General features: G+C 40.7%; 1 protein-coding gene across 2 annotated transcripts; it reads right to left on the reverse strand.

The window, feature by feature from the left end:
- Window positions 1-5,935: 5,935 nt before the first annotated feature.
- On the reverse strand, window positions 5,936-23,082 carry tmem30ab (transmembrane protein 30Ab). Of its 2 annotated transcripts, none has more exons than XM_079831117.1 (7): window positions 22,622-23,082; window positions 22,367-22,486; window positions 20,143-20,250; window positions 13,228-13,312; window positions 13,001-13,141; window positions 12,697-12,903; window positions 5,936-7,096 (listed from the first exon to the last, which is right to left on the reverse strand). In XM_079831117.1, the coding sequence occupies exons 1-7, from the start codon at window positions 22,862-22,864 to the stop codon at window positions 6,903-6,905; spliced, it is 1,098 nt and encodes a 365-aa protein (XP_079687243.1). In that variant the 5' UTR covers window positions 22,865-23,082; the 3' UTR covers window positions 5,936-6,902. The 2 variants fall into 2 exon arrangements, 1 of the variants encoding a protein (XP_079687243.1); XR_013817623.1 differs by lacking the exon at window positions 5,936-7,096 and adding an exon at window positions 10,050-11,287 and having other exon boundaries at window positions 12,093-12,903.
- Between the last annotated feature and the right edge of the window lie 46,344 nt (window positions 23,083-69,426).

Raw genomic sequence — 69,426 nt, forward strand, 5'->3', positions numbered from 1 at the left:
AAAGTGGATGGAATTTGCTTTTCCGGATTTTCAGATCGCCTAATACTGAAGGATGGAGCGGTCCCAACGATAAAGGTCCCAACGTTGGAACCGCAGGCAGTGAGTGAGACTGCTTCAAATGTCTGTTTTTCCTATGCCCATCAAGTAGCCCAAACATGACCACGTATTCCAAAGCACTCCAAACAACAATACACAAAGAATGGGGAAATATGTTGAACTAAATAAGCGCGCTTCTTCATTCAAATGCGCTACTATTCCATGTCTTTCTATGTAAACACTAGCCTGACACGCAAAACCAGTCCGCTTACTACAAATCATGTCTACACAAACCACGCGTAAACACACACACACACACACACGTACACACGATATAATTAAAGTATAAATGTGTAAATAACACAAGCCGCTAAGCATATTATATAGTTAGTGTAACTTATACCACATAGAGATGTCCTGCTCTAGTCGTTTTTGCTGCTGCTCCTGTTCAACTTCAGCCTCTGGGTCTGATTCCGGATCATAGATGTATGGCTGTATCTGATTAAAAGCCATTTTTTATGTTGAATAAAGTTTTTCCCCGCTTTTAGGGATGACGCAGCTTTCAGACGCACTCAACACAGTAACAGCGGCGCGCACTCGTCATTCTTTAGCTCCGCCCACACGATACGCCCCCAGCCACACGGCTTTTTCCGGAAAGACTCGGAACAGCGCATCTTCCTTTTATAATTATAATAAAAATAAAGACTTTTCGGAGATATGCAGGATGCAATGCTACTCTATAGGTACTCAAGATTGACATGAGACTGACTGAAACTGAGTGTCCCCCCCCCCCTTTAATGAGTCATGGGTGCGTTTGGGACGTAACGTGCAATAAACCAATCAGAGTCTCATCTCCCATTCCCTTTAAAAGCCAGTTGCGCTTGCACCATAGCGGATTCGCAATTTACATGATGGAATTTGCAAGCGGAAAGACTGAACACTTCTCCAGAGAGGAATCCTTTTATTTTTAATATTTGTAAATGTTTGTGTGCTGTTGCGCGTCCCTGTGTGCAGAATGCTGACGCACCCTTTAAATAACACAAAAAATACTTTAGATCAGGTTTTTGTTGGTCAATGGTGCAGTCGTTTTCAATTGCCTCAAACAATGCGCCTGAACACACCTCGTTTTCCAACACATTTTCAGACCAGCACGCCCATGGGCGAACAGATGGCCGCGAGTGTGCATTTGCTATTTCAACAACGTGGTGCTAGACATGAAAATGATAACTGCGTTGGTCTGAAACTAGCATAAAACACTTGCATAGCGTCGCATTGCGCCGGGTGAATAATAGGGCCCATAGAGACACACACATTATGTACAAATGCACAGTTTTTGAACCAATTTTTTAAACAGACTACTTTTAAATCTTCTGGGAAGTCTCACTCTCTCTGTCACCCAAGATCATTAAATGAACTTTCTAAGAAAGTCTGTCACTTATTAACAGGAGAACAGAGAAACAGGAACACAGCTTCAAGACACATAAGCTGTGGTGGTGCTCATCATTATCTCACAGCTGAACATCTCAATTGGCCCTGATGTTGTGTGAGGTTAGCCGTGGTGTCAGAGGTGGTCTGATGGTGTGAGAGGGAGTGAAAGAGCGCACTTGGGTTGGGAAGCAGGTAATTAGTCCAGCACTTTTCCTCTGGGCCTATTCGAGCAGCTGTTCTTTCAGGCAGTCCAACATATCAACAGCAGGAGAGAACAGATGTTGCTTATGGTGTAATGAAGAAGCCAGAGGCAATCAGATTTACAGATGCCTCAACTGCTTGCCCTTTTTACTGATCCACTTTGGGTTTTATCTTTTTGAAGACTAACAAAGCAAACGAATGAAAATACAGTGCCCTCCACTAATATTAGCTCCCTTGGTAAATATGAGCAAAGGCGGCTGTGAAAATAACTCTGCATTGTTTATCCTTTTGATTTTCATTAAAAAAACACTTTCATTGAAGTCAAACAATTGAAAGTGGGGAGAAAATCTCATGAAATAAAGTTGTTTCTCTAGTTTACGTTGTTATTGGCATTATTGCAACATCCTTTTCTGAGTCTTGTTCTATAATGTCTGATGAGTTTGGAGACCACCTGGCAAGAGATCAGAGACCATTCCTTCATACAGAAGGTAGGGTTCAGGTCAGGGAATTGGGAAGCTTCATTTTGACCCATTTTTGTGTTGATTTTGATGTTTGTTTTGGATCATTGTCCTGATGGGAGATCCAGCCATGGCCCATTATAAGATTTCTAGCAAAAGCTTTAATGTTGGTATTTGCTAGAATGATACCATGTCTGAACAAGATGTCAAGGACCTCCAGCAAAACAATAGGCCCACAACATTAAATATCCAGCAGTATATTTAACCATGGGTTTTTATCTGGTGGGTTTGCTGCCAAAAAGCTCTTTTTGTTTAGTTTCATCACAGAGCAGGTCCCTTTTGAAGTTCCAGTCGTGTCCAGCCATGACTTCCTGTTCCACGGGAGTATAGGAAACACAAAGGCCTAATTCCCTTAATCATTCATCACAATGAATATGCTGGAGTTTGTTTTTGGATGAGCGAGGATTTTTCTGGAAACCTTCCTTAAACAACTTGTGGTGATGTAAGAGCTGTTTGATAATTTTTTTAGGCTTTCTGATCCTAAGACTCCTGTGATCCTTGGAGAGTCTTTGTCCACTCAAACTCTCCTCATCTCCCTACAGGACGATATAGACACGTCCTCTTCCAGGCAGTTTTGTAACATTTTTAGTTGATTGGAACTACATAATTATTGCCCTGATGGGGGATTTACAATGCTTTAGCCACAATGCTTTTCTTACAGCCACTTTCTATTTTGTAAAGCTCAACAATTTTTTGCTGCACGTCAGAACTATATTCTTTGGTTTTACTCATTGTGATGACTGATTAAGGGAATTTGGCCTTTGAGAATATGCCTATATTTTGATCATACGAATTTCTAAGGGTGCCAATAATGCCCAACATGCATAGGAGAAAAACATTTATTTTATTATGAGATTTTCTCCCCACTTTCAATTGTTTTACTTATTTTTTTAATGAAAGAACAAAAGGATAAACAATGCAGATTTATTTGCACAGCCACCTTTGCTCATATTAACCAAGGGTGCTAATATTAGTGGAGGGCACTGAAGCTCTTTAGTGCTGCTTAACTTGTATATCTTTTGCAATGCATGCATTCACCTTCCTCAAAGTCTCATATCACAGGAAATAGTTATCCTTTTTGATAGAAAGACATATAAAGCATCAAATGCTTCCTTAACAGTGACTTTTTAACAATTAGCTAGCCGCACAAATGTCCAAAAAAACATAATATTATCATGTACCGGAGTATACGTCTAAAAAAAACACATTTAATTCGAGAATAATTTTAAATAAAGACAGATCATTTTAAAATAACACACTCGAGATAACTTGTTTTTACTGTATTTCTTAATTCATCCTATTTTCATCATTTGCAAATTGATCCATATAGATTTAAGGCATTTCAAAAACTTTTTTTCTCATTAATGTACACACAGCACCCCATATTGACAGAAAAACACAGAATTGTTGACATTTTTGCAGATTTATTAAAAAAGAAAAACTTAAATATCACATGCTCCTAAGTATTCAGACCCTTTGCTGTGACACTCATTTAACTCAGGTGCTGTCCATTTCTTCTGATCATCCTTGAGATGGTTCTACACCTTCATTTCATTCAGATTGATTATACTGATTGGACTTGATTAGGAAAGCCACATGCCTGTCTATATAAGACCTTACAGCTCACAGTGCATGTCAGAGCAAATGAGAATCATGAGGTCAAAGGAACTGCCTGAAGAGCTCAGAGACAGAATTGTGGCAAGGCACAGATCTGGCCATGGTTACAAAAAAATTTCTGCTGCACTTAAGGTTCCTAAAAGCACAGTGGCGTCCATAATCCTTACATGGAAGACGTTTGGGACGACCAGAACCCTTCCTAGAGCTGGCCATCCGGCCAAACTGAGCTATCGGGGGAGAAGAGCCTTGGTAGGAGAGGTAAAGAAGAATCCAAAGATCACTTTGGCTGAGCTCCAGAGATGCAGTCGGGAGATGGGAGAAAGTTGTAAAAAGTCAACCATCACTGCAGCCCTCCACCAGTCGGGGCTTTATGGCAGAGTGGCCCGACGGAAGCCTCTCCTCAGTGCAAGACACATGAAAGCCCGCATGGAGTTTGCTAAAAAACACCTGAAGGACTCCAAGATGGTGAGAAAAAAGATTATCTGATCTGATGAGACCAAGATATAACTTTTTGGCCTTAATTCTAAGCGGTATGTGTGGAGAAAACCAGGCACTGCTCATCACCTGTCCAATACAGTCCCAACAGTGAAGCATGGTGGTGGCAGCATCATGCTGTGGGGGTGTTTTTCAGCTGCAGGGACAGGACGACTGGTTGCAATCGAGGGAAAGATGAATGCTGCCAAGTACAGGGATATCCTGGACGAACAGGGATACAGGGATATCCTTCTCCAGAGTGTGTTGGGGTAACAGCTTAGGACCCAGGACCAGTAGTGAAAAATGAAGACCAGGAGTCAGGAGTCAGATTAATTAAAGAAAATTTTACTGAAGAATAGTTTGCAGTTTCATCAGCAGAAGCCAGCTCATGAGGAGTTTGTAGGCCTCACTCCCTCTAACAGTCTCCCCGCCTCCGTCTAACGTACATACAATTTTCTGAACAGTTATACTGTTTTCAAGGTCTAGACACATCATTACTGCCATGTGGAATGATTCTGATTGGTTCTAACAACATGCAATGTAAGCAACTTTCCACACGTAGACAGATAGGAGCATATATCACTAAAAATGCGTAGACTTTGATGTCGCCCAGGCCCAGATTAGTCCCTAGTGACCTCGGAGGTCATAGAAAAGACGCCTCCAAGTCTAGAATAGTCTGCCGAAAGGACCATCTCCAATACTGGATCTGCACAGAATCACGAGACGCACACACAATGCTCCAGAGAATCGCAGTTTCCCTCAAGGTCGGGAACATCTTAACTAACTATCAACAAAGCACTTCTCCAAAACATGCTGATACTACATTGAGTACAGAAGTGAATTTATTCTATTCTATAAAGAAAGAAAAGTATCAAAGAGGTACATCTCTCTGAGTCCCCAAAGAGTCCCATAGCTGTGACATAGATGACCCCAGGGGTCACTTTAGTAAGACATACAATTAACACATGCTGAGCCCTCTTTACTCCCTGGAGTGTCAAACACCAAGGACATTTGCCTGTCAGCACCTAAAGAATGTGGATTCAAAAGCACACAGCAACTAAAACACTACAATATCCAAAATCACTCCTTGAATATAGCGAACTGATTTATCAAATGTAGGAAATGGTTATAAATTGATTATCATTAATTCTTATTTTAATATTGAACATAAAATCATTCTTGAAGGATATGTGTCTGATGAAGAGACAAGTGATGTTTGGCTTGACCCTTGACCCTTCAAGTGCTTAATACCTCAGACTGGGCCGAAGGTTCACCTTCCAACAAGACAATGACCCGAAGCACACAGCTAAAATAATAGAGTGGCTTCACAACAACTCTGTGACTGTTCTTGAATGGCCCAGCGAGAGCCCTGACTTAAACCCAATTGAACATCTCTAGAGAGACCTGAAAATGGCTGTCCACCAACGTTTACCATCAACCTGACAGAACTGGAGAGGATCTGCAAGGAGGAATGTTCTTAAGAAGAATAAAAAAATGATGACATCCAAACCTTCCTTTTACAAGAGGATTAAAAAGTGATATTTTCCTGTAATAATTTTAACATGTTAACTTGTTAATTCAGTCTTATCTTCTTTTGGCATTGCCTCCTGCTGATAAAGAATGCAAAGTTTAACACATAATAATGAGAAATTCTCAGGAAGTACAGTAATTAGACATTTTATTCGCCCAACAACGAAGCACACACTCCTAAAAACTGGCCAAAAATGTATGGCTTATCACATTCTAAAGTGCTTATTTGTTAGAGGCAGACATGCTTAAAAAATAACATTTAAAAAAAGACATGACAGCCAAAATGAGCCAAAGACTGTTTCAATTAAATAGGCACAGAACTAAACATTTGGTCCTTGCAAGCCATGACGTACACAAAGCAAAGAGTACAAGCATCTCCAGAAAACAACAAGAATGTAACAGTTCTCAAAAATTAGATGCAGTTGTTATTGATCCCTACCATAATCTGGCACTACAAAGTTTGGAAGTAAACAGCTTCAATATTTTCCTTTATGAACCTCAGATGAAAAGTGAAATTAATCTTTTTAACTTAAAAATAAAGTAGTCATATTACATTGCCCTGTTTAAACATTACGTTTGGCTAAAAGTAAAAGCCATTTCTATGAAATACAAATATACATTCATTTAGTTTATGCAACTTTGACTTTGAATTAAATATATTTTGGAATTGGTGTAGAAGCTCGTTTCCACAACAAAATAAAAAAGGTAATTGCGACTTTTTTCCCTTTGCGAGTTTATAACTAGAATTCTGAGGGAAAAGGTCAGAATTGTGAGATAAAAAGTCACAATAACCGTTTTCATTTTTTTATTCTGTGGCGGAAGCTTCCATAAATATCACGCTAACCTCGGCCTTAAACAGACATGTGCAAATCAATGGTCAAATCATGCTTGAAATTAACCATCAACCATCATCAGAAAGAATAAAAATTTAAAAATAAAACTTTTGAAGTGGACATCTTTAAGTTGAGAAATAAATAAGCTGAACATCAAGTGGTCAAATGCGTTCTTGCACCATTAAAATTCTCGAATCGAAGCATGCTATTCAAACGCACAGAGACAAACACTGTGTGCCTGACAGAACGCATGCACTCCACAGGCTTAATTGGGAATATCAGAGCTGCTGTTGCGGTTTCCGTATTTGTGATGAATGAAGAGGAGCACCACGCCGAGGAAGAAGCAGATGGAGCCCACGGTTATATAGGCGATGCCCAAGAAGGGGTTTTTCCCTCCCATCCAGGAGATGGTGCTGAGGATCATACGCTTCCGGCCCTCAAAGCTGCGGACGGGGTAGTCTGAGGGGCAAGTGGTTGAGGAAACAATCTCAATTTAGAAGTTATGAAAGATCACCTTTGGTCAAAATTACATTTTAATGTGGTTTATATGTGGTGTTTGGAATATGCTTTAAAGGTCCCGTTTTTCGTGTTTTTTTGAAGCTTTGATTGTGTTTACAGTGTGCAATATAACATGTGTTCATGTTTCGCGTGTAAAAAAACAGTATTTTTCACACAATTTACTTATCTGTATACTGCTGTTTTCACTGTCCTCAAAACGTCTTGAAAGATTTCCCTGTTCTATGAAGTCCCTCCTTCAGAAATACGTAACGAGTTCTGATTGTGCCAGCGGTTCCCGTGTTGTGATTCGACAGCAGCTTAGTGCACGCAGAGCTCACGTTACCGGAAAGGTCACGCCTCTCACCATAACGGGGATGCATGCGCTCAATGATCTCTAAGTACAGCGTCCCTGGGAAAGCCAAACAAAGGTGACTTGACTCCGGGATGAAAATAACAGCGTCTCGACGACATGGCAACAAACAAACTATACGAACGCAACCGAACGCAACACTTCCTATTCTCCACGCGGGAGCAACAAGACCACGCCCCCTTTTTCGCGCGTTCTTGTGGGCGGAGGTTAGTCGACATACTGCTCTACTGACGTAATTAAAGCAGGAAATACCAGGATGTAGTCCTAACCAGCCGTTCGCTGTAGGCTTTGAAAGGGAACTTCTGTTAAATAAAATATCTCGCTTGGCATTGAACTTTGAGCTTTATAATTTTACAGGTATTATAAATGCTCTAACAGCAACATTACACACTAACTAAAGTTTGAAAAATGGGATCACGAAGAACAGGACCTTTAAGACAGACTACATGCAAATTCAGTTAACCAACACCATTACTGAGTATTTTCTCCTTAGAAAATGCAGTGTACCAAAAACACAGTTTGAAACCGCCCACATTTCCTATACCATCACAAACCTGTAACCAATCCAGTCATAGAGCTGTCAAATAAAAATTCGAATTTCGAATATTCGTCGAATTTACACAAAAAAAAGCACATTCGAGTGCAAAAACCGTGCATTTGAATTGTTGTATGTGCATGAATTTTGTATATCCACATATTGCGCAGCTGGCAAAGACATACTTGATCATACCTCAGCAAAAAACGCTCAGCACTCGCTGCAGGTCAAGTTGACCGTTTGGTGTTTTTCACCAACAAAAATATGTAGATGTTTAGTGAGTGGGAATGGATTGTTTCTGAATGTCCGTTTGCTATTTTGTGTTCACATCACGTTGTCTGTTGAAGCGTGTTTTCTCAGGTCAATGATGCACTTTTGTTACCTAATTTTCCTTACATGCTCATTAATTAAATTATATTTCATTTAATAACAATTGTTTGAAAAGTTAATGCACTTTAAAAAGTGAATGTCATTTCAATAAAAGACGCAATGATTGATTTGGTTTGCATTTGCTTGTTGCGCTCACTTGCGCCCTCTTGTGGGCATAGGATACAATACAGTACTTTTCCCCTCTAATTGCCTTTAGAATTCGAAGATAATTCGAATTTTAATATTTAAAAAATAATTTCGTATTTAGCTTTTCAACCATTTTGACAGCCCTATCCAGTCAACGTGTTGACTTTCTATAATGTTCAAAGCGCTTCCAAGGATGCTGGTTTTATACTCTGAGATGGCAAACGGGAACATGGTTTGTGTAACATTAGCAACACATAAGCTGTTTGACATAGTCAAAGTCTAATCATATCAATAACCATTATGTGTCTGATGCTGTAGAGAGCGATACATAAAACGCATTCTGATACATCGACTTGTATATGAGCCTGTATAATTCACTCTTCCGAATTGTCTTCTGGTCCAAACCAAGCCTGCCGCATTCGTGTTGAAAACTGAAGGTCCCAGTATAGAACTGGCTGGTCCCAGTATAGCTCATAACCCCGCCCCTCCATGTATTCTAATGGACACGAGACAAACTAAACAATCAAATTTTTTTTCACTTCAAATAATTTTTTCCTAAAGATGGCTTCTGTCATTTGAGGCAGTTTTTATCACAATGGTTTCAGTTCAAGTGTTCGTTTTTTAAATAAGTTTGGTTTTAGTTAGTTATTTGATTCTATAAAAACGGGGGGAGTGACGTTACAATTGACAGCTGAGATTGACGGCTTCTCTGAGTGAAGTTTTCACTGAGGTTTTTTTTCGGCAGGAGATTGGAGCTTTAGGTTTAATTTCTACATTTCCATAACTGTTTATTTCACACCGACATTATGATTTGTTCTGCATCTGTGAGAGTGTAGGCAGGCTTTTGATATCGCGGCTCTACTTCCTGCTCTCTACTGCGCAGACTCTGGTCCCAAGGTCACTACTGCGCAAACAAATTTGTGCAAGATGTCAATGCCATATTTGAACGTTGGTGGCTTCACTTTTCTTCAGTGGAAGGTAGTGAAGACATGTCGTCCATATTTTTTTACGGTCTATGGTTCAAACATATATGGCTGAACTAAACCTATATTTCCTCTTGCCATTGTGTAATCGTAGCATTTACTACAGTTGACCGAGTGGAAAATCAAGCTATTTTAAGACATGAAAATATTTTCACAGGGAAAAAACGCTTAAATATGTAATTTTGGTTATCAAAGATGAGTTAAGGAATACAATTATAATACAACAAATATATAATAATTGACACGGTGTTGTTAACATTTGGATGTAAAATACTGGGTGTCACAATGCAATCATCCAGTGTGTGCAAATTTAACAACGAATATGCAATATATGCTTTGTAAATTGCATTTTAGAACTGGACAATACATATTTACAATGATTTTGATGCTGGAAAATGTAAGAAATGGTTCAGTTATTGTGGCATAATATTGATTACAGAAAATGTAGTCCCTCATTTAAAACACTTATTTCCATTAATCTGTTTTTTTTTTTTTTTTTTTTTTTTTTTTACTGTTTTAATAAACAAGTTCAAACACATAAAACATCAGTTTGTGTTATTGTTCATGAGGTTCCTGTGGCATTTTAAAATGGTTCTCGCATTAAATATTTTAATTACTAGTCAACAATAGCGGTTATGATTCCATGGATGGCAAAAAAATAAAACTATTTTAGCTATTTCAAAGCAAAAGAGCAGAGCAGAAGTCAGTTGATATGTATTGAATATTGTGAAATATTATTACATATACAATTTACAGTAACTGTTTTCTATTTGAATATATTTTCAAATGCAGTTTATTCCGGTGATATCAAAGCAGAATTTTCAGCATCATTACTCCAGTCTTCAGTGTCACATGATCCTTCAGAAATCATTCTAACATAATGATTTGGTGCTCAAGAAACATTTCATATTATTATCAATGTTGAAAACAGTTGTGCTGCTTAAAGGGGTACTTCACCGCTGGAAAGATGAATGTGCATTTAAATTGGGTCATTTATGTAGTAGAAATGTGAAATTATTTTAGAAGTTGGTGCCTTCTAGACTGAGGAAAGCCAGAAAATTTATTTTTGGCACATATGGATGAAAGACAACAACTCCCAGAATGCACTTGCTTCGCTGCCCTACGAGGCCACTCCCAAAGCCACGGCTACTGGTTATCACTTGCCCACTGTGGCACCACCCCACCGTCATTTAGATTTTTTTAGTAATCAAATCATTTAGTTCAGTTAGAGAACAGACACTACAATTAAAAACTGAACGTGTCTGCTCAATACAGCATGAGTTGAACGAGAGTCGCAGTACAGATCAGCAGCAGGAGTCAGATTCATCAGAGAGTGAGGAGCTAACAGACCTGATGATCGCGGAAGATTTGGTTTCAAAGCAAAATGTAAAAGTGCCTATTTAAGTGAGTTTGTCATTGTACCGTTTTGTTGTTGTGTTTTACATTAAGAATAATAGGCTAATGAACCTTCAAATCAAGCAACCCGCCCCCAAATTGGCGCTAATTCTAAACTGAAACTAAAATGAGCACGGCTGGCATTCATTCACAGCCACATTGTCATTCATTCACTGCCGCACAGTCATTCACGGTGCGTGTCCAGTCTGGCGCGTTTTCAGTTCATGCCTATGGAAGCTTAACTTTCATAGGAATTCATTGAAAACACTCGCTTTGCTCCGCACCGCTCCACCTATGGGCGGGTTGAAAACATGCGGAACTAACTCCTACTACTGCTGTAGTCTTTAGCTAGCCTGGATGCCAGCCGAATTTAGCCCCGCCCACAATTTTTTTTGCTCGGGCAATTCGGTCTGGACTCGCTCCACAGAGGAGTAATTATGCCCGAACAGAAACTGTTCGGACCAATGAAATTGTCAGGGCGGGCTTTAGACGATGATGGACAGATGATAAACAGTAACGTAATCATCCACGTCATCGAAGGCTCTTGGGTTGAATTTGCTCTTATCCTAAACGGAGAACTTGTTCGTATATGCATTCACATTCACTATTTCTCTCAGAAACGATGATCGTGTTGGTAAGTACTCTGTGTATCCTTAAATTATTTTATTACTGGCAAAGGTCGTTTACACTCATATTTTTCTTGTAATGTTACTTAATCCAGCGTGTGTGCAGACAGGGTTTCCAAGTGTTTTTGCAATGTCGCGCACAATTGCTACTCAAAACTATAGCCCAAAACAATAACTTTCCGGGGTGTTCTCCGGAAAAAAATGGCGTTTGGTTGGCAAAATATGTTATTTTGGCAAAGTTGCCTGCTAAAATTCGCATTCCTGGGTTTATATAATCACATAATTGGGGTCGCTTCAACCCGCGGACATGGAGAAAAACACGGACTTGGCAACACAGTGCAGTTGAGTTCTGTTGACATTTGACAACTAACGTTATGCGTCGCTCCGTTGCTCTGATTGGTTGTGGGTCTATCCAATTGAGGTCTTTCCTGGCTCGGTTGAAACACGCCCCATAATCAAAGCTCAATGGAGCGGTACCAGACTCATATTCTGACTAGAATTGAGTATGGCCACGCCAGGCTAGTCTTTAGACTCTGGCCAAAAAATATTTGGAATCTTCTTTCCAGACATTAAATACATAAATCTCTCGTCTCAGGGGGATATGATCTTCTCACAATCATTCGAATATACAACCAGGTTTCTACTGATACAAAGCTTAATGCTAATCGCTGAAGTAACCCTTTAATATAGAACATCATTCATTTGAAATAGAAATTATGTTCTAATGATGTGATCTTCTGTAAAATTATGAATGTCTTTTCTGTCATTTTTTTGTCAATGTCTTTTCATGATCAATTTAATGAATCCTTGTTGAATAAAAGTATTAATTTAATTTGAAATCTTACTAAGCCCAAACTTTTGAACGGTAGTGCATACTTACCAAAGTCAAAGACCATTAGTGAAAATGCTTCTATTTCTAATTTAATTAAATATAATAATTTAAATGACAAATAACCTGATTAGCCTAACAATTTGAATAAAAAGCTATTGGAGTATGATTAGAGAATATTTCAAAGAGCATCTCATGCAAAATTGGAAATATTTCTTGTTAATTTTACCCTACCTACTCCTCACACACCATTAGCTATTGCTCTCTGTAGAGCGTCACATTTTAAAGGTATGAAATGCAAGGATACTGTAGGTGACTTCCAGGGTGTAGTTGCCTCGGGGCAGTGTGGGTATATTGTTGTTCTTCTTCTGAATGATGCGGTAGAGCTTTCTGAAGGTGGGGAGGGCAGCCGTGCGCATCCATACAATGAAATCCTCATTTATGAAGCCGTTGTTTTCTTGGTCAGTGTCTAGCTCATAAACAGGCTTGCGCCAGTTGATCGGCTTCGCTGTGTCTGGAAGATGAGAAGAGTTTTAGTTTGAAATATGGACAAAACATAAGCCAATTCATCACAGTATATATAGTAAGGAAGTCTAAATATAGAATCATACCTATAAAAACAGCAGTAAGATTATTGCCAGTAGGGTTTCTGAACTTCACATTTTTGTCCGTCCACCATGCAATCCCTTTTTTGATCAAGGGAATTTGGTTTTTTGTTCCATTGGGATCCATGTAAAACAAGTCCAATGTGTCTAAAGCAAAGAGTGAAAGAGACAATCAATATTAAAACTCTTAAGGAATACTTGCATGATGGCAAGTATTCAGATCCAGGTCTTACCGTTAAACATGCTGTTAGCAATGGCTCCACACGGGGCTATTGGCTTTTCATTAATGCGGTACGGCTCGCATTCTTTGCTTGGATCCTGAAAAATAATGATACGCTTTGAGCTTCATTCAATAGCATGCAATTAAATAGAATCAAATCAAGCACGTTTGTTATTCATGAAGCAGTAGACTTGTTGTAACAGGTGACAGCTGTTGCAGTGTCACTCAGTTTAAAGTTCATTAAAAGCGACTATGTCTGTCAGTGATTGGCAGGGCTATAATAGGTGTGGAGATGTTTTTAAATCCATGATGCCAAACCTTGCTCTCATGTAGAGCATGTTGACATTGTGTTGACGTGTTAGCGCTGGCGGAGCATACTATGCTGTCAAACATGTCAGACAGCTGAGCTCAAAATCAGGTGAACTATTTAGTTTCTATTTGCTTCAACATTAAAACTGTCAATATTTTATATATATATATATATATATATATATATATATATATATATATATATATATATATATATATATATATATATATATATATATATATATATATATATATATATATATATATATATATATATATATATATATATATATATATATATATATATATATATATATATATAAAGAGTATGAGATAAGGTAAGGGTATATATATGAGAGTAAGGGTAAATGGGTGTCGGTCAGGGGTATTGTCTTCCTCCACAGGGTCCCCTTCAGGGGTGCGTCCTCTCCCCTCCTATATATTTTATATACTGATGACTGCTGAAGTAGGCATGATAATACATTTATTTTAAAATACGCAGATGATTCAGCTGTTGTTAGCCTTCTTCGTGCTGATGAAAATGGCCATGGCCCAGTGGTAGATGATTTTGTGCAGTGGTGTGACAGGGCAAGGGATATGCTTATCGATTTTAGACGCAATCAAACTGACCTAATGAGTACAATTATTAAAAAAGCAGAATGTTGAATTGGTGGAATCTTACAAGTATTAGGGGTGTGTGATTGATAATAAGTTACATTTTAATTCCAATGTGGAGATGATTTGTAAAAAGGGTCAGCAAAGCCTGTTTTGTTTACGGAAATTGTCTAAGTTTAACATTGATAGGTCGTTGATGACCTTGTTTTATAAGTCCAAGTACATTGATTATGCTGGTATGGTTGTCTTCGTGTTAAAGCTAAGAATGCGGTGGTGAAAATAGTCAATACCAGTAGTAAAATCATAGGAGTCACCCTACTGACCTTGTCAGGTTGAAAGGAAAGCCCAATCCATTTTAATGAATGCCTCCCATCCCCACAGTCTGAGTTTAATTATCTACCTTCTGGACTTAGATTTAGATTTCCCACTGTTAGAAACATTCATGTATTCCTACTGCAGTTTCTTTGTTAAATTCGGGCATGGGAGGAGTTGTGGGAAGTAGGTAGACATTTGGGCTGCGGTCTTGTGTAGTGTTGTTTTTTTAGGCGTTTTTAATGTTTGTACAGTCTTTATGCATGTATGCTGGTCTTGTGGCAAAACAAATTGCCCTTTTGGGACATAAACAAAATAAAGTGAAGTGAAATGAGATACTCTGTCTGTTTCTCTCTGTCTTTAGATAGTGTAAAATAATAGATAGATAGGCTGTGTCCTAAAGTTGAAAAATGCTGCATCCACATTCAGCCTTCAGAAGTAGAAAGGCAACAGGGCACGTCCGAATCCAATGATCATGTCACATCCCGTCTACTGAGATACCATCATGATTTTTGTAGGCAGCAGCATAGATCCTTCGCTGCCAATTAAATCCCACAATCCTGTGCATTCAGTTGGGTAACAGTTCTGTAACAGTTAAAAATGTCACCTGAAACTTGTGTTTGGTGTAAATGTGCATTTATTTGGATAACTTTTTCCACTTTTGGTATCACTTCTAGTGAGAAATTACTATTGTAGTAATGAAATAGCTCAACAGCTCTGTGCTGCCTCAGAAGTCTGTCCGAGAGGTACCTTCATGCGCAAACACTGCCTGCAAAGTCAGTGCGAGGGCAGTGAGGCAACAAGTCAGCTGCATAAGCTTTCGGACACCAGCCATAGTATAGATCGGTGTCTGTGTAGATATATAGTGTTACTGATACATTATTGATCTTTAGACAGACAGACAGAGTGCCCTCCACTAATATTGGCACCATTCGTAAATAGAAGCAAAGGCTATGAAAATAAATCTGCATTGTTTATCCTGTTGATCTTTCAGTCAAAAAATTCACACAATTCTAACCTTTCATTGAAGTAAAACAATTGAAAGTGGGGGGAACCCTCACATTATGAAAGAAATGTTTTTCTCCAATGCATGTTGGCCACAGTTATTGGCACCCCTAGAAATTGTTATGAGTAAGATATCTCTGAAGTATATTCCCATTCATAATTATGTATTTTTTTTTAGCACACCAGAGTGACTAGGAGCATTAAATTGTCCAGCCATGACCTGTTCCACGGGAGTGTAAATACAAGGAAACACAAAGGCCAAATCCTCTTAATCATTCATCACAATGAGTAAAACCAAAAAATTAAGTTCTGACCACCAGCAAAAGATTGTTGAGCTTCACAAAATAGAAAGTGGCTTTAAGAAAATAGCTAAAGCATTGAAAATCCCCATTTCCACCATCAGGGCAATAATTAAGAAGTTCTAATCAACTAAAGATGTTACAAATCTGCCTGGAAGAGGACGTGTGTATATATCAGTGGTTCTGAACCTTTTTTTCAGTGATGTACCCCCTGTGAAATATTGTTTTCAACCAAGTACCCCCTGACCAGCGCAAAGCATTTTTGGTTGAAAAAAAAAAAAAAGACTTTAAGCTACACTGTGTAACTTTTTTTGTTTATTCTTAGCTAAAAACACTTAGTTCTTTCAAAAATATATGTGCTTATTAATGTATATTTACTTATTTCAAGTAATAAAGTATTGCCATAATACAATGGTATATGCCATTGAAAATACATACGGGTGAGGGGTTCGAATGCGGGTCGCCATGTTGCCCCTCCATCTTGAAAGTACATTAGCCAAAGAGGGACATACCCGTAAATTCAAGCTTCGTCTTTCGCGTTTTAACACTCGATGGCACCGTGTCGAATGTGGACGAGGTCGAACTGGAAGCCGTGTTAATCTTGGACTAAATAGGCCACTGTAGGAGTTAAAACGAAATCGGAATTGAGAGAAACTAATATTCACTGGATGGTCATATACCTTTTCACCACTAGATGGGGGAAAATCTCACACAGTGTAGCTTTAAAACCAGAGATGTATTAAGTACTAGAGACACATACTTGAGTAAAAGTACAAGTTCCTTATCAAAAAAGTGACTTGAGTAGAAGTTGAAGTGCTCTTTAAGCACCACACTTAAGTAGAAGTACTAAAGTATTCAACATTTTTTGTACTTAAGTATTGCAAGTAGTTTATTTTAAAATGTACTACTCAAGTACTGAAAGTAAAAGTACAAGTATTGTGTTATGTAGTTATTAAAGAAAGTAGTCAAAAGTTTGAACATCATATTGTTTTTATTATTTCAAATGATTAAGCTAAAGGACAATCACAATGTTGGTAGGTAATTTTTCTACATATTGTCATATAAATAACCTGAAAATACTGTAGTTCATTAAGATTAAATCTTACTATAACCACTCTTACTAAAAAAAAAAATGGGGTAAGCACACTTATATTCTCATTTCAAGGTGTTCTGAGTAAATTATTTGTTTTTAACACTTTACAATATGGTCTGATTTGTTAACATTACATTAGTTAATGTATTAGACTAATAACTAACATGAACTAACCATGATCAATACATTTGTTACTGTATTTATTAATCTTTGTTAATCTTAGTTAATAAAAATACAGCTGTTCATTTTTTGTATATGTTACTTCACAGTGCACATTAACTATGTAAACAAATAGAGAGCAATTTGAGCGCAAGACGCTCGTGTTGTTTTAAAGACAGTGAATGCGCGCGAGAGAGCTGTCTCTCTCTCGCGCTCTGTCTCTCTCGCACTCTCCCGCGCGCTCTCTCTCTCTCTCTCATGCGCGGTAATGTGGGTTTGGAATGGAATGATTCGTAACATTTTTATAATTGTAACGAGTAACGATGCTGCACAAAAAAAAATTTCGGAGTGAAAGTATTAAACTCATCGAAGATATGTACTGAAGTAAAAGTGGAAGTAGGAGAAAAATAATACTCAAGTAAAGTACAGATACTGCCTTTTAGTACTTAAGTACAGTAGTGAAGTAGTTCTACTTCGTTACTATACATCTCTGTTTAAAACAGAGCACTGTGCCATCAGTGTCTGATTTATTAAACTTTGGAACAGAAACACATATCAAATTCAAACATTTGAAAAAATAAACAATTTCGAACATTTTAAATGATAATAATCCATGACTAAATTTAATATTGCAAATATTTCTCATCACTAAAATGTAGTGATTGAAACTAATGTAGTGAAAACAGTGACCAGATTTCTGAAATGGAAACCGGGAATATTTCCTATTTGAGTGGTCAAAATATCACTAAAATCTCATTTGCTATTATATTTTAATTAAAAAACAGGGACAACACATTTTTGAATGTTTTTGTTGTTGTTGTGGAGTCCCTATATTATTATTATTAACATTAATAATTATTATGATTTAGTTTGATTATTAGGATTTTTTATCTGGATTTAATACAATAAAAAAAAAAATAAAGTCATAAATAACATGACTTAACAAAAACGCATTACAAAAATAAAATAAATATGATAAATAAAACTAATCAATAAATATTGTAACATTTTATAATTATATTTAAGTTTATACTATATAAATTACTTTTTTTACCTCAAAAGTTGTGTTACGTTTATGCTTGAAAATAATTCTTACTATCCTTAATTGGTCTTGTTATTTTGCATTTTAGGATTATTTTAAGCAGAAAGTATATGTATTCTGCACATGTATTGGTTGCAAGTGTAATTGTTTGGGGTTTTTGTTTTGTTCAGATGTGTGGTAATCACTGCGTTGTGACTGCGGAACTTTTGGGGACAAAACAATCCAAGTTGAGGCTCTGTTATAAAGCACATACAAACAATATTACTTTAAATTAAAAACGAATAGTTAGTATGTTACTACATTGAAAGCAATAACGAGGTTTCTTTTGATAATTGACGATAATGGCGCTCTGTCTGCTCTCGACTAAAGTAGAGTCAGTGTATCTCACAGCGCCATCTGCTGGTGAAAATAATCACTGCATGATTGCTCCTTATGGCCCCGATCACACAGAATGCGTTTTTGCAGCGAGAGGCGCCATTTTTGAAAAGATTTCTGATAGCGTTATGCGCGCTGCTTATGCGCCCCGGGCGCCTCGCATTTTAACCGCCTGCTGCGCATCGCGTTTTAGAAGGAGCGCTCTGAGCGCATGAAGTTGAAAAAAGACAACTCTGAGCGGAAAAGCGCCCGACGTCAACGCGTTTTTTTTCTATTGTCCAATCGAATGAATGGAGAGGCGGGCCTTCCGTTGTGGTGACCGTTACCTTGATTAGACTGACAGCACAGCTGATTCGGGGGTTTCCTAGCAACGTAAAAAAAAACAGCAGGGCACTGCTCTTTTCTCAATGAAAAAACATCAACCAATAAAAGGCAGTGCAGTGCGCCTCGCGTTTTCGAACCTGAAAAACGCGTTCTGTGTGATCGGGGCCTTAACCAGCAGCTGCTGTATGTTGGTAGGGTGCTTTTTTTCCAATATATCTGCGGGTTGTTTGGAACGAGCTGTAAAACCAGGACTGTCCCTGGGAAACGGGGACATCTGGTCACCCTATCGTTGATCCAAGTGATTGACAGGTGATGCCAGGCGGCATATGACAGGTTGGGTCAAACCATACTGGTATGGGGGAGAATTTTAAATTCAATAGGCTATATGAACTTATACTTATATTTTCCTGAAATATTTATTAAATATAAAATGTTTGCATGGATGCTACAGTTTAAATATATGTAGGCTATATTTTAAAATCTCACGTACCCCCTGGAGTGCCTTCACGTAACCCCCATGGGTACGCATACCCCCATTTGAGGACTACTGGTCTATATCATCCTAAAGTACGGTGGGGAGGAGAGTTTGAGTGGACAAAGACTCCAAGGATCACAGATGGAGAAGTGCATATATTAGTTGAGTCTTGGAGTCAGAAAACCCAATTAAATTAGTTTGGTAGGGTTTCAAGAAAAATCCTCCTCACTCATCCTAAATACAAACTCCAAACAGGGATAACAAGTACCCCATGCCCATGGTTAAATATACTGCTGGATCTTTAATGTTAATGATCTTTAATGGCCTACTGTTTTGCTGGAGGTCCTGGACATCTTGTTTATATCGTAACCTGGATTCTAGCAAATACCACCATTAAAGCTTTTGCTAGAAATCTTATAATGGGCCATGGTTGGATCTCCCATCAGGACAATGATCCAAAACAAACATCAAAATCACAAACACAAAAATGTGTCACAGCACAAAATGAACCCTATAGAAAATGAGTGGGGTGAACATGGAACTGGGAATCTGAAGGATTTGGAGAGTCTGTATGAAGGAATGGTCTCTGATCTCTTGCCAGGTGTTCTCCAAACTCATCAGACATTATAGAACAAGACTCAGAGCTATCTTGGGAAAAGGATGTTGCAATAATTGGGTGCCAATAATTGTGGCCAACGTGAACTAGAGAAAAACATTTATTTCATAATGAGAGTTTCCCTCCACTTTCAATTGTTTTACTTCAATGAAAGGTTAGAATTGTGATTTTTTTTTTTTTTAATGAAAGATCAAAAGGATAAACAATGCAGATTTATTTTCACAGCTGCCTTTGCTCATATTTACCACAGGTGCTAATAAGAGACAGACAGATAGATAGACAGATAGACTCAAATGTGCAATACCTTAAGTGATCGTACATCTCCGTTAAGTTGGCTGTCATCTCTGGACTTCACATACCGCCGATGGTTTTGGTAGAAATTTGAGAGGCCGTAGTACATGAAGACATTACTCTGAGGACATAAAGTTAAGAGTCGTGAACTGGCAGTGTTATGAAAGCTCTTAACATATGCTATTAATAAATAAACAGGGAACATTTGGATTTAAAATGCATGTCATTAATCAGGAAAGTCAACGTATATCAAGTAGCACCACAGAAAAGCAAAGATCCATGATTATTGCGCAGGAATGAGAGTATAATTCCTAGCCATATCGGTCTAGAAAATCGCAACTTTTCATTTTCCGTCTGTCTTAGTACACGATGTAACGATACAACACAACATGTAAATAGGAAAATGTTTGCGTTATTTTGTCACTTATTGAGCAGTAGGCTAGATGGAGCCGTTTACCTCAAGTCTTTGTGCTAAGCTAGGCTAGTGGTGGGTGTGTCAGGCAGATTTATGGCACACACGGAGATGAGAATGGTATGTATGATCTTATCTAACTCTGGGGGATTCGGTGAATAAACCAGTCCCAAAAAGTCAGCGTGTTCCTTTAAAGCTGCAGTCCGTAAATTTTGCCTCATCTCTGTTTGTAACCTGCAATTGCAGTTATTTGCAGAGTTATCATCTGTATGCGAGTAGCACGGATTAATCTAATGTTTTGAGGAGTATGTGCAGCTTACTTATTATTGTTATACTTTGTTCTCACATTGTTAACGTTAACAGCATTAGCATTGCCTGACTATGTGTATTTAGTGTGTATTATAGTTACCGGTAGATTTCAATTTCTGCACAGTCTAATCTTTTGCTTTTGACTATGGGTGAATCTCCAGTTGTCACTGATGATGTCATTTGGGCCTTTCTGGATTACAATCCGCCATTAAAATGATAAGTTTAATTACTCCAGCTGCTGTGAGAAAAGGCTATAAATGATCCGCTGAAGAACATGCTCGTCACGTGCGTTGCTACTACTAGCCGGAGAGTATTTCTTTATGTAAACAGACGTGACATAATGACGCAAAGACATGCTTGAATCCACCATACAACTCTAATTATAACACATTATTACAAGCTTACTGTTGTGAATGGGTCCTTCACAACAGTATGGGCATGGGTCCTTCAACTTTAATGCACGTTTAGGTTAGCCTGAATGCCAGCCGAATTTAGCCCCGCCCACAAAATTTTTTGCTCGGGCAATTCGGTCTGGACTCGCTCCATAGAGGAGTAATTATGCCCGAACAGAAACTGTTCGGACCAATGAAATTGTCAGGGCGGGCTTTAGACGATGATGGACAGATGATCAACAGTAACGTAATCATCCACGTCATCGAAGGCTCTTGGGTTGAATTTGCTCTTATCCTAAACGGAGAACTTGTTCGTATATGCATTCACCTTCACTATTTCTCTCAGAAACGATGATCGTGTTGGTAAGTACTCTGTGTATCCTTAAATTATTTTATTACTGGCAAAGATCGTTTACACTCATCTTTTTCTTGTAACGTTACTTAATCCAGCGTGCGTGCAGACAGGGTTGCCAAGTGTTTTTGCAATGTCGCGCACAATTGCTACTCAAAACTATAGCCCAAAACAATAACTTTCCGGGGGGTTCTCCGGAAAAAAATGGCGTTTGGTTGGCAAAATATGTTATTTTGGCAAGGTTGCCTGCTAAAATTCGCATTCCTGGGTTTATATAATCACATAATTGAGGTCGCTTCAACCCGCGGACATGGAGAAAAACACGGACTTGGCAACAAAGTGCAGTTGAGTTCTGTTAACATTTGACAACTAACGTTACGCGTCGCTCCGTTGCTCTGATTGGTTGTGGGTCTATCCAATTGAGGTCTTTCCTGGCTCGGTTGAAACACGCCCCATAATCAAAACTCAATGGAGCGGTACCAGACTCATATTCTGACTAGAATTGAGTATGGCCACGCCAGGCTACGTTTAGGTCCCAGCCAGGGGTTGATTTTCAGACTTCTGGTATCAGTACTTTTACTCAAGTATATGGTTTTCAGATACTTTTTACACATCTGGAACTTCTGACTATTGTTTCATATGTCAGATTTTAAAGGGTTAAGTCACATGGAGTTGGAACTACATGAGAGTGAGTTAATGCCAAAACATTTAGTTTGGCTAAACTATCCCTTCAAAAGGAATGCAGCATAATGGGCAGGTCATAAACACTCACCTCGAAAGGCTGGTCTAGAGAGAAGGACAGGACACATTTGCATGGAGTCGTGCTGTTCCAGCTGAAGCTTTGAGAGCAGTTAAAACATGGACTGGACGCTTCAGTCCCAGTATAATCAATCTATAAACCAGAGAAACACGCGGTTAGATAATACATGTGCTCAGATTAATAAATACTTCAGATCTAACGTTACGTCTATTTGCTGTGTTTTTATTAACAATATGACACAAAACACACAGTGCAACAGGCTCAAACCTCAAACTCTTTGATGTTGTTGGACGTCACGTAGAGGCCGATTCCTATGGGAATGAAGATGAGGCCGATGACGAAGAATGCAGGTAACACAGTCCCCGCGGTCAAGATCGGCTGCCAGGCCGGTAACCGCTGCTGTTTGAAGGCGGTGTTGTCAGGCTTTCTAGTTCGGATGGCGGCTCCGCCGAGTCCCGCGGGTCCGGAGTGATTACCGTCTTCCTCTTTCGCGCTGTAGCCGGACGCCATCACAATAGTTACCAGCTCACAGCTTCAGTATTTGTATAAAACACACGATTCCTCGATTTTAGACACGTAATTAATATAAAAGTGTTTTATATGCCCGCTGCAGTAGATTATCTTCACAGCGGCCTTCTCTCCAGGTAGTATGGAAACTTAAGTTACTTGTTTGTTTGAGGCGGTGCTACAGGAAGTGTCAGCTAGTGTGATTCGCGAATCATGTATATGAGCCGGTTCATTTGATTCAGTCGAACTGATTTGCACATAGTTTTTGAATCACTGAGATGTGACACACATGGAAAGCTTACCACACGGAATATAACATTTTAAAAGATAATTGCGACTTTTTATCTCAGAATTGCTTTTCACATCTCGTTTATTCTGCGATTTTTGAGTTCAGAATTGCGAGTTAAAGTCAGAATTAGGCCTACGTGATAAAATCGAAATTGCGTGATATAAACTCACAATTCTGACTTTTTAACTTTATGACTCGCAAATCGCAATCGCAGTTTTTATCACGCAATTCTGTTTATTCTGTGAGTTTATGCTATCACGCAAGGGCTGAAAATTTATTTAATGTAAACGCATTTGTAAAATGGAATCTATGACATAAATCAAGAGCGAGGATGACAACTGGCACACATTAGTTTACAATAAATACTAGGCTACTAACTTATTTGATCATAGTGATAGGCCTAAATCATAATTTTTAAACACTTATTTTTTCTACAAATATGAAAATGGAGTTCTAGGTTGAAAAACTATAAAGAGCATGTTAGACCTTGAAAAATATATGTAACGTTACATTTTTAGGGGAGCAAGTCTGGAGGTATACACCTGCATTATAAAGAACTTGGAAATGAATGGGAAAAGTTTTGGCATAAACACAGCTTTGATGAAATACTGTTAAGAGAATAGTTACTGAGGAACATGATGGCTGAATAAGTTGGTGAATCAGTTCTGGTTCACTGAAACGAACCGATTCGTTCAAATGAATTAGACATCTGGCAGGCGTCATACCACATGACACCAGATGTTAGAAGATAATTAAAATAATTAGTTAATTTTATAAATAATTAATACATACTTTTATTAAAAAAAATCAAATTGTTACATATCTGTACACACTGTTTTGTTAGAATATCAAAATGTATTTCAAACTACTTTAAGAAATGTAACTTTGCAGGCTCTACAAATCTAAAGCAAATGCTGCTTTAAAGTGTTGATTAATGGTGTTATGGCCTTATTCTGTGGTAGACTAGTAAATCTCTTTTTTACCTTCATGCAGTGTTCACAACCATCAGTGTTTTTCTCTCTTTCTTGAAATACACGTTTTATGACATTTATAATATGTCTTATAATTTTATATAATTTCACATAGTTTTTACACTAGTAGCAACATTTAGATATTCCTCTCTAAATGTCCCTACTTGTGTAACAATTATGTGTGGAATTTCTTATATACATAACTTTATGACCACCTACCTAATATTGTGTTGGTCCCCCCTTTGCTGCCAAAACAGCCCTGACCCGTCGAGGCATGGTCTCCACTAGAAGGTGTGCTGTGGTATCTGGCACCAAGATGTTAGCAACAGATCCTTTAAGTCCTATAAGTTGCAAGGTGGAGCCTCCATGTTTGTTCAGCACATCCCACAGATGCTCGATTGAATTGAGATCTGGGGAATTTGGAGGCCAAGTAGCTCCTCAATACCATTCCTGAACCATTTTTGCTTTGTGGCAGGGCGCATTATCATGCTGAGAGGCCACAGCCACCAATGATAAGTTTATCATTGGCAGTTGGTGGCAAGTGTTCTATGATCAACTTAGGCTTACGATGCTTTTGGGACACGCAGCCCAGAACGACTTTGAAAAGGCCCAATTGTTATGGAAAGGCGACTGGGTCAGAGTATCTCTGAAACGGCAGGGCTTGTGGGTTGCTCCCGGTCAGCAGTGGTGATCATTTACCAACAGTGGTCCGAGAAGGGACAAACCACAAACATTCAAAACGATTTGGGTGCCCAAGACTCATTGATGCACAAGGGCTATGGATGCTATCCCGCTGGTCTGAGCCAACAGAAGGTCTACTGTGGAACAAGTCACACACAATTTTAATGATGGGTATGGGAGAAATGTGTAACTACACACAGTGATTCTTCACAGATGAAGAAGGTCGCCTGGTCCGTCTTGTTGAGTTATACATTACGTGGACAGCCAAGTACGTGTGCCGACAAGACGTGGAGGGAGTTTGATGCTCTGGGCAATGTTGTGGAAACCCTGGGTCCGGGCCCCCTACCTAAACATTGATGCAGAGCAGGTACACCCCTTCATACAATGATGTTCCCTGATGGCAGGGGCCTCTTTCAGCAGGATAATGCATCCTATCTTACTACGCACACATTATTCAGGAACGGTTTGTGGAACATGATGAAGAGTTCAAGGTGTTGCCCTGGCCTCCAAATTCCCCAGATCTCAGTCCAATCGAGCACTGGACAAGTTCAATCTATGGCAGCTCCACCTCGCAAACTACAGGGCTTGAAGGATCTGCTGCTAACATCTTGGTGCCAGATACAACACCTTTAGTGGTCTTGTAGAGCCCACGCCTCGGCAGGTCGGCACTGTTTTAGCAGCACTCTGAGGACCAACAGCATTTTAGGCAGGTTCTTGCTGTTTTGGCTTATATTCAAATATTATAAAATATATATATGGACTATATATGGAAATATATATATATATTTTAAATAAACTAAACTATTTGCATTTTCATAGTTAAACTAAACTATTTGCATTTTTTGTAGGCTATGTGGTTCACTTCACTGTCACCATTTAGAAGGTGCACCATTTGAACCACAAGATGGAGCAACAGACCAAAGCAACGACATAAGTTTCTCTCATAACAACAGGTTCTCTCATAACAGCTGTGGGGACTAAACTTGCAGTATTTTATCAAAGCTGTATTTATGCCAACCCTTTTTTCCATTAAAGATTCCAGGTTTGTTATCATGCAGGTGTAGACCTCCAGATTTGCTCACCTTAAAAAACCCTATATATTTTTCAAGATCTAACATGCTTTTTTATAGCTTGACAACCTACCATTTCTGCTCACAACTCTGATTCTTTTTATCCAATAACTTCCTCTTTAGATTTATGCACTGTCTCTCTGACTTTGTGATTTCTTTATCTTTGTCCTCCACTCTTTTTCAAAGGCTTCTTTGCTCGGCTTTAAGTTCTGTGTTTTCACAATTTTGCCTTTGCTTACTTCATACCCCTAAGGTCCTTCAACCCCCAAAGGTCCTTTTTTTTTTTACATCTACGCTTTACTTTTGTTCTTCTTGTTTGCTCAGTCCAAATAGCTGGCCAACTTTTATACACTGTCAGCTCTGCCCGTTCCTGAACTGCCGTCCTGGCAGTCAGCTCCTCACATTACTGAGCAAACTTGGCTGGGTTTTGTCCGAATGCTACCCTCCAACCTTTTAGCTGTCTTGTTCAGATTTGCTGTTGACAGCCTCAAGACACTGCTTTGCAGAAATCCTGTGACAGTGTAATTTTTGTGTGTGAAACTGACTCTTATTCACCAACATCAATGCAAATCATTCCAGCTATATCATCTCCTTTCTTAAGTTGTTTTATGCATGTTCTTCTGCAGCTTATCTTTAACAGTGTGTGTGTGTGTGTGTGTGTGGATCTAAGATCAAAGATCTGACCAGATGACCTTTCATTATTCCTTGAACATGAGGAAAATATAAAACTCACAGGGAGTCGAAATTGACAGTTCTTTTAAAATTATTTATCCACGCATAATATTATAAAAATAAAAATAAACTCTTTAATCAAAGCAACATCCTGTCACAATGGACTTCCATTTCATATCGCAACTTCCATTTCATGCCAACTTTAAATATTGACATGCAGTTAAGGGTTAAAAACGATTTTCAGAATGCTGAATAAGCTAGATGCTAAAATAATCTCTTATATGTCCCATGTGGAAAATCCTGTTCGATTCCCTGGTGGTGTATCTTTCAGTGAAGTATCTTATGGCTGCCGCAAGGGTGTTTAGCCTAAACTGAAAATTCAGTATGTAGTTTTGATATTTTGAAAAATTGGACACTGTGTTAATGGATATGAGTTGAATAAAAAGAAGGGGATTCCTTATGGGACATGTCCTTCAAATAAAGTACTTCAGTCTCTCTCTGTCTTATAAAGAACCAACTCTGAATACTTTTACATTTCGTTGATATTTCAAAATGATTGCAAGTAAAGTTATCTTGACCAGTTGGATATTTCAAGGCAGCATATTGATATCCCTCATCATTTTTTTCGTAATGTTACTCCATTCAAAGTGTTGAGTCTGTTATAATACAAATATTCACTTTGAGTGTTTTTGCTCCATTAACAAAAATCCAATCGAAGCTACAGCAGACTTGATAGCCTGTCACAAGCAATAGACAGTGGTGTTTCGCTCCTGAATGAATCAGTGTGCTTGAAAAAATCAGTTGAATGAATGATTCATTGACTCATTCATAAAGACAGTCACTTGACGTCACCACCTTCTGGCGTAACATGTAACCTGCTTGAAAGAAAGTTAAAGACTGCGTCCTAAATTGCAGTCTCTGAGTAGGTATTTCTTTACATCCTTACTTTGTGACCATTAAAAAAGTATGTTCTACATGTGTGTAGTCACTTTACTGCCATTCACAAATCCTCTCCTGTGGCCTCATGGGATAGTAAAGTGATACCATCAGATACACACTTAACTTTGGAATCTCACTGGAAGTAGGTTATCCGAGTACTTCAAGCCAACTGTTTTACTGTAAATCTGGAGGACATACATCTCGTTTCACCTATAAATAGTAGCCATATTAAAATGCAGCCACACTTATCCACAGATGGCCTACAGCTAACAGGAAACGTTCTTTAGAATTTTGGCTAACATTCTGGCAAGGTTCTCTCAAAGTTATGAGCAATGTTCTTTCAGTGACATTAAAAGAACCGTAGCTCAAAGTTCCCTTCCCCCAGGAAATGCATATATATTTGAAGCAATTATTTTATGTTATTTGTTTATTAGATTCCTTAAAGCTGCAGTCCGTATCTTTTTTGGGTTAAAAATTATCCAAAATAAATTTTTGAGCAAGTACATAACTGGCCAGCGTCCAAAACTATTTCCTTACCTTAAAGGGTTAGTTCACCCAAAAATGAAAATTCTGTCATTAATTACTTACCCTCATGTCGTTCGACACCCGTAAGACCTCCGTTCATCTTCGAACACAAATGAAGATATTTTAGTTGAAATCCGATGGCTCAGAAAGGCCTCCATTGGCACAATTTACATTCAAGTCAGTCTCTACCATCTCTACCACGTGATTTCAGCAGTTTGGCGGTTTCACACACGATCCGAATCATGATTCGACTCGCTGATTCATAATGCTTCGAAGCTTCATGATGCAGTGTTTTGAAATCGGTCATCACTATATAAGTCGTTATTTAGGGGTTTTTTTGCGCACAAAAACTATTCTCGTCGCTTCATAAAATTATTGTAGAACCACTGTAACGAGATGGACTTTGTAACAACGTCTTTACATTTTATGGGTCTTGAGAGTGTAAAGTACATTGTGCCAATGGAGGCCTTTCTGAGCCATCGGATTTCAACTAAAATATCTTCATTTGTGTTCCGAAGATGAACGGAGGTCTTACGGGTGTCGAACGACTTAACGTAATTAATGAAAGAATTTTCATTTTTGGGTGAACTAACCCTTTAATCTGATTCAAAACGGTAAACTTGTAATAATGTCAAGTCAAGTCAACTTTATTTATATAGCGCTTTTAACAATGTAGATTGTTTCAAAGCAGCTTTACAGTGTTAAACAGGAAAATAATGCAGCATAATTTTATTCAGCTGTATAGCCATTCTGGAAAAAACGCTGATGTCATCAGTTCATTTCAATTATCATACAGTGACAGTGTGGGCTTTAGATCAATAATTCGATCAGTAATTTAGTTTAAATGGTTAATTTAGTTTATTAATTAGATTTATTTCGATGTTTAGTTGAAAAATTTAGTTATTTTAATGTGTTATAATTTGATTTATACTGATGGATTTCTGCAGGAAATTCAAGCATGTCTTTGCGTCATTATGTCTGTATACATAAAGAAGGAGTCCGGCTAGTAGCACGTGAGGATGCTGCAGGTGGCGGATCATTTATAGCATTTTCTCACAGCAGCTGGAATAATTCAACGTATCATTTTGATGGCGGATTGTAATCCAGAAATGTCCAAAGGACAATCATCAGTGGGAACTGGAGATTCACCCGTAGTCAAAAGCAAAAGATTAGACTGTGCATAAATTGAAGTTTAATGTGATGTGAGCTAAGCGATCGTTAGATTTAATCACCGTTGGTAGCACGATTTATTGTAATGCTGTTGTTTTTTTATCAGTTGGTCAGAACAAAAGTGGCAGACATGATACTTGTTCAGATGACATTTTGAGGGGGAAATTTTTATCTTTTATATCATACTTCCAAAAATATCTGTGATTCTGAAGTACAGTATCCACACCAGTGCGGTGACTGACAGTCACACATACTCCTCAAAACATTAGATTCATCCGTGCTGGAGAGCCATGCCAATGCACAACCCACGTAAATATGATAATTTCACAAATAACTGCAATTGCAGGTTTCAAACCGAGATGGCAACAGAGACAAAACTTACGGGATGCAGCTTTAACTTTCAAAAAGAGCGAAATCAGCTTTCTCTTTAACTATAATGGCCCTTTTTACAAGATGTAAAATAAGTCTCTGATGTCCCCAATGTGTGTATGTGAAGTTTTAGCTCAAAACCCCACAGATAATTTTCATAGCATGTTAAATGTGTCACTTTTTTGTGTGTGTCACTTTAAATGCAAATGAGCTGCTGCTCCGTCCCCCTTTCAAGAAGAGGGCGGAACTTCAAGAGCTCATGTTAAAGGGGTGGTTCCGTGATTTTTTTCTAGGCTTGGTTGTGTTTATGGGGCGCAGTATAACATGTCTTAATACTTCTTTTTTTTTTTAAACGCCATATTTTTCTTATATTTTACCTTTATTCCACACCGCTGTCTCCACTGCCCTTTGAACGGCTCATTTGCTTCCTGCTTCTGTGAAGCCCATCCCTCCGAAAAACGCAATGGTCTTAGATTGGTTAGATGGCCAAATGTAGTTTGTAGTTCTGCAACAGCTCTCTCTCTTTCGTAATGACTGCGACGTGGCCTCGCCCACTTTGTTGCGTGTTCACGGGGGCAGTGTTTATGTTAATAGCAAGGTTTTATGATGTCATCAACCCGGGAAGAAGCTCGTTGTAGTCCAAACCGGACGTTTTTGTAGGCAATAAACTGCCATAACTTTAAAAGACAATATCTCCGTTTGCATTGAACTTTCAGCGCTGTAACTTTGCAGATACTGTTTATGCTCAAGCAGCAACATTACACACTAACTAAAGTAAAAAAAGTGAAATCGCATGCAACCACCCCTTTAACAGCTCCAATTACCTCACAAAGACGCGCCCTGAAAATGTCCAAAACTGTTCTGTATTTAAGGTTCAAATTGGAGTCGGACAATTATGGAGAGACTCAAGAAGAAGTGACAACATGTAGAATGCAACAGGACGTTTCTGAATGGTTAGTGATGAATTTATGTAGCTGATGTGGAGTTCTTCAAGTCATTGCATTGTCATGATAATCTATAAATGGCTTTTGTGGGAACTGTTGTAATATGCCTACAGAGCCAGAGAATATGGCTGCATGAAGATAGAACAGTTTAATTACAGTTATAGATTATGTTATCTTGCTTTTGTGACAGGCTATTGCACTTGTGTTATGCTCTGTATCGTAATAAATGTCAAATTCGGATGCGACAGCTTGAGCAGACTCCCAAATGTGCTCTATTACAACAACTCTTCCTCTTCTCTAAAGCAGCGCAACATGGCCTCATCCCCTTTGTTGCACAGGGGCAGGCAGGGTTTATGTAAAAAATAAAATTTGAGTATGGCCCTGTATGACTTCATAAAGGGTGGAATTGCTTGAATGGGCACTTGTCCCGGAAGAGTGCGTGCGCACACAAACCAGAGCGAGAGCAAGAGCACGTCCATCAATCTGTCCTTTTGTTTTTAGACCACAAAATCAATAATGTCACTAAAGAAATGTGTTTTTGGTTGTGAGGGAAAGTTCAACGCTGGATTTGCAAATAGTTTGAAATTGAAAGATAGAGGGGTCCCAGTGATAAAAGATCCCTGTCATGAGTCGAAACCGCAGGCGGTAAGTGAAACTGCATCAAATGTCTGTCTTGTTGGCAATCTGCAAGTGCATTATAATGTAAACAACTCAAACTTATAGTGAATCAAAAGTTATCCAGGGATAATGCAATGATGTACTGTGTGTGTGTGTGTGTGCTCGTGGCTCTTTAGCTCCGCCCACTGCACGCCTCCACGAGCTCCGCTGTTTTCGGAAAGAATCGGTACAGCGTATCTGTATTTTATAAATCTGATAAAACTAAATACATGTGAAGGATGCAATATTGCTCTATAGCTACTTGAGTTTAACATGATATTGGCAGAAACTGTGTTTGTTATGTACCCTTTAAAGTTCATCAAGATCCTGTCATTACAGTGTTTTGCGAACTCACAGAAACAAATAATTTGTGGAGACGGGCAAACGGCTGAAATCTAGTTGATGGAAGCATGCAATGGAAGGCCAAAGAAGCTAGTTAGGTCTTGACAGTAGTCTGAAGTTGTTCACCTGGTTCAGAGGACGGACCCGAATATGAACAGGGTCTGGAAATCGGACTTTTCCAAACCAGTATATAATGAAAACCAGTCTTTCACACCTCTGCAAAGCTGCAATGAAGCATGCAAAGCAATCCAGCATGGAAACACTGTCGTCTCCTCTTTTCCTCACAACTTTTCTGCTTTCTCAGCAGGAGATATTGAAATGCTAAACCACCATGATTAATCAACCGCTTGTAGCTGGAGACACCATAAGCTGCTTGGCCAAGAGAGACACAAACAGACAGCAAGGGGCCTGGATGCTGTCAGGGCCTGAAAGAAATATGCTAATAAAACAAGAACTGTTGGTGAGAAGCTATTCAATCAATGATTTTTTTCCACTGACTCCACAGACAAGCAAATATGTAAACCTTAATACTGGTGGTAGTACATGGCAACTCCAGTTCTCCCCTTATGAATGATTCAGATGCCAGTTATACCAGTATTATGTTTGCCACTACAATTGCCCTACATGATGCATAATGCACGACTCCAACATTTGTACTCTGCTTGGTTGAATTTCAGATAAAGTCTTTAAAAAAGAGGCCCAAGGTCATAGCTGGGGAATCTTTAAAGGATCATCTTAAGCAGAAGTGATAGTGAAAAACAAGATCGTTAGCCTCACGAGGATAATGGATCAATCTGTTGTGGAGTATTTGGGTGGACACCAGCAGATCCATCTTAGCCTTTTTCAGGGGGCATTGCACAAATTCCAAACGTCGTTATTGCGTCCTTGAAGGGCACTGCAGAAAGGGGAACGCTACTTAAAGGGTCATTAAAAGTGAGCAATTAAAGCAATACATGAAGATCCCATTAGTCCTTTAGCAAAGTGTAAAAAGATAGGGACTGGGATTTTGTCAGGTTTGGGGGTGATGAACGGAGCAAGGACTCAATCACATGAGAAATAGGCTTTTATTAATAATAAAATAAAACAAACAAACCCTAGGGGGAAAACAAGACTTTACTTGGACTTAAGGTCGGAGCAGGGGACCACGAAGCACAAACGACAGGTAACAAACGACAACGATCCAGCACAGATGTACACGCAACAGCTGTCTGAATTCACTCCTTCAACTGAACTGTATTAGACTAATGTAGGCCTAGGCAATATTGAATGTTTAGGGGGTGATTTCGGATTCAGCAAATAACTTTATTTATCTTGAACTTTCAACTTTATAACTTGCAGACCGTTTAAATTCACAGACAGCTAAATTACACACTGCGTGAAAGGAAATCTTTGAAAAAACACTTTTAATTGGTGTGAATCATATAGAGATTCATGAATCATTCAGGCAAAGATGAATTCTCATGATAGGCTAATTAACAACACAAGAACAAGCACTGGGTGAAAGAATACCTAAACAATTGCAGAAATATTTTATCCAGTCAAGATTTTCATTGTCATCACGTGCACATTTAAAGACAATTTTCTGACCTAGGCTATCACAATATCCGGATAAATCATCCTTTTCCAGGAATTGGTCAAGTGGGTTAAAAAAAAACGGTCTGAATCAGTTCTCAATTCATGAATCATTCGGTCAGAGCATGAAATGAGCAATTGTTTAACACACAATGGCCGGTGGATGAAGTACAATCAAAACAACTTGCAAAATGTTCTATCGTTTTACAACGATGGAGAAGATTTTCGTTGCAAAAGACCGACAGACTCTAACAACATCGGATGAATCACTCTTTTTTGAGTCGGTTATTTTTCATGAGTGAAGTGGGTTCAAACTTTCTGAACCGGTTCACGATTGAGAATCGCTCGGACAGCTCTCTCACGCACTGAATCGTTTTGAGTAGCTTTCTCGTTCCATAAACGCGGCAGATAACACTAAAAGCGCAGGATGTAGTGGATATTTACTTCGACAGAAACTACATGCAAAATGCTGTCGTTTGTCAGCGATAAAGATTTTCGTAAGCGTGCATCATCCGAACGACTCGCAGGTAACGACCAAAAGTTCATCAAAACAAAAATAGTTTCACATGCTACCATGTTCTTCCATCTGATTGATCACTTTACTCGAGTAATGAAAAGGCTAGTAATACCTGTGTAAATATAATATTTTTTATGAGACGCACTATTTTTTTTGTTTTTTGAATATCATTAGGACTATTTTTGGTGTGTGTGTGTGTGCGTGTGTGACTTCACTTTATGTATGCTAATGTATGCTACTTAGTTCAAGTTTTTTTCCTGTTTATGGCTTATTTATGAATCCCAACATGCACTTTGCATATCTTCCCAGAATTGTTGTTAGGATTTCATTCTTTAGTAATAAATAAGGTCAGTTTTCTTGTTTTTACATGAGTATTATTTATTTATTTTATTCATTTACAATATTTGTAGTTTTTCTTCTTCTTTTTTCTAAAAAGCACTGTTGAAACCTGGGCATTTATAATTGTACCTGCACATTTTAAAACCCTCAATTGCTTTTAAATATGTCCAAAGATATGAGTGGAAAAATATGTCCAAAGATATGAGTGGAAACATATTTTGAAATATTTTTTTAACCATAAAAGGTCACCTATATCTGCTAGTTAGAAAAGCGGCTTAAAAAAGATAGATAGAGAGATTTTCTGATCCCTGAGGAGATCAAGAGGTCAAAAACAAGTTGTTTAAAGTCACCATCAAAATGGACAATTCTTTTTTTTTTATATAGAATATTGCAATATTTATTATAAATGATTTATTCGTGCATATCATTATTTGCACTAATAAATCATTTAATTCAACCTGTCATTCACATGAGATCGCAGCAATAGCAAACCACAACCATCCAATCAATCCCCATTTTTTTTTCTTGTTCGAGAACCCGATACCTTATACACTTGGATATACCTTAGAGAAGAAAATACTATCGCAACTTCCGTTTTATGCCGACCATAAAAGGGACAAGAGCTGGTGGCATTACAGCTGAAACTGAAGATTTGTTTTGACACAAAGGTCAAATCTGACAGCAGGCAATGACAAGCCGCTGCAAATGAATTTACCACACAAACTGTCATATGAACGACCACGGCAATCTGATGGTACACCGGTCTCAGTATGCATCCCCTGAGATCCATCTGGCCGCGTTGCTCCGTAAGGTCACTCCGGTGGGCGTCTGCACCCACTCTTTTCGGCTACACGGCCAAGCAGATGGCCTCACAGCGTAAAAGGTTCCTATGTCTTAGGATTCGCTGGGAAAATGATGAGTCAGCCAGGATGTGGCCTGCCTTCAAAAATATCCCATCCTGCCAGTGTCCTTGCCACCCTGATCAGCCATCCACATGATGACGGACTTCTATGATGTGCCATCTTTCATTAACCTCCCTGTGAGTGATGGATTAACCCTGAGGGCAAAGACAGAGTCATAGATTATTGAGAACGAGTTTGCCTTCGCTCAGCCTCACCTGGTTTATAACAGATGACAGATAACTGAACTGCTTTAACTGCTATATCACTCTTGTCTTAGGACAGTTTTTGGACTTCAGATGTAATATTTTTTGCACAAGTATAGCAGAGGTGAGATTACGTTCAGGGGAGCCGATATTAAGTGGGCATGAAACAGAATTTGCGATAGTCTTTCTCGAACAAGAAAATTGGGCAGGACTTCGGAAGTGTCCCGCCCTCGCGTCAATAAACACGTCTTCAGAGAAGAGGGCTGCATTCGAAACGATATGTGACAAAAGAAGTATGTCAGAATTGACAGTACTCAAAAGAGTAGGCAATAAGTACCCGGATGACATGCTTTTTAGCAGTCGTGAAGTAATTACTTATTCAAAATAAGTACCTACTCGAGAGTATGTCAGGGAGGGGAAGTTATTTCAATAAAAAGATTATGAGGGCACATTAATAATTTTTTTTTTTAATATTTCCATAAAAAAAAAAAGAATTGTCAATTTTGATTTCATGGTAACTTTAAAATCTATCTGATACCAATAAGCTGAAAATTACGTTTTCAAAAAGGTCTTCAGAATACACTGCCTGACAGCATAGTCTGTTGTCAGCAGAATATTAATAATATTTCCATAAGATATAACATTTGATATTTATGGACAAAATGTTGATGCAGCAAGGTTTTTTTTGTGTGTTATTTTTAGCAATTATTGACAAATCATAATATAATTACAATCATAATTGATCATAGTTGGAGATTATAATATGTGACAGATTTTGGCGGGTAAAGAATTGGAGAACCGCTGCTGGAGAATTAGTTTTCTACTATCCCATCAATCACACTTGTGTATTGATTTCTTTCTATCTGTAAACTGTTACGTCAAATATTTCATGTATTACATTTCACCCAGTTCTCATCTCTGATCATGAACCGGTTACCTTCACTCTTAAAAACATAAGAATCAATAAAACTATAGACAGGTGGCAATCCAGCATATCTCAGTTGAAAGATAAGAAGTTTAATGAATACTTCAACAAAGACAGTGGACATCCTTCATGAAGAAGACAAATGATAGCCCAGATATTAATACGGCAACAAAACCGAAATCTGTGACCTTGGGGCATATTACTTTGCCCTTCAGGGAATATTCCAGATTATTTAGTTATAACATGATGTACAATAAGTCAAAAAATATTTTTTTATGTTTTAGAATTTTTAAATATTGTAACAGTTTGAAGTAGCTGTTTTCTATTTGAATATATTTTAAAATATAATTTATTCCAGTGATGGCAAAGCTGAATTTTCAGCATCATTACTCCAGTCTTCAGTGTCACGTGATACTTCAGAAATCATTCTAATATGATGATTTGATACTCATGAAACATTTCTTATAACTTTTTTTGTGGAAACTGGGATACATTATCATTTAAAGTTTGGTGCAAGTAGGATTTTTTTTTTATAGAAACGACTACTTTTATTTATGAAGAATGCATTACATTGATCAAAAGTGAGAATAAGACATTTATAATGTTACAAAAGATTTCTATTTTAACTAAATTATGTTCTTTTGAACTTTCTATTCATCAAATAATCCTGAAAGAAGCAGCACAATCATTTTCAACATTGACAATAATGAGAATTTTAAAATGTATTCATTTTATAAGAGAACATAAGCGAAAATCAAAAATTAAAATTCAAACATTCTTTTGACTGGTAATTTATATGGCACGTAGTCATTTGCCACTGACCATTATTTAAACTTTCAGTTCTTCAGTTTGTAAAAATTATACAAAATAAATCAATTAATGAGGTTGAGTGACAGTATTTTCATTTTTGGCTGAACTATCCCTTTAACCCCCTGTAGTTGATGCCTGGCTGTAAACCCCAAAGAAGAACCCAGTACCAGCAGGAGACATAGAGGGTCAGATGAAGACGATGGCAGGGGCATGATCGCAAAATCAACAAACACATCAAAAACAACACAAGCAAAAGCAAATCTACAAAAAGCAAAGCCACTGCGCAAAGAATTCCAATTCCAAAGGATGAGGACTATGGCTTGAATTGATACGGTAAAACCGACACCATTGTTACTGTTTATATCACTGTGTATCAAGTGCTGAGGAAGCTTCCGGAGCTGAAATTGAGATTTAGGTGTTTCTTTCTGACACACGCTGTAAGCAGTAGACCAGTCACAACAGACTGTGCCATTTGACCAGAGCAGAGTAGAACAATCACAACAGACTGTGCCATTTGACCAATCAGAGGAGAGTAAACCAATCACAACAGACTGTGCCATCTGACCAATCAGAGCAAAGTAGACCAATCACAACAGACTGTGCCATCTGACCAATCAGAGCAAAGTAGACCAATCACAACAGACTGTGCCATCTGACCAATCAGAGCAGAGTAGACCAATCACAACAGACTGTGCCATTTGACCAATCAGAGCAGAGTAAACCAATCACCGCAGACTGAGCCATCTGACCAATCAGAGCAGACCAATCACAACAGACTGTGCCATTTGACCAATCAGAGCAGTGTAGACCAATCACGACGGACTGTGCCATCTGTCCAATCAGAGCAGAGTAGACCAATCACAACAGACTGTGCCATCTGACCAATCAGAGGAGAGTAAACCAATCACAACAGACTGTGCCATCTGACCAATCAGAGCACAGTAGACCAATCACAACAGACTGTGCCATCTGACCAATCAGAGCACAGTAGACCAATCACAACAGACTGTGCCATCTGACCAATCAGAGCAGAGTTGACCAATCACAGCAGACTGTGCCATCTGACCAATCAGAGCAGACCAATCACAACAGACTGTGCCATTTGACCAATCAGAGCAGTGTAGACCAATCACGACGGACTGTGCCATCTGACCAATCAGAGCAGAGTAGACCAATCACAACAGACTGTGCCATCTGACCAATCAGAGCACAGTAGACCAATCACAACAGACTGTGCCATCTGACCAATCAGAGCACAGTAGACCAATTACAACAGACTGTGCCATCTGACCAATCAGAGCAGAGTAGACCAATCACAGCAGACTGTGCCATCTGACCAATCAGAACACAGTAGACCAATCACAACAGACTGTGCCATCTGACCAATCAGAGCACAGTAGACCAATCACAACAGACTGTGCCATCTGACCAATCGGAGCAGAGTAGACCAATCATAACAGACTTGGGCATTCAATCAGAGCAGAGTAGACCAATCACAACAGACTAGGCCATCCAATCAGAGCACAGTAGACCAATCACAACAGACTGTGCCATCTGACCAATCAGAGCACAGTAGACCAATCACAACAGACTGTGCCATCTGACCAATCGGAGCAGAGTAGACCAATCATAACAGACTTGGGCATTCAATCAGAACAGAGTAGACCAATCATAACAGACTTGGCCATTCAATCAGAGCAGAGTAGACCAATCACAACAGACTAGGCCATCCAATCAGAGCAGAGTAGACTCTCAGAAAGCAGGTTTAGAAGGACCGAATCTTTGAACTGTTTTCAGACTCCTTGAGAAATGAGGTGATGTGCATTGAATATTGTCCGAAAATTTAAGTGTTTTTTGACCTTGGATGCATGTAAACCTATTGTAGGAATTGTAGGAACCTTTAAAATGTGAACGCATTATTTTTGCTTAGACAGTTATTTTCACTTCCTACAATATCATGCAACTCAATCATCATAGATACAAATACCATTTGTTTTGTCTAAAAAAAAAATCCACTACAGATGTTTCCAAGGCCATTTCAATTTCAACCAATGGGTGCTGGCTTTGGTTCAGGAGATCTGGCTCCGTGCTGGTGCTATTATGGAACGCCTATGTTTCACAATCCAGTCAATTCCTGATGGACAAAATCAAATCACCCTAATCACCCCCATCCTACATTTAGGCCAAAAGTCTGTCAGCGCAGCGCTGAACACAGCAAACAGCGAGCAATTTAATTTTGTTGTTGTTGCTAATGGTGGATTTTCACACATGGCTCCTGCATGCTAAGTTATTTTTTGTAAAAAACAGTGAAATATTTTTATGCTGTAAACAATCTCTGTGTATATGCATTAGTTGCTTAACCCACGCACAAGCAAAATGAACATCATGCCAAGTTAGCCACTCGTTAGGTACTAATATTAATCTTTAATGTTATTAAACTTATCTTGCCTGAGGGGAGCCCAGTGAAACATCTGAAAACAAATTAGAAGCTGAACATGAAATTACTCAGTATGAATAAAACATAGATCTGAGAAGATGTTCGAAAAGCATTTCCCATCTGTAATTGAGCTAACAAAGACATTTAGACAATTTCACCCTGTTTTTTTGAGCAGACTGAGATATGAAGGGTTAAAGGGTTAGTTGACCCAAAAATGAAAATAATGTCATTTATTACTCACCCTCATGCCGTTCCACACACCTTCGTTAATCTTCGGAACACAAAGGATGCATACAGGTTTACATACAGGAATAAATTACATTTTAAAATATATTCGAATAGAAAACAGTTACTGTAAATTGTAATCATATTTCACAATATTACTGTTTTACTGTATTTTTGATCAAATAAATGCAGCCTTGGTGCAAGTGACTTCTTCCAAAAGCACAAAAAATCGTAACAAAACCAAACATTTGAACGGTATGCAAAATATAAAAACATCATAATTCTTCTTCTTAGACAGTTTAAAGGGTTAGTTGACCCAAAAATGAAAATAATCCCATTTATTACTCAACCTCATGCTGTTTCACATCTTCGGAACACAAGTTAATATATTTTTGTTGAAATCCGATGGCTCAGTGAGGCCTACATATCCAGCGATGACATTTCATATAATATTTATATTGAACCACTGTACTCACATGAACTGATTTAAATATGTTTTTAGTACATTAATGGATCTTGAGAGAGAGGAAATGTCATTGCTGGCTATGCAGGCATCACTGAGCCATCGGATTTAAAAAAAAAATATCTTAACTTGTTTTCCGAAGATGAACGGAGGTCTTATCGGTGTGAAACAGCATGAGGTTGAGTAATAAATGGCATTATTTAAATTTTTGGGTGAACTAACCCTTTTAAAGGTTTTTATATTTTACATACCGTTCAAAATGTTTGGGTTTGTTTATGATTATTTGCTGCATTTATTTGATCAAAAAATACAGTCAAACAGTAATATTGTGAAATAATATTGTGAAATATTATATATATATAATATTATTATATATATGAAATTATTATTATTAATATATAACAGTAATATTGTGAAATATATAATGAATTATTTATTCCTGGGATCAAAGCTGAATTTTCAGCATCATTACTCCAGTCTTCAGTTTCACATGATCCTTCAGAAATTATTCTAATATGCTGATTTGCTGCTCAAGTAACATTTATGATTATTATCAATGCTGAAAACAGTTTTGCTGCTTAATATTTAATACGATTTTTTTTTTGAGAATTCTTTGATGATTTTCACTTTTGATCAATTTAATGCATCCTTGCTGAATAAAAGTACTAATTTCTTTTTAAAACATCGCACTAACCCCAAACTTTTGTACGGTAGCTCTTTGTTTGGGCAGGACGAGTGAAGCAAGAAGGTTCTCACAGACTCTCATGCTTGTGCTTCAGGTTTATAATTACATGGGTTCGTTGGGAGGATAACATTAATACCGCTAATGCTTTCAAAGCAGGAGGAAAAATAAGATTGCTGTGTCATAAAATCAATCTCTCTTTATGAAGAATTCATTGGTCTGGTGTCGTTCTCCTGAAAGCTCTAGAAGTTCTTGATTAGTGTAGAATCAATACTATGTTGGAGACAGTGTGTGAATAACCAAAGAGAGACAGACGAGAGAGATCGCGGTGGGAGCCCCAAGTGAATGAACCCTCTCCATCCGTGTGGATCTGTGTCAGTTCTGTGGAGTCTGGGTTAATTGGTCTGAGAGAAATCAATAACATCGGCTAATTTGCCTCCAGATCTCACCAGCTCAGTGACATGGAAGGGAGGGCTGGATGCGTAAGATCACAAGCTTTTGATGAACGCCTACCGTCAGCAAACCTCAGCAATTATGTGCCTTCTAGTGTTAATGATGTGTATTTTCCATGTCTGCTGCTTCTGTCTTAGTTCAAAGCTTAATCACAGTCACTCAAATTCAGCGTGACACCTGTGGTCACTGAACAGGGTTGTTTTTCGTCAGTTTAATGCAATGATTGTGAATCAAAAACACAGTGTCTCGGAAACGCTTTTAGATTTTCAGACCACTGTGATTGTTATTGTGCTGCTTTGTTTCTTCTGGCTTTAGATTATTTGGGAAAGGAATACAGCTCAATACCGAAGGAATCTCAGGAGCAAAGTTTCCCATCTGTAAGCCCGGAGTGACAAACCATATTTATTTCTTAAAGGCATAGTTCATATACAAAGGGACATTCCAAACCCTAAGACTTTGGTTCATCTTAAAGGGTTAGTTCACCCAAAAATGACGCATGCGCTACGTCATATTCTCGCGCATGCGTCGTGGAGGCACACGCGGAAGGCAATAACAAGCTGGATAAAGGTGTTATTTTGATTTTTTTTGCGCACAAAAACTATTGTCGTCGCATCGTAAGATTATTGTAGAGTCACTGTGGTGAGATGGACTTTGTAACGATGTTTTGAGAGCCTTTTATCCGTCTTGGGAGTATAAGTGCAGGGTTTTTCCTGGGTCAAAAATGGTCTTCGGTGGTGCCTGACAGACATGATCATCCATACACACACACGCACGCACAGTAAAAAAGTCCCCTACCCACGTGATCTGCAAGCGCAATACTGACAATACATTTGAAATAAATTCAAAGAAAGTTTGTAACTTTTGCTTTTCTTATTTTGATCCCACATGAAAAAATACTATATTATATTATAGTATATTATAGTAAAATAACTAATAGTAAATACTATAGTGTTTTGAACCGTACTATAGTAAATATACTACAGTAAATTAACAAAGTAAATACTACAATATACTACTATTTACTGTAGTACTTATAGCATGGTTCAAAAACACTAAGTATTTACTAGAGTAATTTTACTATAATATACTATAGTATTTTTTTCATGTGGGATACCTTGATGTTTGTTTTTGTTCATTTTTACACTATTTACTGATAATTGTTTTGGTATATAATCATATCAATATTAAAAAGTAGTATTAAAAAAATGAACAAATAGCCTAATTTTCTGCCATATACAATTTCATAAAATTATCAGCTAACTAATAACAACTTTGTTCTGGGTTCACCTCACTCCAGTCTAAACTAAATGATTTTAGGCTATTTATTTTATTACACATTGTCCACATAAATAAGCTGAAAGACTGTGGATAATTCAAACTAATTCTTACTATCCACTCTTGCTAAATTGGGTAAGCACACTTGTGTTCTCATTTCAGATGTTCAGAGTAAATTATTAAACTGATTGGCGAGTTCAGTGTTGGACAGATCAGTTGTTCGTTAAAATGATTCGGTTCAAATGAGTCATTAGGTCGCGAATTGGACATTAGCAGACGCGTTGTGTGTGAATCCCGTCTGTTAGAACATCGCGAAAGATGTCAACACACAGAAAACACTTCATAACCGGACAGGATTTGTTTCCCGTTTATTGAAAGTATGGTTTGCCAGCTGGTCAGAGTTTTTTCAGAGTCAACGTTTTTTGAGCGCATTTCACAGCCAGCGGTAATTCAAGGAAAACATCGTATGATAGCGCCACGTGCAACATGGATTCAGTCTTCCGACCTTTTGATTTTGAAATATTAGAAAGCTAAGAATGCTCATTTTGAAGACAGAGAGCGTGTGAGCGGGGGAGGAGCTCTCTGATCGTTCTCTGACACTCAGTCACAAGCGCAGCATCTATTCTACATCATTCATAAATCACAATAACTCATCAAATAAAGCTTTGGCGGGACAAAAATTTGTTTTGGCGGCCGCCAAAAAATTTTCAATGTAGGAAAAACCCTGAGTATAAGTGTACTGAATGCCAATGGAGGCCTATATGAAGCCTTTCTCAGCCATCAGCTTTCAACAAAAATATCTTCATTTGTGTTCCGAATATGAACGGAGGTCTTACGGGTCTCGAACGACATAAGGGTGAGTAATTAATGACAGAATTTTCATTTTTGGGTGAACTAACCCTTTAAAAGCACAAAATAAGATATTATGGATTTTTTTTTTACAATGTCTTTATTAACTTTTTTGACGTTTCAGTGGAGGACAGAAATATCTACAGGTGCTGGTCATATAATTAGAATAATTCGAATATCATCAAAAAGTGGATTTATTTCCCTAATTCCATTCAAAAAGTGAAACTTGTATATTATATTCATTCATTACACACAGACTGATATATTTCAAATGTTTTTTCCTTTTAATTTTGATGATTATAACTGACAACTAAGGAAAATCCCAAATTCAGTGTCTAGAATATTGTGAACAGGTTCAATATTGAAGACACCTGGTGCCACACTCTAATCAGCTAATTAACTCAAAACACCTGCAAAGGCCTTTAGATGGTCTCTCAGTCTAGTTCTGTAGGCTACACAATCATGGGGAAGACTGCTGACTTGACAGATGTCCAAAAGACGACCATTGACACCTTGTACAAGGAGGGCAAGACACAAAAGATCATTGCAAAAGAGGCTGGCTGTTCACAGAGCTCTGTGTCCAAGCACATTAATAGAGAGGTGAAGGGAAGGAAAAGATGTGGTAGAAAAAAAGTGTACAAGCAATAGGGATAACCGCACCCTGGAGAGGATTGTGAAACAATAACCAATTAAAAAATGTGGGGGAGATTCACAAAGAGTGGACTGCAGCTGGAGTCAGTGCTTCAAGAACCACTACGCACAGACTTATGCAAGACATGGGTTTCAGCTGTCGCATTCCTTGTGTCAAGCCACTCTTGAACTACAGACAGCGTCAGAAGCGTCTCGCCTGGGCTAAAGACAAAAAGGACTGGACTAGTGTTGTCACGATACTGGAATTTCTAACTTCGATACGATAGCTAAAAAAGTATCGATATTCGATACCATTTTCAATACCGCGGGGAAAAAACGCTGCATATACTGTCAAATAGATATTTTTAAAACAATTTCTTTTTTTTGTCCGTCTTTTGAAAGTCTAGGCAATTCAAAATTTATTCTGAAGAGATCACTTTATATGATAAAGCTTCTAAGGTTTTTCTCATATATAAACGTTGATCAATTACCATTACAATTATTTCAACTAATTGCGTTGCAATAGCTTACATACAGCACAAGGAAGCTTGATTTAAAATTTAATTTAAAAAGGCGAGTAAACTGTAATAAAATAAGAACAAATATTAATAGCACAAATAAATACAATAAAATAAAGATACAAATGAAATAGACGGCTTTATTTTTTCAGGTAAGTCTAACAGTATTCAGGTAAGAAACTGAATAAAAAAACAAAGTAATCAAATTTAAAATAACATTGGATAATCTTCATTATAAAAAATTAAATGCAGATTAATCCATTAGAGTTACACAAGTTAATGAGTCAAGAGGTCAAGAGCAGTAAATTATCTTTTTTTTCTTTTTGTAGTTTGAATAATAAATAACTGCTGTCCCTTTAAGACCTGACACACACATGGATCCCAAACACGGTTCCTGTTACACATTCTTCCTGAACTGATTACGACTGTGTTTACGTTAATACTCACCAAGGTGGACATCGAGACATTTTTTGAGTGTATTTGACCATTAATACGCTGGAAAAAGGAGCTTGTTTTTTCCTTGTATGTCAGAGGCGGCTTTATTACAGAGTGTGTGTGTGTGTGTGCGCTTCAGATGTGAACGCGAAATCTGCGGGAATGAGTAGAATTAACGTTATGGGCAATCCCGTGCGAAATTCAGACAGGTCACACCAATAGTAACCTACTAACACGCTGTCATGAAGAAAAATCCAGCAGAACATGTGTTCGCTGTGTTCAGAGGGTTAACCGGACTGAATGAGAGGAGGCGGGTGCGTGTCAACTCGCTGTCGGTCGGAGAGGAGAGCGCAGCTGGTATCGATACTGTAGAAAAGTAATACCGTATCATTTCAGATATTTCAGTATCGATACATATCGAAATATCAATATTTTTGACAACACTAGACTGGACTGCTGCTGAGTGGTCCAAAGTTATGTTCTCTGATGAAAGTAAATGTTGCATTTCCTTTGGAAATCAGGGTCCCAGAGTCTGGAGGAAGAGAGGAGAGGCACACAATCCACATTGCTTGAGGTCCAGTGTAAAGTTTCCACAGTCAGTGATGGTTTGGGGTGCCATGTCATCTGCTGGTGTTGGTCCACTGTGTTTTCTGAGGTCCAAGATCAACACAGCCATATACCAGGAATTTTTAGAGCACTTCATGCTTCCTGCTGCTGACCAACTTTATGGAGATGCAGATTTCATTTTCCAACAGGACTTGGCACCTGCACACAGTGCCAAAGCAACCAGTAGCTGATTTAAAGGGATAGTTCACCCAAAAATGAAAATTCTGTCATCATTTACTCACCCTCATGATTTTCCAAACCTGTATGAGTTTCTTTGTTCTGCTGAACACAAAAGAAGATATTTGGAAGAATGTTTGTAACCAAGCAGATCCAAGCAACCATTGACTACCATAGTTGGGGAAAAAATACTATGGTAGTCAATGGTTGCGCTATCTGCTTTGTTACAAACATTCTTCTAAATATCTTATTTTGTGTTCAGCAGAACAAAGAAACTCATACAGGTTTGGAACATCCTGAATTTTCATTTTTGGGTGAACTATCCCTTTAAGGACCATGGTATCCCTGTTCTTAATTGGCCAGCAAACTCGCCTGACCTTAACCCCGTAGAAAATCGTCTCAGATTACGTATGTAACCATGGTTCCCTGAGAGGGAACGAGACGCTGCGTCATGAAGCACTCGTAAAATCAGTCCAATGGTGTGGCGGGACGTCATAGGCGGATGACGTCATCAACCAGGAAGCTATAAAGCAGCCCTGAATCAGACACTGTCAGCTTCTGAAAAAGTCGAACAAGTCGGTCACAGGCGTGCCGGGAGTATGGCTAAGCGACGCTCGTTCCTTCTCAGGGAACCATGGTTACATACGTAACCTGAGACGTTCCCTTTCAAGGGAACTCGCGCTGCGTCAAGCGCTGCGGGAACACAATACCAACGCCGCCATGACTCTCAAATGCCTGTATATGTGAAATTCATAGCGCTCATTAAGCTACAAGAACCCGAGAACCTGGAGTAGAGGCTACATCAAGGTTGTAAAACCTCACAAAGGTGTGTGGAGAGGACCACCCTGCCGCATCACATACCTCCTACAGGGAGACTCCTGACAGAAGAGCCAAAGAGGCCGCCATACTCCTAGTAGAGTGGGCTCGGACCTTTAGTGGTGAAGGTTGGCCGGCCGACTCATATGCGAGTGAGATAGCCTCGACTATCCACTTACTTAATGTCTGCTTAGATGCAGGTTTCCCTTTTTTTGGGGACCCGAAACAGATGAACAATTGCTCAGATTTTCTCCACAGGGCAGCTCTGTGGACATAAGCATCTAGTGCCCTCACTGGGAAGAGCAGATTTAATTTCTCCTGGTCTGGATTCTCAAAGGGAGGCGGAGAGAAGGCCTGCAGCATTATAGGACCTGCCACGTTCGTAGGAACTTTCGGGACATATCCTTCTTTTGGAAATAGAAAAGCTTTCACCATTCCTGGCGCAAACTCAAGACAGGAGGGGGCGACAGATAGTGCTTGCAAATCCCCCACTCTCTTTAGAGAAGAAATAGCCAAGAGAAACAGTTTTTAACGTGAGGAACTTCTCTGGCACCTCCTCAATAGGCTCAAATGGGGCCAAAGCTAGACCTTCCAGCACCACGGCCAGATCCAAGGTCGGCACCCTCGAGCGTGCCGCAGGCCTTAGCCTCAGAGTACCACGAAGGAAGCGAGTAACCCATGGGTGTTTCCCCACCGATGCACCATCCAGATGGACGTGATAGGCCGATATTGCCGTCACGTATACCTTCAAGCTGGACGGGGATAACCCTGAAGAGAACTTTTCTTGTAGAAAATCTAGCACTGAGTTGACTTGGCAGTTGACTGGATTTAGAGAATGGTTAGAACACCATGCGACAAAGACTCTCCATTTAAGGGCATACAGCCTCCTCGTTGAAGGGGCTCTGGAGTGCAACATGGTCTCAACTACCTCGGCAGAGAGACCTGAGTCTACGAGCTGGGCCCCCTCAGGGGCCAAGCCCACAGTTTCCACAACTCCGGCCTCGGGTGCAAGATTGACCCCGACGCCTGGGAGAGAAGGTCCCTCCTGATCGGAATCTCCCACGGGGGACCTTCGAGGAGAGATATGATATCTGACAGCCAAACTTGTGTCTGCCAAAATGGGGCTATTGGCAACAGACAGACCCCGTTCCGGCGTATTCTCTCCTGCACTCCTGGTATCAATGCCAGAGGGGGAAAGGCGCACAGACGCATCCTCGGCCACGTCTGCACCATAGCATCCAACCCCAGAGGGGCTGGATGTGTGAGGGAGTAAAATAGGGGACAGTGCGTTGTCTCTTGAGACGCGAACAGGTCCACCTGAGCCTGACCAAACCGGTTCCATAGGAGCTCCACCACCTCGGGGTGGAGTCTCCAACTCCCCGGCACCACTCCCTGCCTCGACAGGGAGTCTGCCGTCGTGTTCAGGTACCCCGGGATGTACACTGCTCGGACCGATAGCATCTTGCCCTGGGCCCAAACTAAGACTCGATGTGCCAGCTTCCATAGCCGGCACGAGCGTAAACCCCCCTGGCGAGTTATATATGAGACCACCGATGTTTTGTCCGTGCGAACCAACACATGATGGCAACACACTGCCATCAGCTCTAACTGGTTTATGTGCCAGGAGAACTGCTGGTCGCTCCACAGACCCTGAGCTGAGCGACCACTCATGGTTGCCCCCCAGCAGGTGAGGGATGTATCCATCGTTAGCGTTAAGTGACGACAAGGAGCTCCCAGCACCGGACCCTGGGACAGGAACCAGCTCCCAGCACCGGACCCTGGGAGAGGAACCAAGGATCCTTCCACATAAGGCATCGCCGCGTGACCTTGATCATGCGAAAAGGATTTCCCCCCGGGGAGAATCCCTTGGTCTTGAGCCACCACTGTAAGGGTCTCATGTACAGCAGGCCAAAAGGTATCACGTTGGATGCTGCTGCCATCAGACCCAGAAGTCTTTGAAACTGTTTCACAGTGAGTGACTGGCCTAGCTTTATCTTGGATACGGCTTGTAGGATCGATTTCACCCGAGCGGGCGTCAGCCGGGCCCTCATGGTTTTTGTATCCCATATCACACCCAGAAAAGTGATGTTCTGCTGTGGAGATAATGTGCTTTTCTTTGTGTTTAGCCTTAACCCCAGCCTTTTCATGTGAGCGATCACAGCATCTCGATGCTGAGCCGCTAGATGTTCCGACTCTGCTAGGATCAGTCAGTCGTCTATGTAGTTCAATACTCGGATGCCCTGGAGTCTCAGCGGAGCCAAAGCTGCATCCACGCATTTTGTGAAGGTGCGGGGTGATAATGCTAGGCCGAATGGAAGAACCCGATATTGGAATGCTTCGCTCCCGAAAGCAAACCTGAGGAACTTCCTGTGTTGAGGAAGGATGGAGACATGAAAGTATGCGTCCTTCAGGTCTATTGTGACACACCAGTCCTCGGACCTGATGTGACACATGATCTGTTTTAGCATGAGCATTTTGAACTTTAGTTTCTTTACTGCCCGATTTAGCTGGCGCAGATCTATTCTAGAATAGGACGCAGTCCTCCATCCTTCTTCGGAACTATGAAGTACCGGCTGTAAAACCCTGACTCTCTGCTGTGGGGAGGGACCCGCTCTATAGCGTCTTTTCGCAGAAGAGTCTGTACCTCTTGCTCCATTACCAGAGCCTGCTCGGGGTTTACCACTGTGGGTAGCACCCCGTTGAACATGGGCGGGTGTGACCCGAATTGTATTCTGTACCCATTTTCTATTGTACGCAGGACCCAATCTGAGATATTTGGCAGAAGTTTCCACGCTGCCAGAAAATCTACTAAGGGAACCAGCCTCTCGAGGCTGGCCTCTGGATTTTGAAGTGTGAGCAGCCTGGTGTCCTGAAACGGTGCGCCGACAGGAAGCAACCGAACTGACCCACTTTGGACCCTCCTTGGAGGGAGCAAGCATCCCCGCGCCGCTACGTTTCCGGGCGGACGTGGAGATTTGCGCTCGCCGAGGACCGCTGTGCCCTGAAGCACCCGAGGTGGCAGGGTTGGCAGAACGGCCCCCTGATGGCACAGAGAGGAGACGGGTGCCTCGACACACCGCTTCCCCTCGGAGGGGACTGCCATCAGAAGCCTGCCTCAGAACTTCTTCGCCGAGGCCTTCCTAGAGATAATAACAGTCCTCAGATCTGCTCTACCTTGGGAAGACCTCGGCTGAGCGCGCTGACCCCGCCCCCAGTCTCTCTGTGGAGGAGTGTGAGTCGCAACACTCTCTCGCTGTTGCGCTCTGTGAGAGGAGGACGTACTCGGCTGGGGCTGCTCCCGCCCAGCAGCCCCAGAGATATGAGATTTATGGGGGAGAAATTTCTGGAATGCAGCCGCCTGCTTTTATGACTTTTGAAACCTCTCGACGACTGTATTAACGGAATCGCCGAAGAGGCCAGCTGGGGAGATAGGAGAGTCGAGAAGAAACTTCTTATCTCAATCTTTTATCTCTGATAGATTTAGCCAGAGATGTCTCTCCGTGGCCACCAGGGCTGCCATAGAACGGCCGATGGATCTAGCCGTCTCCTTGTTGGCCCGAAGAGACAAATCAGCAGCTCTCCTAATCTCCGCTATTGTTTCCCTCCCCACTTCTTCACACTCATCATCAATATCTTTCAGCAGGTCAGCCTGATAAGCTTGAAGCACCGCCATCGTGTGGAGACATGCGGCTGCCTGACCTGCTGCCGAGTACGCCCTACCCACTAAAGCCGACGTTGTTCTGACCGGCTTAGTGGGCAGCTGCGGGGCTTTTAATGACGATGATGACTCAGGAGAGAGATAGCTCGCGAGCGTCTCTTCTACCCGAGGCATCACCGCGTAACCATGCTGTTTCAACCCCATTATGTTTGAATAAGCGGCTGTGTTGGGGTTGAATGGTCGGAATGATGCTGGTTTCTTCCATGATTTCGACACCTCGGTGTGGAGATCATGGAAAAAACGGCAAGCCCCGCTTTGGAGGTTGCGATCTAGATGGAAGGAAGCATTCATCTAATTTGCTAGGCTGATGAACTTCCTGCAACTCGACTGGCCAGTCTATTTGCAACCTGGCAACAGCGCGAGTCACAACCTCCAAAAGCTCCTCTTGAGCGTGTGAATGAGGTGGCGATGCCTCATCTAAATAATCCAGGCTTACAACTTCCAATTCCTCAGAACTGGAGTGTTGCTGCACCTGCGCTTCAGCGCAAGCAGAAGAAACCGCAGAGCGTGCTTCTAACTCGGCAACTGAAGCGTCGGGTCTAATGGGTAAAGGCAGAGATAGGGGATCACCCGTCTCTAACCCCGCCGTCAGATCCATTTGCGAACCCCAAGATGAAAGCCTTCGCTGTGCCTCAGCAGCAGCGGGACCTGCACCCTGGGGAACGCGAGCCGAATCGCCCTCCTCGAAGAGCGAACGGCGGGACCGGAGAGTTCTCATGCTTAACTTCTCTCAATGCTCGCAGCCAGCTCCCTCGAGAGCTGACTGTGCATGCTCCGGTCCCAAACACATTACACAGAGCAAGTGTGTATCCCCACCCGTGATGAAACGAGGGCAGGGAGTAACACACTGTCTGAACTGTTGATTCGCCATATTTGTAGTTTTTTGAGAGACACACACACTTTCTTTCATACAATAGGACAAACGATTTCACATGGAGCGCTTGGGAAGACACAGAAGCTGACAGTGTCTGATTCAGGGCTGCTTTATAGCTTCCTGGTCGATGACGTCACCCGCCTATGACGTCCCGCCACACCATTGGACTGATTTTATGAGTGCTTCATGACGCATCACGCAGGGGTGTTACCGCAGCGCTTGACGCAGCTCGAGTTCCCTTGAAAGGGAACGATACTCGGTTACTTAACGTAACCTCGGTTCTCTCTAGAAGAGGGAACGAGTATTGCGTAAGTTCCTTACGCTACGGGAAAGTATTCTTTCTTCGAGATTTCTGAAAAACCCAAAATTATCCTTAATTTTGTAACATTGTCAACGCAGTGCGGCAGCCTGGCAGACCATAGCAGGCTAATCCAGCGTGCTATTGGCTGCTCTGCTGGCAACTGCAGCAGCCTATCGGTGAGCCCGCGTGACGTGGCGACCAATGAGGGCGCTTCGCGCCCACCTGGCCTCATTTGCCTACAGGTGGGGCGTGGCCACGTGTATATAAGCAGGGCTCACGGGCTGCATATTCGGTTTTCGTAGTTCTGAAGCGCAAAAGCCCGCGGTGCGCACGGCAAGGAACGCAATACTCGTTCCCTCTTCTAGAGAGAACCGAGGTTACGTTAAGTAACCGAGTATCGTTCTCTTACGAGAGGTTCTCTCGTATTGCGTAAGTTCCTTACGCTACGGGAACATATTGTCAACGCCGTGCGCGCCTCGCGTACAGCATATGTATCCCAGGGAACCGGGGACCATAACACTGCTCGGGCAGGGTGGCCGGTAAGGAAAACGGGCCACCACATATACAGACACTTCATTCGAACTGACGGGTGGTTTACGACGGGTGGTTACAACACCCTGTCCCCTGAATGAGGGAACGGCACCTGCCGGTCTCCTTCAAATTCACCACACCTTGTCTCATGAATGAGGGAACGGCAACGCCGGTCGCCTTCAAATTCACAATATCTTGTTATATGAGTGAGGTAACGGCACCGCCGGTCACCTTCAAACTCACAACAGCTCGTCTCGTAAATGAGGGAACGGCACCGCCGGTCTCCTTCAAATTCACCTGAGCCTAGTACCGAACTTACTACCAGTATGTGAGCTATGTCTGCGCAGAATCACTGGGCAGAACCAACAGCCCTATTGAACTGATAACACTTTCGCCTGTAAGGCAGGAACTTCCAGATTGTAAAATCTCACGAACGTAGACGGGGAGGCCCAGCCTGCCGCCATACAGATATCGTGGATGGAAATCCCTCTGGCCCAAGCCCACGAAGAGGCCATGCCTCTAGTGGAGTGTGCTCTGACACCTAGCGGGCACTGCAGGTGTTTGGAAGCGTATGCAGTTGCAATCGCGTCCACTATCCACCTGGACAGGGTCTGTTTCGAGGAGGCGAGACCTCTAGTGCGCCCACCAAACGAAACAAACAGCTGCTCAGAACGCCTGAAGGCGGCGGAGCGTGTGACATAAACCCTCAATGCCCTGACAGGGCAGAGGATATTGCCACCGTCCCCCTCGTCGGATGCTGGCAGAGCCGAGAGGGAGATAATCTGTGCCCTGAAGGGAGTGCCGATCGCTTTGGGGACATAACCATGCCACGGTCTGAGAATGACCTTAGAGTCATTAGGACCGAAATCCATACACGTCGGGCTCACTGAGAGCGCGTGTAGATCCCCCACGCGTTTCACTGAAGCCAGAGCTATCAGGAACGCGGTTTTTAGCGAAAGGAACCTTGGTTCCACAGTCTCGAGCGGTTCAAAAGGATGAGCCTTCAGGGCCTCTAGGACCAAGGCCAGATCCCATATAGGAACCGATGGGGGCCGCGGGGATTCATCCGTCTGGCTCCTCTGAGGAAACGGATGATGAGCTCGTTCCTTCCTAGCGTGCTACCTAGCGTCGTCTGAGCGAACGCTGCTATAGCCGCCACATACACTTTGAGCGTGGAAGGGGACCTGCCCAGTTCCAAAAGCTCTTGGAAGAAGGAGAGCACCCGCTGGACCCCACATTGCTGTGGGTCCAATCCCTTGGAAACACGCCACTCAGTGAACACCGACCACTTAGAACTATATAACCGCCTCGTCGAGGGGGCTCTAGAGTGTGAAATCGTGTTCATAACCCCTTCGGGCAGGTCAACGGGTATCCGTTGGTCACCCATACATGCAGAGACCATCGCTCTGGATGGGGATGCCAAACTGACCCTCCTGCTTGAGAGAGGAGGTCTGCTCTCAGCGGAACTGGCCAGGGGGGTGAGTGCGACAGCTTCACCAGCTCTAGGTACCAAATCTGGTTCTCCCAGCGCGGCGCTATAAGGAGCACCTGGCGGCGCGTCTCCCTGATTTTCGCTATGACCTGGGGCAATAGGGAAATCGGCGGGAAAGCATACAGCGGGAGGCTGGGCCAAGGTTGGGACAGCGCATCCTCGCTTTTGGACAGAAACGTCGGGCAGCGGGCGTTCTCTTTTTTTGCAAAGAGGTCGAGCTCCGCTCTGCCGAATAGGCGCCATACCAGCTGGACTGTCTGAGGGTGCAGGGACCATTCGCCTGGGAGAATGCGGCCCCTGGACAGCTTGTCCGGGCCCACATTGAGGTGGCCCGGTACGTGCGCAGCTCTCAGCGAGCGCAGCGAGCTGTGTGCCCACACGAGCAGGCGTTCTGTCAGATTGCCCAGACACCTGGACCTGACACCGCCCTGCCGGTTCACGTAGGACACCACCGTGGTATTGTCCGACCGGACCAACACGTGGTGTCCTCGTATAAGCGGGAGAAACTGCTTGAGCACGTTCTCTACCGCTATCATCTCCAAACAGTTTACGTTTAGGAGTTTTTCTCCGCTCGACCAGAGGCCCGAGGCGATCTGCCCTCGAAAACGGCGCCCCAACCCGAGGTGGAGGCGTCGTTCGAGATGACCTTGCGGTGTGAGATGGCTCCCATTGTCACTCCCTGCTGGTACCAGTCGGCTACTAACCAGGGCTCTAGGGCTGAAACGCAGCCCTGAGTCACTCTGATCCTGAAGCCTCCGGACGCCCAGGCTCTGTGAGGCACTCGGGCGTTTAACCAGCATTGCAGCGGGCGCATGCGCATTAAGCCCAGCTGGAGCACAGCTGCAGCTGAGGCCATACGTCCCAGCATCCTCTGAAAAAAAACTTGAGAGGTGCGATTTTGCCCGGCCGGAAGTACGCAGCCATGCGCCGAACTTGGCGCGCGCGTTGGGGTGACAGGCGGGCTGACATTGCCACAGTGTCCAGATTCAAACCCAGAAATGAGGTTGATTGCGTGGGCACTAATGAGCTCTTGGTCCAATTGACCGTGAGCCCCAGGCTGTCCAGATGGCTGAGCAGCATTGCCCTGTGGGCGAGGAGCTTGGCCTCTGACTGCGCCAGGATGAGCCAATCGTCCAGATAGTTCAATACTCGCATCCCTCGATTTCTCAGGGGAGCGAGGGCCGCGTCCATGCACTTCGTAAATGTACGGGGTGCTAGCGACAGGCCGAACGGAAGGACGGTGTATTGATAAGCCTGGCCGTCGAAGGCGAATCGTAAGAATGGCCTGTGACGCGGCGTTATCTTGATTTGAAAGTATGCATCTTCAAATCTAGGGAGATTAGCCAGTCTCTCGGGAGAATATGCGCGAGGATCTGCTTGGTCGTGAGCATCTTGAACGATGTTCTCATAAGAGCTTTGTTCAGACGCCTCAGATCCAGAATCGGTCTGAGCGACCCATCCCTTTTTGGTACGAGAAAATACCGGCTGTAAAAGCCTGACTCGCTCATAGAATGGGGAACCGGTTCTATAGCCCCTTTGCACAGCAGCGTGGCTATCTCCGCCCGAAGTAGATGTGCTACTTCCTCGCTCACTCTCGTCTCTGTACGCGCACAGAAGCGCGGAGGGCGGCGAGCGAACTGCAGAGTGTAGCCGTGCTTCACTGTTTTCAGCATCCATTCTGATACACCTGGAATGGCTTCCCACGCTCTCGCGTGTGCCACACGGGATAGAACGGCCTCCGGGCTCGAAACGCCGCGCTTCGCGGGTTTGACGGCCTGTATAGGAGGGGCGGGCGCAGTGCGTAGCCGGGCTCTCTGTGCTGTGGGCCAGCCGATCGCTCGCGATGGCTGGCCGCCTTACACACTGTATCTCTGCCGCTTCGAGCGGGGAGTGGCTTGTGTGTGGCCCTACACTCATCGCTCCGGCCACCCTGGGCGGAGAACAAATGGTGTGTGGCGCGGCGCGTAGCGCCTGAGGCATAATGTTCGCAAAAATGTGTGAACGCATTTGAGCGGGCACAACTCTTACGCGTGGAACATGACCGGTTAAGAGTGGCTGTGTGACAGCGCGTGTGGTGGTTAGGCGTGGACGCAAACAAGCGGACACGTGACCTAACTCTAGCACTCGAGCGGCCGGTGGCCGCTTTATGTGAGTGAGGGACATGGGATTTGTGGTGCTTGGGTGCAGGGGTGAACACAAAAGTGGGCACGTTTACTGCATTTGAAAACACATACGGCGTGAGCCGTGCAACCAGAAATAAAGCAACTTCGTGATTTCTCTGGTTCGTCGTAAAAACGGCGGTTGTAGACAGGCGAGAGGGCAGTTTTGCCGGCTCGTTGGCTGCGTGAGAGCCATCTGCAGCAGCCACAGGAGTGGGGGCTGACAGGAAAACAGAGTTTTGACGGTGGTCCGGCCACGGCGGGACTTAACCGTCGCTTCCCCCCTCTGCTAGGAGGACTTTGGAGGGGCTTCAGTTGGAAACAGGCTAGAGGGCGAGTTCGCCAGCTCGTAGGCTGCGTGGAAAACATCTGCAGTAGCCACAGGAGTGGGGACTGACAGGAAAACAGAGTTTTAACGGTGGTCCGGCCGCAGCGGGACTTAACCGTCTTTTCTCTCCTTGTGTATAGACGCCCAAAAATACTCGAGCACCACGTGGTGCGAGTTAGCTTTCTGTATGTAAGAAAAACTGGCCGCGAGCCCGGGGAAGCGGACAGTAAAACATTTTTATCTGCCGCGAGAGCTGGGCTCGAACTCGGGTCTCCGGCGTTTCAGCCGCTGATTTTGCCACTGTGCTACCGGGAGGGACACATTAGTGTTCAGTTAGCGCGAGCATACGGCAGTACGTCCTCGTGCTTGTTGGCAGTCGTGCGTGCATAAAAGACAGGCTCGTTACTGCAATAGTAATATTTCCAGCCGCCTGAACTGGAGAGGGGGCTGAGAAATGCTAGAAAATGGCGGTTCATCCGGCCACAGCGGGACGAAAACACCCTCTGTTAATTTCCCGGTGAGTGCGGCGCGCGCGCGCGCTGAACGTGCTCGTGACCGTGCGCACTCTCAGTCCTTGTGAACGGCGCAATCTGCGCGGTCCAACAGGGGGAAGTGCAGGTTCGTTGGAGAGCATATGTCAGCGTCATGTCTCATGACGGCGTTTGTTTGCTGGCGTGCGTGTCTTAACAGGCTCGTGTACAGCAATATGAACAATTCCAGTCGCCTGAACTCATGAGGGGACTGAGAAATGTGCGCGAGGGTGGAACAGCTCTCTTGTAACGTAAAGAGAGCTGCAGGACCGTCCGTTTCTGCCATCCCTTGTATGTAAGCATGAACAGAGGGGGGAGGAGGCCCGCTTCGAGACTGTTCATTCCTACCATCCCTTGTAAGCGGAGCGGTGGCGCGGCTTGAACAGAGGGGGAGGAGGCTCGCTCCGAGACCGTTCATTCCTACCATCCCTTGTAAGCGGAGCGGTGGCGCGGCTTGAACAGAGGGGGAGGAGGCTCGCTCCGAGACCGTTCATTTCTACCATCCCTTGCAAGCGGCGCGGTGGCGCGGCTTGAACAGAGGGGGAGGAGGCTCGCTCCGAGACCGTTCATTCCTACCATCCCTTGTAAGCGGCGCGGTGGCGCGGCTTGAATAGAAGGGGAGGAGGCTCGCTCCGAGACCGTTCATTCCTACCATCCCTTGTAAGCGGCGCGGCTTGAACAGAGGGGGAGGAGGCTCGCTCCGAGACCGTTCATTTCAACCATCCCTCGTAAGCGGCGCGGTGGCGCGGCTTGAACAGAGGGGGGAACAGCGGAGTGACGTCGTCATAAAACTGCTCGAGTCGAGCCCGCAGGGTCGACATAGAGAGTTCCTCGCACTCGGGGCATTCGCCCGCGAGAAGTGCGGCGGCGGCGTGGTCACGGCCCAGACAGAGAGCGCAGACACATGGCGGTCTCTGGTGCTGAGCTGCACGTGGCACGAGCCGCAGGTGGAACGAGGCGTTTTGATAAAAACTCTCGTGCTTTTATGAAACGTGTGACGCAACGGCGAGAACACGTGCAATGAAAGGATATAATGCTGCCGGATAGCAGAGCAGGCACGGATGGCTGAAGGGGCGCGATGCTGCCGGCTTCTTCAGGCGCTGTCCTCTGCTTGCTCGTCTGCACGATCACGGCGGCGGGTTCCAGATCCAGCGATGCGAAGGGCTTCGCTGAAGAAAAGAAAATCGAATATGCAGCCCGTGAGCCCTGCTTATATACACGTGGCCACGCCCCACCTGTAGGCAAATGAGGCCAGGTGGGCGCGAAGCGCCCTCATTGGTCGCCACGTCACGCGGGCTCACCGATAGGCTGCTGCAGTTGCCAGCAGAGCAGCCAATAGCACGCTGGATTAGCCTGCTATGGTCTGCCAGGCTGCCGCACTGCGTTGACAATGTTACAAAATTAAGGATAATTTTGGGTTTTTCAGAAATCTCGAAGAAAGAATACTTTCCCGTAGCGTAAGGAACTTACGCAATACGAGAGAACCTCTCGTAAGAGAACTATGGGTATTGTGAAGAGGAAGATGCGATATGCCAGACCCAACAATGCAGAAGAGCTGAAGGCCACTATCAGAGCAACCTGGGCTCTCATAACACCTGAGCAGTGCCACAGACTGATCGACTCCATGCCATGCCGCATTGCAGCAGTAATTCAGACAAAAGGAGCCCCAACTAAGTATTGAGTGCTGTACATGCTCATACTTTTCATGTTAATACTTTTCAGTTGGCCAAGATTTCTAAAAATCCTTTCTTTGTATTGGTCTTAAGTAATATTCAAATTTTCTAAGATACTGAATTTGGGTTTTTCCTTAGTTGTCAGTTATAATCATCAAAATTAAAATAAATAAACATTTGCAAAATATCAGTCTGTGTGTAATGAATGAATATAATATGCAAGTTTTACTTTTTGAATGGAATTAGTGAAATAAATCAACTTTTTGATGATATTCTAATTATATGACCAGCACCTGTACATTTGTGTTTTGGAGATGAAGTCTTATGGGTTTGGAATGACATGAGGGTGAGGAATTGAGCTAATCCATGAAACGTCACATGCAAACCATTTTACCTCTGTAATCTGACATGTTTCTGAGTAAAACAGGATATTCAAAAATATATATTTTTTATTTTATCCATCTTGAATTGAATTGTGAAAAGTGGGTGTTATCAAAATGTAGCCAATAGGGTGTACTTTAGCATAATGTTTATGCTGCTCTTTTCAATTAACTTGTTTACATGCACACCAGTGCGCTGATAAAATCAGCTTACTGAAATAACCTGTTGTCCGGGTTTACATGCAAACCAACAACCCGACAACGCAAGTAAACCACGTTTACAAGACTTTGTTAATAAATCGGGTTATTTCCCGATAGTGGCATCAAAACTTAATCATTTGCGTATCTGACTCTGAATATTTCATTTGTTATGTAGGTTGTGATTTTAAATAAAGCATTTAAGGGGTCATGAACTGCATTGTTTTATAATGTTTTCTGTGGTGCACTTATAACGTTAGTATTATTTTACATCAAAAATTGTCATCATTTAGAAATAAAAGGCATTTTTCCTACCCTGATTTTAATCCTCTGATTTGAGAACTGATTTGGCTAACATTTGAACTCTCTCAAAAACATTTAGCACGTTTTCACTATTACAGCTCACAAGGTTAACTAATCGTGAAAAGTGTTGATTATAGCACTATATTTAGATCTATGGCATTATATTTAGATTGTGGCATGAAAGGTTGCAGTGATGAGGATTGTAGCTGATCACAGACATGTTCAGGGCATGAATGCAGTGAACTTGCTTTTATCATAACTAACAGTGCGAACGCAATGTAAAAAGGAGATTAGTTGATTATTATGAGAGTTTTGGTGCGAGTCCAGAACTCAGTCTCTGATAAAGTTGTTCTGTTTGATTGACAGCACCATCGATTGCAAAAGGAGCGTTCTTTGATTGCTTTCTATAAATAATTGAATCACAGTTGAATAACTGTTTAGTCACTGCTTTGATTTACCAACACATAGACAAAGAACATCTGACTGTACATGAATTTACACGTTACATTAGAATTAATATGGTTACTTACATTTGTGGCATTACTGTCGAGTCCATATCGCAAAAGTCTGTTTGCAAAGCCTGCACTGAAATTGTGACTGATTTACCAAAGAATCCACGGTGAAATGTACCGAATACAAATAATGTTCAACTGAGACATTCATATTTTTTTAAATAAATAAAATTATTAAATTGTATTACATATTATACTTTATATTTATTACATTCCTAGCATTAGGATCCTTTGGAAGGTAATGTTATTTGTGGTCCATTCTGTTTGCTCTTCTCTCCTCGTCATCTTACTAACACGCCAGTGGGCGGGGCCAATGTTGCAATGATGAAGTAGGCATTGATTTTCTTTTGCAGAGGTGGTCGTTCACCTCATAGATAGGCATATTCCACAATGAGTTGTTATCTGGGTTTGGTTACAATAAAAGCTTTTTTTGGACTAATAAGGAAATGTTCAGTTCTGAAACTTGTATCTCAAAAGAAAATTTGATTTCTCAGTTCATGACTCCTTTATAAACTGAAGAAGAGTATTGCAACATATCAGCGGGACACTTACGGCTCATATATTATCCTCTCATGCAGTTAAATACGCAACATTTTGACTGTACCACTTCTTCCACTGCACGAGATTAGAGCACTTTTATAATATTCTGGGTCAAGAATGAGTTTGCGATATATTTTCTCCTCCCTCGCTGCAACATGTTCGCTCTCTCTGGATGCACTTAAATTCACAGTAAGGACGCATTCCTGTCACATACCACCAGTGCTGGTTAGTAACTGATTACATGTAATCTGAATTATGTTATCAGATTCCAAAAATTAAGTACTTGTAAATATTTTATATTATGTTTTAAAATACAATAAAAGTAAATGATGGGAGTAAATCATTTATAATCTCCCTAACTCCCTGAATTATTTTTCATGTTTTAAAGTTTCCTTTCTATAAAAGCATATCACTTATACATTCAGAAAGTATTCATATTCATAATCATGGATATAATTACATTCAAAATTGAGACACAAAGCATTTGACCACTGGATTTACATAAATTATTTTACTCAACAACTCAGTGTTTTCTCAACATTGCAACATTGCATATCGAATCAAGTCCTGACGAACACATTAATTATTATTTGAATTATAACTCATATATCACACTTACTCTATAAGTCATTTAACCATGTATTGCTGTCTTTGTAAGGCTTTTGTCTTTCAAACATTTTAATTATAATTTTATTATTTTAAAATGATTTATTTTAATTTTAAAATATCATGATTTAATTACTGGATTTTTTTATAAAAATTTACAAACCCCCTGCAGTTCCCTCATGAACCCCGGTTTGGGAAACCCTGAAATAATGTAATGTTTAATGCACTTCATGTTGTTGTTAAAAATAATGGAATATATTTTCTTTTTCATTGTATTTTTATATCAATATGGGACAATATTATCCTATTTAATTCAATGTGATAAACGATTTAGGTCAAAAGTAATATAAAAGTAATCAAAAAGTAGTGTGATTTATATTACCTAAAATGTGTAATGTAATTGATTATGTTACTGACTACAATTTTTGTCATGTGTAATTTGGAATCAGTAACTGACAATTTGTAAGTAATCTACCCAGCTTTGCATATCACACATGCACACTTCAAATAGGCCACAGAAAGCAGGTTAATGGGTTTACATGCTGGGTGAAATCGTTATATGCTAAAGCCGTTTATGACCTTAGCCCGATAAAGGAAAACAAGTTTACATGTAGTGTCGGCTTATTAAACATATTCGGGTTAAGAACATACATGTAGGCTCAATGAATGATGACCAGGAACTGTTAAGCTCCAAAACTGACAAAAACACCTTAAACATAAATGTATAACTTTTCTTTGAGTTGCTTGGACTAATTTTATGATAATTTTAAAGGGATAGTTCACCCAAAAATGAAAATTCTGTCATCATTTACTCACCCTCAAGTTGTTCCAAACCTGTATGAGTTTCTTTGTTCTGCTGAACACAAAAGAAGATATTTTAAAGAATGTTAGTAACAAAGCAGATAGAGCAACCATTTTTTCCCTCCTATGGTAGACAATGGTTGAAAACTTGAGGGTGAGTAAATGATGACAGAATTTTCCTTTTTGGGTGAACTATCCCTTTAAAATTATCATAAAAGTAGTCCAAACAACTCAAGGAAAGTTATACATTTATGTCGTCATTCATGAAACAACAGCAGCTCTCATGTCTCATTCAAGTTGCAAACTTGACGTCAAAGATGGCGTCATAGGTTCTTTGTGTGTTTCGTTAAACCCAAAGTATGCTTTAGGGTTTGGCGATATACAGAAATTTGTCAACCAGTAAAGATTATGACTATTTTCTCTATACTGTTACACTCATGTCACATTGTTGTCCTGTGCGGTAGCGAAAAGCTTATCGTTTGCATGCATTTTAAAGCACCGCGGTTAAAAAACAGCTGATTTTTTTATACCGTGGAAGCGCAATTAGCAAATAAAGACAACTCATTTCAGTATAAAGAGGCTGCTCATAGAGTGCTTGAAAGGTTAAATACTAGGGCTGTCACCGTTAATGCGTTAACGAATACGATTAATTTAAAGTCCTTAACGCGTTAAAATAATTTAACGCAATTATCGCAAATAAATTACAGAAGTACGTGAAGCTGCGTCATTAACGTAATTTTCGTCACGCAGTTAGATGACCTTAGAAGTCGTGAGTTTATCACAATCACACTGAGCATCTACAAGCACCTGTAACCCTGGGAGGAGGACATTTCCATTCCAACTCTTTAACCCGATTCTGCTTCTGTGTTTGTGATCAGGCCATTTTAAGCCGTTAAACTCTGGGAAAGTTTTCAGTGATCCAGTTATTGAATTCATTCAAACAGTCCAAAACAGCACTGATGTAAAGAAGGCCAGGCTGATTACAGACACATCAGAGTGAATAGAGATTCACATTCCGTTTTTAGTGAATTATTCATTCCAGTGTGTGCTTTGCTTTAAAACATGAGCTCTGTCGTATTTTGCAATTGTTTCTGTAGAACGCAATTTTGGTGTCGTACAGTAAGCGCGTGAGAGTCTGGTATATTGATGCACACAGTACAAACCGTGCATGTGTGCGCTCCCGATCACTGATTGCACACTACATTCATGGACACAGAGTCAGACACATTTCAGTACATTCGCATTGTTTACATACACATTGTCGTGTGTGTTGTAGGGCTGCAACGACGCGTCGACGTCGTCGATGACGTCGACTACGAAAATACGTCGACGTGCGTGAAATGCGTCGACGCGTCGGCGGCACATTATTTACGTTCTAGAATGGAACAGAAGATCTAGAATAATGGCAGCTTCTGCTCCCGGGCATAGTGAAAATTATCATTTATCATATAAAGCCAGACCGCGACATTCAAAAGTGTGGGAGTACTTTAAACAGAAGCCGAGTAAAACTGTGCTTTGATCGCTCTGTAACGCCGGTTTCACACTGAGCAGAGCAGAAGCTGTGCGCGTGGAGAGCGGGAGCTTTCACACTGCCAGTCAGTGTTGCCAAGTCCGCTTTTTTCCCCACGGAATTGGGCTACTTCTACACTGTTTGCCGCGGGCTGTGTCTCATGTCCGCGGGTTGAAGCAAAAAAACACACATATTTAACCCCCCGAACGCGATGTTTACCAGAGAACCTCCCCGAAACGCGATTGGGCTTATTTTGGGCTAGTTTTGAGTAACGAAAGGGTGGGTTTTGTTGTGTAAACCTGGCAACCCTGCTGCCAGTGTTCTCTCGCGCAGCTGAACGCGCCACGCGTGTATTGCAACAGACGGTCACATTTTCCGGGGTTCTTCTCCGACCCCTGTACGTCTCGTGCTTTTATTTATTATGGGCTGCATATATCTCCTGTTAATGTGACCCGGTTCCCCTCTGTCCCAAACACATATGCATAATAACATGCTGTATATAGGTAGTTTGCATGATTAAAGTAACATTAAAGTTAAGATATGCCTCTAGCTTTAATCATTTAAATATGTCTTTGAAGTTTGGGCAAAAACTTCTGGCAGCTTTAGTCGTTGTTTATGCACATGTATCTTCAAAATAGACGACTAGTTATACATTAAAACTATGCTGAAAGCTCCTGTATGTGAACCTTTTGCAGATAAATACAAGTGCATTTTCGTTTACTATTGACACAAATCAATAAGTAAATCATACTCAACTACTATAGTAAACAACTTTTCCTAATTAGGCCTACTCTGTATACATTTTATGATGAATAGTATCATTATATATTATGTTTAAAAAGCTTCTTGTGTTCATACATTTCATTATAAAATGGCATACTATGTACACTACCCTTCCTGAAATACAATTAATATTGTCATCATTCATTGATTTCATGTTAAAATAATATACAAATTCACTACCCTCTTTGAAATACAATAATCAGTAAAAAAGAATAATAAGACTAATCTGGAAAAATAATCGTTAGATTAGTCGACTAATCGAAAAATAATCGTTAGATTAGTCGACAGAAAAAATAATCGTTAGTTGCAGCTCTAGTGTGTTGTGATTAGTAATCGTAGGTTTATGCAGTCAAAGCGGTTGATTTAGGAGTTTTGGCGTTTCCGTGTGGTTTTTGTTTGATATTGCAGCTTGGCTTGTCTAAAATTAAAACAATCTCGTTGTTTTTGCTCTGTACACATGGCCTAGAAATCTAGACGCACCCTAGCGGCAGAACATTTATTTTGCCGCGAGTGTAGTCTAGCAACTCACGGTAGACCTGAGAGCTGGAAAAACCAAACTCTGGTCAGGCCAATCACAGCGTGTGTAGAGTCGGTGGGCGGGCTTAACATAATGACGGCACATCACGGCAGAATTGCGGAGGTTCTGCGTGCTAGTCGTAAACAAAGAAGCTGACGAACAGCTGTCTTTTGAATAGGCTTTGGCCGCGACTCTGGAAGACTTGGAGTTAAGCTTTTCTTTGAGAAAAGAACAAAGAACGGCACTGAAGTCATTCTTAAGAAAAGAAGATATGTTCGAAGTTTTGCCGACTGGATACGGCGAAAGTCTATCAACGAACGTTAGCTTGGCTTCACCTTCTTCTTTGCTCTGGTTGGTTATCCAATTGCGTGCAGAGGGAATTTGAAAGACAACCGTTTATCCCGCCCCCCGGATTGAGCCCTGTCAATGGTGAATTTCCAGACCCAACATCTTGATGTGGGTCTGGCTTGTCAGGCTACTGTACACATGCTATATACACTGTGAATTCTGTAACATGTTCTGTAATGTTTTTTTTCATGGGTACTTAGGTATGTATACATTTTTTAGATAATATAATATAATATAATAATATGGACTCCTTATATTTGGCTATTTGGTGTCCTTTTGGACTCTCCCATGATCCTTGAAGCTTGCAGAAAATACCGTTTTCTGATTGTTTACTTTGCTGGATATAGCAAATGATGACAAAATGAATGTGTTTAATGAGATAAATGGTGTATGCTTAATTTTACAATAAGTGTGCGATTAATCGCAATTAATCACACAACAAGAGTGTGATTAGTCACGATTAAAATGTGATCAGTTGACAGCCCCTTTCCAAATCCAAATCATCCAAACTTGCCGTCATTATTAATGCATATCAAACAACAAAAAAAGAAAGAGAACCTCTCACTGCTCTTGAATGAATCACTTCAGTGCGTAGTATTTACAAGGCTCTATTGACAGAAATACAATATAATATGCATAACTATGTTTTCAGTGGTGTATAAAGACCTTACATAATGAACCAGTATGTTTTTATTACCTTAGAATGAGCCATTTCTATCTACATACACCGCGGGTCCCCTTACAGTGAAGTCCCCATTTTTTCTCTTTCTTTATCAGGTTTACTTGTCTACAGTACTGTAAGCTTGAAAGTTTTTTTTTTTAGGTTTGTATTCATTTTTTTAAACTATATTGAAAATGGGTATCAAAAATGCTGATATCATAACCTTTTTCAAAGCAAAAATAACTATATTGTGATATATATCGTTATTGTGAAATAAAATTACTACTATTAGTATCGTGATATAAGATTTTGGTCATATCGCCTACCCCTAGAATGCTTCAGTTTTTATGCATAGTATGCACATATGTGCCTTTTAAGTAAATTCTGAAATATCGCGATGAGTTCTAAGTACATAAATGATCAAGCTAAGTTGTGAAACTCAGAATTTTAGAAGATGCATAAGTTGCCAAGTTGTGACATTTTAAGGGGATATGGTGATTTGAGACAAGGAAGAAACACTGATCTGTATTATAGACAATATCATGTATCTGCAATCTATATATAGAGATCAGTGAGTGGAAAGCAAGTCTGTAGTGAAGAGTGTCAAGTTTCAACCTTCACTGTATGTAACAAAAACATTTAGTGAGTAATAGGGTGAGTATAAATTACTAAAGTTTTCTAAACTTTTCATTTAACATATTAATTGAGCAGAATTTAAATAAAAAATGTCTGCTTGTATTATTATTGTAATTTTACTCATGCAAACTATGTTAACAATCCATCAGATAACTGAAGCAGAAGACACCGGCTCACTTGACTGACGGCTCTAATGGGTAGATGAATATCTAATTCTTGTCTCACTCGTGACCTTCTCCATTGCTAACCCAGTTGCCATGGCAGCCAAGTGTGATGTTTTTGACAGGGCATAATGGTGCAAAGGTATGTGTTCATCACGCTCGTATACACACGCAAGCACTTTTATCTACAGTCAAGTTTGCTAGTGGATTTTACAAGCATGCTTTTATTGGTGAATGAAGAATCTCTGTTTGTACAGACTTTAAACTTCTCAAATGATTTCCACATGAACACCAACAGCAGTCGGTCTCTGTCTGCAAACACGAATGTAATTTGCAACGCAGCTTTGAGATCTAGGCTGTTAAATCAATATAACTAGTAATTTCTGCTGTTTTGGCTAACATACCATTTTGCTAACTGGAGAGAGCTCTCAGTTAGCTTTCCCATTCATCTCAATGGCTTAATTTTTCATAAATGTAAATTTATTAGAGTGGGGTTTTTTTTCCTCCTCGTAATTAATGTCTTTATATTTCCCTTATATTTGAACTTTTTTGTTATTGCAGCATTATCTCGCAATTGAGACATTGTCTGCAACTTTATTTCTAACAATTGCAAAAAAAAAATCTTGTAATTATAATTTCATATTTCAAAATTGTTACTTTATTTATCCTAGCTGTAAATGATCTACTACGTCTTACAATTGTGACTTTATATTTCCCAGTTGCAACTGCTACTTGTGACTTTGTCTTACTATTGCATTTTTCTTGTAATTGTCTTTATATTTCTCAATTTCAACAACATTATCTCCCAGTTGCGACTTCAGATCTCACAATTATGACATTGTCTTGAAACTACCACTTTATCGCACAGTTGCAACTACTTTTCATAATTGCAACTTTAACTCTAACAAGTGCAAATGTATTTCTTATAATTGCAACTATTTCTTGTAATTATTACTATATTTCAAAACTATTACTTTATTTCTCCTAAATGTAACTTATCTACTATTTCTCACAATTGTGACTTTATATTTTACAATTGCAACTTTGCTTCTTATAATTGTGACTGTTTTTCACAATTGTGATTTTATTTCTTACTACTACATTTCTTCTTGTAATTGTTACTTCATATTTCTCAATTTTAACTTTTTTGTAATTGCAGCATTATCGCACAGTTGCGACTTCAGACCTCACAATTATGACATTATTTTTCGAAACTGCCACTTTATCGCACAGTTGCAACTAGAGGTCGACCGATTCATCGGTTTTGCCGATTAATTGGTACCGATAGCTGATTGGTGGAACAATCGGTTATCGGCAGATATCCACACCGATAGTTTTTCCGTGTTGCGTCCGTTGCTGGAGCGGCTGAGACGGGTGCGCTGTCATTACACAGTACGAGAGCATTGAGAAGGGTCTGCTGGCATTATATAGCACTAGAGCGGCCTCTAGAGGCCAAATAAAAACTCACTGACGCCTTGTGTTGTTTACATTCACACATGAGGCTGCGTGTGGCGCAGAGAGCGCTGACACATCAGATGCACGTTTAAAAAACGACAACGAAACGGTATTAATACAGAACTCTACTGTACTTGTTTCCAAATCATTATAAAGTAATTAATTTCTTGACTAGATGCTGCATTAACAGGTAAATAACAGCAGTGTGTATGTTTGTCGTCGAGGCTGAGAGGATGCTAACATTAGCAGTACCTCAAGCAGGTAAAACAATGTGATAAAACACATGCAAGTCAGACCTAAATGTTGCATATATAAAATTTGTGACATGAGAACGCAAACTGTATCATCATGCTGCCGACAGAAACATAAACAAAGCAGAAACGCATTTGTTTTTTATTAGATAATCTATAAAAAAAAGTTTGGATTTGTATGAAATGGTAACACTGCAATAAGATTCCATTTGTAACATTAACTTAGGTTAATAAATGCTGTGGAAGTATTGTGCATTGTAAGTATGTTAATTTCAACATTAAATTGAGTTTTGATTTTTATCTGTTAACCTTGGTTAATGCACTATGAACTAACATGAATGATCAAGGTACAATTGTATTGCTCATATTAATACATGCTGTAAAAATGTATGCATAATGCATATAGTTCATGTAAGCTAATACATCATTGTTGCATAGTGTTACCTATGAAATGTACATGAATGTTTCTAGGTTATGGGTAAAGAAAAAAATTTGACCTGTAATATTTTAATGTTTAAATAATTTTCTGAAGAATTTGTTCTGTTATAACTTCTCATTTTTATATTCATATTTATGTTTTTAATTTAGCCCATTTCCATGGATCAGTACTGTTTTTTTATTTATTGTTATAAAGTTCAGCACTGTTTTACTTATGTTTTTTTATCCAGTATCCATTTTAAAAACTATCGGTCGATTAATCGGTTATTGGCAAGTGCGGTCCAACCTAGTTTTCGGTAACGGTAAAATCCACTATCGGTCGACCTCTAGTTGCAACCACTTTTCATAATTGCAACTTCAACTTTAACAATTGCAAATTTACTATTTTGTGTAATTATTAAAATATTTCAAAATTGTTACTTTATTTTTCATAATTGTGACTTTATTTTGTATATAGTAAATTTAATCTTACAATTATCTGTTATATATACTTCCATTACTAACTGGTTACGTTGCCGAAAAAAAACTTCACTCCCTGAAGCACATATCATCTCTACAAAACCCCGCCCTTCAAAAACATTCCAAGCCGAGTTCACAAAATTAGGTCTTTACTGATTGGCTGATTTTCTGATAAAAAGGTGTGATATCTGTCTGGTAGTGAGAATGTTTGTTTTATTCATGGTAGCATAAATCCCTCACAGCACCTTTAATGTGGGTCTAATGTATAATGCTTTATAAATTGAAAAAAATTGTGAATGGCGACCATCTACGTCCTTCACGCTCTGTGTCTGCATGCATTTAGATGTCCAGAGCGCCCGTTGCTGTCCATAATAAAGCAGCTCAAAGCCCTGGACATCCATCTATCCATTTAAAGCAGCATAGTTTCTCCTAGAGACCTTGAGGCGTCGGTTGGGGTGGCCGATCCATCAAAGTTCCAAATGAGTGATGATGTCATCACCACAGGCCATCTGACTGATATAAATTTTTGTCAGTTCTCTCAGGAATGAAGGAGAAACTGCCCCCGCATGCCTCCAACTGCCTTCCCATTAACTGTACTGGTATGGAATCTTCAGTCCACCAAACTGCTGTATCCTCTGATCAACGCAGGCCGGCCCCGTACCGTGCGTAAGCGACTGCCCTTTCCATTCTCCCTCCTCCTCGGAACAGTTCCCTCAGCGGTGCTTCTCAATGGCCCATTTCACCAATTACTGTTTTCACTGAACCAATTGAACCCCAATTGTCTGCTTTCTGAGAGATGATAATTTGTAGCGAACTGAGGCCGACTGTGTCTCCCATGTACTCCAGCAGTTTAATTGCCATAATTATGGAATTACAACTGCAAAGGAACTGCCCTGTCGCCAGTGAATGGAGATCTTACTTGGGCTCTTCTGTAGAG

The sequence above is a fragment of the Gobio gobio genome (assembly GCF_949357685.1).
Source record: "Gobio gobio genome assembly, chromosome: 12".
Lineage (NCBI taxonomy): Eukaryota > Metazoa > Chordata > Actinopteri > Cypriniformes > Gobionidae > Gobio > Gobio gobio.

Coding starts and splice junctions, on each gene's coding strand:
- tmem30ab (XM_079831117.1), bottom strand. CDS start 22,864: ATGGCGTCCGGCTACAGCGCGAAAGAGGAAGACGGTAATCACTCCGGA. Junction 22,487..22,621: donor ACAACATCAAAGAGTTTGAG/GTTTGAGCCTGT, acceptor TCTGGTTTATAG/ATTGATTATACTGGGACTGA. Junction 20,251..22,366: donor CTCTAGACCAGCCTTTCGAG/GTGAGTGTTTAT, acceptor TTATGTCCTCAG/AGTAATGTCTTCATGTACTA.